Here is a 72,089-nt window from a genome sequence, read left to right as displayed (position 1 = left end):
CACACGGGAGAAACCTTTTGAATGTACTGAATGTGGGAAGTTCTTCTATGTGAAGGCATACCTCATGGTACGTCAGAAAACACGCCCAGGGGAGAAACCCTATGACTGTAAGGAGTGTGGGAAAGCCTTTTTGTAGAAGTCACACCTCACAGTACATCAGAGAACACACACAGGGGAGAAACCCTATAAATGTAAGGAATGTGGGAAATTCTTCTCTAGGAATTCACACCTCAAAACTCATCAGAGAACTCACATAGGAGAGAAACGCTATGAATGTAAGGAACGCAGGAAATGCTTCTACCAGAAGTCAGCCCTCACAGTACATCAGTGAACTCACACAGGGGAGAAACCCTTTGAATGTAATAAATGTGGGAAAACCTTTTACTATAAATCGGGCCTCAGTTAATATCAGAGAAAACACACAGCGGAGAAGCCCTATGAATGCACAGAATGTGGCAAATCTTTCTCTGTGAATTCAGTCCTCAGATTACATCAAAAGACTCACACAGGAGAGAAGCCCTATGCATGCAAGGAATGTGGGAAGTCCTTTTCTCAGAAGTCACATTTTATTATACATCAGAGAAAACACACAGGGGAGAAGTCCTATGAGTGTTAGGAGTGTGAGGAAACCTTTATCCAGAAGTCACAACTCACTGCACATCAGAAGACACTCACAAAGAAGAGGAAGGCTGAGAAGTAAGATGAGTTGGGAAATTCTCTTGACTGAATTCATCCTTCAAAACAATCAGATAATTCACACAAGAGGTACACCTAATGAATGGCCTCAATATAGGAAAATTTTCAGCTACAATCTTTGCTCTCTCTGTGTATCAGCAAATACATAGAGAGAAATTATATACATTTGGGAGAAAATTTTATCATATTGTAGACTTTTCTAAATATTAGATAATATAGATGGCAGAAGTCATGCAAATTGTAAAACAGGAGGGAAACCTTTCAGAAGTCATACTTTTATTTTACAACATAGAAATCACACAGGAGAGAAATTCTGTAAGTAAAACGAATGTCAAGACATTTTCTGTCAGGGCAGCCAGCTGTAGACATCCAAAAGCTCACGAGTGAAAAGCTCCTTGAGTATCCAGAAATCTCTTTACGCAATTGGAGCTTGTATACTAGAGAATTCAAAAGGATAACTGCAAAGACAGTGGCAGATATAGAAGCCTTTATTAAGAATTGATGTTTCATTCAATGTCAGATCACTAGTACTTGGATAGATATTTTAAATATTTGGAAAGTGTTCAATAAAAATTCAAATAATTTGTACTGAGGGAAACAGTTATACTAGAAAGCATGTTGCAGATCTGATGCCAAGATTGTTCTATTTTAAAAGGAAACCTGCAAATGTCTACATATATGAAGCTTTTAAAAAGCACAAATTATCAGGCAACATCTTTAAACATACATTAAATGTCTTTTAGTATATACGACTTTGTGTGTATGTGAGTGTGTTATAACATGTAACTTGCAGATGTTCAATGTGCTTGTGGAATCCATCCATAATTGTACATAGGGAAATATGTAACCTTAATTCAGTAACTATTATGCATATGAAGATGTTGTACGTTAAGTCTCAGTAGTGACTCTTGTTAATATTTGTATTGCAAGTGTAATATTCTTTTTAAATTATAAGGCATCTTTTTCTCCTATGTTTTGGTGTTTGTAAATGGATATAGACAGTGGTACTAAACTAATCCTTCAAAAAGAAGTTAAAATGTTTTTGTAAAATTTTCAAATGTCAGCCAAGTTTTCCATTAAGGGCACATTTATTTATATATAGCAAAAGCCTGAGCTGTTTTTAAACAGCTAAACCCAGTAATATTTATTACAATCTACACAATGAAAACAAATAGTGCAATGTAAGAAATACTATGTATCTCACTGTTGATGTGTGAGCAGGCAGCCAAGCTATCTGCTTTTGTATTTTCTGTGAAAGTCCTAAATGTTCTTCACCAACTTTTTCTTCCTCATAGAAGCAACATGACATAGTTAAGGGTGTGGACCCTGAACTCCTGCTGCCTGGGCCCCAATTCTGCATGGGGCATGCTACTTAATATCTCTGTGCCTCAGTTCTCATCCCATAAAAGAGTAGTGATAGTGACAACATCTTAGGATTGCTTTGAGGTCTAAATGAGTTAACATTTTCAAAGCCCTTAGAATAGTGTCTGAGACACAAGAGCTATATGTTAGAGGTTATCATCATTATTATTTGTATTTTGTAAATTACGCTGCAAAAAAAAAAAAAAAAGTTTGGCTACCCAACATTCATCCCCCACCTTCTTGCTGCCAGTGCCTTGATTTGGTTGTTTGTTGTTTGTTTTCCTACAAGTGATCTAGGGGCAGATCCTGACTACACTAAGTCAGGGTTTGACAAATGACAGTCCATCAGACAGATCTGGCCCACTACCCATTTTTGTATCCTGCAAGCTAAGAATGGTTTTATATTTCTAAATGGTTGAAAAAAATCAAAGAATATTGTGACACATGAAAGTTCTATGATATTCAAATTTCAGTGTCCATAAATAAAGTTTTGAAAACACGAATACATACAAAAAAACATTTGTTTATGTTTGACCTGTGCCTGTCTTTGCGCTACCCCAGCAGAGTTGAGTAGTTGTGGCAAACACCATATGCCCTTGAGCCTATGATCTAGCATTTTACAAAGTAAGTTTTTCTGTTACTTAGAGCTGAAAATAAAAGCAATGTAGAGTTACGCTTTTATAAATATTACATGTTTCAGAAATGATGAATACAGCAATTTGTAGGTGGGTGGTTTTTTTGCAGTGTATTTATTTTGTGCATTATATTTATATGTTAAGAGCCTGAGCTTAGAAGTATTTTTTCAAAGAAATGTGTTTTTTACTTGCTGAATTGTCATAACATCAAAACAAGAAATTTCTTGACAGAATGTAGCAGTAAATATATGAAATAAATGTTGTCTAAATTGAATCGAAGCAATTCTCATGCCTCAGCCTTCTGAGTAGCTGGGACTACAGGCATGCACCACCATACCTGGCTAGTTTTTGTATTTGTAGTAGAGATGGGGTTTCACCATGTTGGTCAGGCTGGTCTTGAACTCCTGACCTCAAGTGATCTGCCCACCTCAGTCTCTTAAAGTGCTGGGATTACAGGCATGAGCCACTGTGCCCAGCCTGTGTTTTCTTTATCCATTCATCTGTTGATGGACACTTAGGCTGCTTCCAAATCTTGGCTATTGTGAACTGTGCTGCAATAAACATGGGAGTCCAGATATCTCTTCAATATACTGATTTCCTTTCTTTTGGGTATATGTCTAGGAGTGGGGTTGCTGGACTGTACAGTAGCTCTATTTTTAGTTCTCCAAACCATTCTCCATAGTGGTTGTATAAGTTCAGTTTTGGATACATTACATGCAAATTTCTGTAGGCTGCAAAATGGAAAAGGAGAGTAGTCATTTGGAAATACAAGTTTGGACCTTGGGGAAGAGGTCATACGATAGGTAGTTACAGATTCTGATAAGACACTCATCGCTGTACACACAGACAAAGTTCCTAAATGAAATCACCAGAGTAAGTAAACTCATCCAGAGATAGCACATAGGGAAGGAAAGAGGTCCAAATGGTGTCAAATGCTGTGACAAGATGAAACAGCGTGAGAACAAAAAGAGACTGCTGAGTTCTGCAAGCAAGTCATCACAAGCGAGAGCCTTTCATCGGGATGGTGGGCACAAAGCTTGGCTATAGTGGCTGATGATGACTAAAGGAGTAGAAGAAAGGCTGTTGAGGTAGTTTGATGGTAAATAAAAAAAGGCACAGGGAGTCTGAAGAAGAGATAAGCTTAAAGGAATTTTTATCTTAGGATGGAGAAAACCTGAGCATATTTACAAAGAGTCACTAGGAACGGACAAAATATATACGTATATGCCCAGAGACCTGCCTCTGAAATAGCAGGGAATGTGGTGAGGACTGGTAAAGACTACAGATAAATTGAGACACATAAATTGAGATAAAAGGCTAAATGACTTATTGAGTGTATAAGGTGGGGTGGAGTAACAAGTTTGAAGAGAATGGTCAAAGTCTGGAATGGCTGCTGTAGAAAAAAATGAATGGTAGTCAACCAGAAGAGAATAAAAAGGTTTCAGGATAGGATTGAGAGCCAAGCTGTGGCTGGAGCTCATAAATTTGTAGTAGAGTCAGTGTTATGCAGTGGCACTCAGTAGCTCAGCAGAGAAAATGAACACAGGTCCAGCAATGGGGATAGAAAAGGAAGGTGTGGAAGAAAAAAAGAGATTTGAGAATGCTAGTACAAGCCCTGTTGTACATGATGAACAGGAAGCACTGACACCATGAAGGGGCGGACAGCCTGGGAAATAGCAGAAAACAGGTTTAATGAGCATAAAGGAAAAGAGAAGTGGAAAAAAGGAGGTTGTGACCAGATTCTGGGATGTCTAGGAGGAATGGAGCAATTGCACATCACCTGAAAAACCCTCCCCAAAATACTTAGTCATATATAAGGCCAAAATTGGTGAGGCACAGTGGCTCACACCTGTAATCCCAGCACTTTGGGTGGCCAAGGAGAGAGGATCATTTAAGCCCAGGAGTCCAAGAGCAGCCTGGGCAATATAGTGAGACCTTGTCTCTATTAAAAAAAAAAAAAAAGACCAAAAATTGATGCCACGCTGACTTTCAGGCCATGCTCTGATATATAAACTAGTTCTTCAAATGGGGCTGACACCTCACACGTTGTTAGAAGGGAATTCCAATGAAAGAGTGGCAGGATGAAGTTCTCCTCTAAGCTTCTTCCTTCCTTAAGATTTGATCTGGATCTCTGGGTGCAATATCTATAACTTCAATAACTTTTCTTTTTATTGACTAGGAGATTATGAGAGTTCTCATGTATGTGGAGTTGCTAAAAATAAAAGTTTAAGAAATTGCTGGCCGGGCGCGGTGGCTCACACCTATAATCCCAGCACTTTGGGAGGCCAACGCGGGTGGATCACCTGAGGTCAGGAGTTTGAGGCCAGCCTGGCCAACATGGTGAAATCCCCGCCTCTACTAAAAATACAAAAATTAGCTGGGCATGGTGGCGGGCACCTGTAATCCCAGCTACTCGGGATTCTGAGGCAGGAGAATCACTTAAACCTGGGAGACAGAGGTTGCAGTGAGTCGAGATCATGCCATTGTACTCCAGCCTGGGTAACAGAGCAAGACTCCATCTCAAAAAAAAAAAAAAAAAAAAGAGAAAGAAAAGGAAATTCCCTAATTGCTGACTCGGCAATTCCCTCAGGGTCTTGGAACTAGCCAATGTAGGACAACTGTCACTGTCCTTCCCAGAGCCTTGGATCTTTCTCCCAGTGTTAAGGTACAACAGTAAGGGCAACCTGCCTAAGAAGTGTATTCAACAGAGAGCCAGAAGTTGGGGTCTGCAAATAACATAAGTAACCTCCAGGATGAGGGTGGGAAAGTGAGTTTACTTCCTTTCACTGCAAATGGAAAGACTGAATCTAATGCTTGAGCCCTTATCTCACAAGGGCAGGAAACCCTAAACAAGCCACCTGCTCATTCTCTACAGATCTGGCCTCCCCTTTCTCCTATTATCCTGGCCTGATACAAAAAGAAAAAGAGATTCCAATCCTCTCCAAGATGTTACAAATGAATCAGACATTGCCACCAAAAAGTGTATCTTTGATACACCAAAAGGTATATCAAAAGCTAGCTTGAATCAATGATTCACTCTAAGAGCCCCAACTTCCTTCCAAACCTTTTTCTATCACCCAAAGACAAGGGGTACAATGATTATGAAAAGTAACTTCTGATCTTAAGGTACATTGATAGAACAAAAATTCAAGGGTTAGTTGGCTATCTTGATAAGCATCTGGAATGTGGCTACCACAATCAGCCTGATCTGCCGTTCCATTTTGACTGAGATGGGCCCTCCTGTGTAAGATAGAAAAAGTAACTCCAAATGTGTGTTTAATGCAGCTCTGGTTTACCTTCACTCGGGTCACCGCCTTCCTTTGCTCACAAACACTTAATTGTCCCTGAAAAGCAGGTCAGCACCTTGTGTAACAAGCTGGAAGGAGAGCTAAGACCCAGCCTATCACTCCAACAGGCTTGGAGAGGCCCAAGCTGTGTCTAGGAGACCAAAATCAGTCAGCAGTGCATTATGCCAAGAGCGCTCCAGGTGCTCCAGGTGGTAACCTGGCTACTGCCATTCCTAGGTGGTGACTCAGCAGGCTGGGAAAGCAGAAGATACAGGATGCAGGGCTGAAGCTCATGTCAGCCTGGTAAATACTTGTTCCACTCTGATAGCTAATGAGGTGTCCCTAATTAGCCATCAGAATGGAAGGAGCAAGAGGTGAACAATCAGAATGCTAAACTCTCTTCCACTGTCCTTATGGTCCCTTCTGTAGAATACAAAGCATTGCTCAACCATAAATGGAGCTGCCTGAGCTTCTCCCCACTCTTTTCCCCAAATATTTTCTTCAGGACACCCAAAAATAAACACTGCTCCTTACCCATGAGCTAGAGGTACATTCATAGCACTGTAAGCTGCCATTTGGAGTATGCTTGATGAAGGTGTTAAATTTTTTTAACAGGATACATCTTGTTCCTGGGCCCAAATACTCCATCCATCCAGGATTGTAAGGTGGGAGAGACTCCCCCATCAAATTTCCTCTGACTTCAAATTGGTTTGTTCACTAAATATAGGATATTGCTTCAGAGTAAAAAAAAAAAAAGGGGCCCAGGGAGATGAGGCAACCGGAGGCTGGCAGTTTTGGAAATAGCTACCAGAGGGTCAGCTGTCCAGCTGGCTCTGGAAACTGAAGACTTCCAAACCTAACAACTGCCTTAATCAGGAAGAGTCAAAACTATGTGAGGCAGCTGTGGAGGATAAAGGCTGCAGAGCCCAACTTCTGAAGCCAGTAGCAAACCACTTCCTTAGCCATTGTTCCCCACAAAAACCAAACACTGCCAGAACTGCCTTCTCACCAGATACCAGCGCTAAGAAAGAGAAATGGGAAAAGGAGTCAGTTATCTCTTTGGCAAACAGAGAGCAAAGGCACCTCCTTCTATCTCCCTTAAGTTCTCAGGTAATAAAACCAAAACCACTGGCATTTCCAACCTTTCTAAATTCTGACTATACAACTTTCCATTATCTTCTAGTCCCATGTACCTTTCTTCCTCCTGATTTCCCACTACCCACCCTATCCCCCAAGATACACACATTTCATCTTTCCAAATCGAAGGCAGAATCAGAGCCATGTAAACTAATACCTAATTTTGTACTTTTAAAAATTATTTACTAGATTTAAGTCTAATAACTAGACTCTAAAATCTATAAGGCAAGAAACATGTCTTATTCCCATTACTGTAGCTAAGACTGCATGCTTACTATGAGCCAAGCACCATTTTAAGCACTTTAAACCTTATTTAATTCAATCTCCATAAGATCCTATGATATATGTGGTATCAGTAAAACACTTTACAGATGAGAACTGAAGCACAGAAAGGTTCAAGAGCTTGCCCAAGTTCAGTTAATAAATGGCAGAGCTAAGATTCAAACCTCAGCAGCTTGAGTCCATGCTCTTAATACCTATATGCTACACCAAGTGTTCCCCAGAACAGCAGCATCAGCACCTCCTGGGAACTTGTTAGAAATACAATTTCTCAAGCCCCACCCCAGACCTACTGAATCAGAACTGAGGGTGAGACCCAGCAATCTGTGTTTTAACATGACCTCCAGGTGATTCAGACGCAGGCTCAAGAATATATTCAACAAGTTATGCTGCTTCTGCTTTTCATTCTTTGAGCTACACTCAAGACAGACAGGCATTCAGGAAGAACTTAATATTGTAAAAATATTATGAACAACTAATTATAGCACAATTTTTGAGTACATGAGAATTCTAGAGCCAAATTGTGAAACCTAACTCTGCTGCTTACCAGCTGTGTGTCCCTGGGCAAGTCACTATGCTCTCCTGTTCTTCAGTTTCATCCAGTGTAAAATGGAGATGAGTTGTTAGGATTAAATTAGTTAATTTGACATAAATCATTTATAACAGTGCCTGGCACTTTTTTTTTTTTTTTTTTGAGATGGAGTCTCACTCTGTCACCCAGGCTAGAGTGCAGTGGCATGATCTCGGCTCACTGCAACCTCCACCTTCTGGGTTCAAGCGATTCTTCTGCCTCAGCCTCCCAAGTAGCTGGGATTACAGGAGCGCGCCACCATGCCCTGCTAATTTTTCGTATTTTTACTAGAGATGGGATTTCACCATGTTGGCCAGGATAGTCCCAGTCTCCTGACCTCATGATCCGCTTGCCTCAGCCTCCCAAAGTGCCAGGATCACAGGTGTGAGCCACCATGTCCAGTTGCCTGGCACTTCTTAAGCACCCTATAAGCTCTTATTAACTATGGTCTTTGATCCATTTTACAATTAAATAAATATTTATTAGGCATCTATGTGCCAGGCACTGTGCTAGGCACATGCATTCATCAACATTTCTTGCACTTGTCAGCCTTTCAGCTATGTTTATTGAAGTCTTATTATACACAATACTCTGTGCTATGGGATGTCAGAGACAAAGAATAAGGCATTAACTTCATCTGAGGACAGTACAAAGTAGCAGACCACATATGACATTTATACAAGTAACTATAACCCATAGTAGCAAATGATAAGAATCATTAAGATAGCACTGTTTGGTGGAAAGAACATGGGATTTGAGGTCATAAGATTTAGATTTATGCTTGGGATGGTGGCTCACGCCTGTAATCCCAGCACTTTGGAGGACCAAGGCAGAAGGATCATTTCAGGTCAGGAACTGAAGACCAGCCTGGGCAACATAGTGAGACCCCATCTGTACAAAATAATTAAATACAGTAGAGATTTCCAAATAAAAAGATTAGTTTTATGAATTTTATGAGGTCACAGATGTATTAATTTTAAAAGAATTTTGGGAATTTTGTAGCATTGTATTTGAGTTGCAATTGTATTTTACTTTTTCCTGTTTTTCTTAGTTTAACTTACTGTATGTTCTTAGGTTAAATTTAATATTTCATAACACAAAAAACCCCACAAAAATTTAGCTGGATGTAGTGGCATGTGCCTATAGTCCTAGCTACTCAGGAGGCTGGAGTATGACAATCTCTTGAGCCCAGGAGTTTGAGGCTGTAGTGAGCCATGTTTACATCACTGCACTCCAGCCTGTACAACAGCAAGATTTTGTCTCTAAAAAAAAAAAATCTCAAAAAAATAAAAATAAAAAAAGATTTAGTTATAGCTATGAGTAACCCTAGGCAAGTTACTTAATCTCCTTAAGCCCCCTATCAACTGAACATAATTCCTCTTGACCAAGGAGACCCCAGAAAAAACTTAAAAACTGAATTCCTGGCTATGACAGGAATAGAGGTGTTCTGTGCAGGAGATGCTCGAGGGGAGAAGAAAAGACACACACATAGTACCTTTAAAGGTAAACAACATTTATCCCACGTAAATGGCAATGCAGATATAATAAGCAAATTGATATAATAAGGAAATTGCAATTGATATAATAAGCAAATTGCAATTGATATAAGCAAATTGATATAATGAGCAAATTGATATAATGAGCAAATTGCAGTTGATATAATAAGCAAATTGATATAATAAGCAAATTGCAATGCTTAGAATTTTGTTTTTAGTTTTTATTACATTCTAAAACCCCCAGCAAAATGAAGTCTTAACAAACACAGATTTTAATTTCTGAACATTCTTTTAATAAGATTTGTACAGGTGGTGGAACAACTAAAAAAACTGTTTTTTGCATTGATGATCTACCTCATTAAAATTTAACCTGTAAAGGGTGTTTTAGCCAGCTCTCCAGGCCGCTATGGTTACAGTGAATTTACTGCTTCTTCCCACAGTAAAGAATGGCATTTTAAAATAATGTAACTTCTATGGCATGTATTTTTAAAGCATGCCCGCAATTCGAATAATTAGAATATTTAAAAATTCCAAAGATTTTTATACTGACACTGCACCAAAATTTATCATTCCAACGACTACAGGGACTTTTTAATAGTTGTTAATATTATAATAAAATTAAACTTTAATAAAACAACTGACTTTCAAACCTCAGCAAGAGGACAAATATTCAGTCAGAGATATCAGCTCCCCCTGAGAAAAAATATTCACTTGTCATTAAAATCTCTCTGTATCTTACTGATTTCAGTTAGAAGTTAAATTTCACCTTAATAATAGAAACAAACAAAAGAACTAGTTTGACAAAAACTAATAAACGTATGCTCAAATTTACTGACAGAATCATGGGTACATCATATAATAGTAACATTCTACCAGTTTTAAGTAAAATAAATAAGGAAAAAAATCTTACCCCTACCCCCTACCGGGGGTGCGTGTCCCCGCTCCCAGGTGAGCGGGAATGGTGCGCTCTGGGCGGGTTGCGCCGCTGCTTCTGGCTCCTCTCGTTGGCAGCGTCGCCGCTGCAGGGACAGGGCAGGCGTCGGGGGGACGGGCAGCGGGCCAGGCCCAGGCGCGTCCTTTGCCAGGGACTGGGCAGGTGCAGAGAGGGGCGGAGCGGTGCTGCCCCGGGAGAGGGAGCGTCCAGCTCTGGAAGGTTCGCAGCCCCTGCCCCAGGAGGGCGCTGCAGGAACTGGGTGGGGAATCGGAGGGACAAGGGGACGAAGGCCGGGCCAGGTGGCCCCTTAGCCCTGGGAGATACGTGAGGGGCGGTCGGAGACCAGAGAAGTCCCGGAGCAGGAGCCCGGCCGTTCCCGCATCCGCCCGTGTCCCTGCCGGCTCAGGGAATAAGCTTCCTTCACTTTCCGCAGACTCAGAGCGGGCCATCCTCCCTCCGGCACTCTAGGCGGGCGTGGGGACACCCTGCCCGCGAATAACCTAAGAATGCCCGGCCTGCACCCTGTGCTCTGCGTGGTGTCCTGGCTGGTGCCTCTTGGAGCCCCGCACAAAGCAGCGGGGCAGGTGTGGAAGGACCCAACACCAGGCAGCGGTGAGCGGATGGACGCTCCAGGGAGGTGGGGCCGCTGGCAGTGAAGAACCCATTGCCAAATTCAATGGCATAATGTTGGGGTTTTTTTCCTCTATTTTTGTGTAGGAGTTTTACGGCTTTTGGCCTTACATTTAGGTCTTTAATCCATTTTGAGTTTTTAAAAATATGGTATAAACTACAATTCTGACCTGTATTTTACATGTTGATAGCAAGTCTTCCCACCATTGTTTGTTAAAGGGGGCTATTCCCTCTCCATAGTTTGGCCTTTGCACCCTTGTTGAAGATCACTTTGACCATGTATACAAGGCTTTTCTGGAGGTGTGTGTGTGGGATCTCTATTATTTACTATGTCTTATTTTATTTTATTTTATTTTATTATATTTTAAGTTTTAGGGTACATGTGCTATGCCTTTATTTAATACACTTCTTTTTTTGATTTTCTTCTTTTTGTTTTTTGAGGCAGGTTCTCTGTCATCCAGTCTGGGGTGCAGTAGTGTGACCATGGCTCACTGTAGCCTTGATCTCCCAGGCTTAAACAATCCTCCCACCTGAGCGTCTGGAGTAGCTGAGACTACAGGTGCATGTCACAATGCCTGTTTTTTTTGTTTTGTTTTGTGTTTTTGTTTTTGTTTTTTTGTTTTTTTTGGAGAGATGGGAGTTCTCACTATGATGCCCAGGCTGGTTTGAACTCCTGGGTTCAAGCAATCCTTCTGCCTCAGCCTCCCAAAGTGCTGAGGTTACAGGTGTGAGCCATAGAACCTGGCCTCAAAATACCACATTTAAAAATAGTTCTGCAGCAGTGCAATTCGTTTTTTAATTAAAAATTGTGAGGGCTCCACACTTGACATTCTTTTGCAAGTTTAATTGGCTATTTTCAGTCTTGAGATTCCATATGTTTTAGAACGTTTCTACTTCTGCAAATATATGTTATTATGGTTTATATAGTTGTTGCATTTAATCTGTTATCGATTTCATTAGTATAGACTTAAGAATATTGTCTTCTAATCTATGAATATGGAATATCTTTTCAATTGTCTAATCTATAAATATAGAGTATCTCCCCATTGTTTGTGACTTAATTTTCTTCAGCAACATCTTATAATTTCTAGTATACCAATCTTTCATCTCTTTGTTCATACCAAAGTATATTTTTTAATGCTATTCTAAATGGAATTTTTAAAACTTGGATTGTGCATTGTAGTGAAGAGAAACACACTTAATTTTGTATTCTGCAATTTTGCTAAGTTCAACTATTAGTTCTAACAGGCATTTTGTCCAGCATTTATGATTTTCATATATAACATCATATCATAAGTAACAGGTAATTTTACTTCTTCCTTTAAAATGTGGATGTTTTCTCTTTTTCGTTGCCTAGTTGCTTTTGCTAGGACAGTCCCTGCTATTTTTGAATAGCTGTGCCAAGAGTGAATATCTTGCCTTATTATTAATCATAGAGGATAAACTTTCAGCCCTTCAGAGTTGAGTATAATGTTAGTGATGAGTGTGTTTATGTTGTTGTTATTTTTGAGACAGGGTCTTGCTCTGTTGCCCAGGCAGGAGTGGGTGGCACGATCTGAGCTCACTGCAACCTCCACCTCCCACAGCCTCCCTAGTAGCTGGGACTACAGGTGCATGCCACAATGGCCAACTAATTTTAATATTTTTAGTAGAGACAGGGTTTCACCATGTTGGTCAGGCTGGTCTGGAACTCCTGACCTCAAATCATCCACTCGCCTCAGCCTCCCAAAGTGCTGGGACTATAGGCATGAGCCATTGCACCTGGTTGGTGATGAGTTTTTCATATGTCTTTTATTATGTTGAAGTAGTTTTCTTTCATTTCTAGTTTTCTGAGTGTGATTTTCTTTTATCACGAAAAGATGGTTAATTTTGTCAATTGATTTTTCTGCATTATTTGAAATGATTGTGTGGTTTGTATCTTTTAGTCTGTTAATGTGATATATTAAACTGATTGATTTACATGTGTTGAACAATACTTGCATTGGAGAGATAACTCCCTCTTGGTCATGGTGTATAATCCTTGCAATATGTTCTTGAATTTTGTTGTCTAATGTTCCAAGAGAATTTTTACATCAATAGTCATCAGATATGTAGTTGCATTTTTTTTCTTTAGTGTCTTTGTGGGGTTTGGTGTTGTGTTAATATTGGGCTCATAAAATAAGTTGGAAATTGTTTTCTCCTTTTCATTTTTCTGAAGTAGTTTTAGAAGGGTTGGTATTAGCTCTACTTTAACATTTTGAAAACAATTATTAATGAAGTGATCTGGGCCTGGGCTTTTTGAGGGGAGGTTGTTGTTACTAGTTATATGCCTATCAGATTTTTTTATGGTTTATTTTTAGCATAATCTATATTTCTAGACATTTGTCTATTTCTTTTAGCTTATCGCATTTTGTGGCATATACTTGGACTTAAACTTTTATAATCTTTTCTTTCCCTACTGTTGTGGCATAAGTAGTAATAGCTCCTCTTTTATTTCTGAATTTAATTATTTGAGATATCTTATTTTCTTCTTTTAATCTGTCAATTTTCTTAATCTTTTCAATAAAACCAAATTTCAATTGATTTTTCTATGGCTTTTAATTGTTATTTATTTATAAATGCTGAAATTTTTATTCTTTACCTATGTTTGGTTACATTTAGTAGTTGATTGAGATAGATTTTTTTAATGTACGTATTTACTACTACAATTGAATACAAGCTTTAGATGCATTCAATAATTTTATTATGCTTTTTGTCTCCAGTTACATTGAAATTTTTACTGTGCTTTCTTCTTTAACCCATAATGTTGTTTAGGAGCCTGTTACTTGATTTTTTTGTATTTGTGATTTTTTTGAAATTTTTCTTCTGCTATTCATTTCTAGTTTCATTCCATTTTAGCTGCAAATGATAGTTTGTGTGATTTTAATTTTCTTGAATTTATTTCTTTCTGGTCCAATATGTGATATAGTCTGAAGAATAGTCCATGTGTATATGAGAAGCATGTGCATTCTGTTGTTGAGTAGACTGTTTCTGTATGTCTGTTGGATTTGGTTGATACATTCCTTGCTCAATCTTCTGTCTTCATATTGGTCTGCAGGTTGTCCTCTCCATTATTAAAGGTGAGTATTTCCGTCTCCTATCATTTTGGTGGTGGTGTCCATTTCTCCTTTTATTTTTTTATTTATTTATTTTTATAGCGATGAAGTCTTGCAATCTTGACCAGATTAATCTCAACTCCTGGGCTCAAGCCATCCTCCTGCCTCAGCTTCCACGAAAATGCAGGGATTACAAGCAGGCATGAGCCACTGTACTTAGCCTATTTCTCCCTTTAATTCTGTCATTATTTGTGTTATATGTTTGGAACAGTTGCTGTTACATGTGCATATTTTAATTATTATATCTTCTTAGAGATTTATTTTTATTATATCATGTTCTAGTTTTTTTATGACAGTTTTTTGCTGAACATCTAATCATCTAATGTAAGTGTGACCAACTTTGTGCTGTTTTGATTGCTATTTAGGATGGAATTCTATTTTATTTGTTTATCATATGGAATGTAATTTTCCATCCCTGCATTTTCAGCCCATGTTTGTCCTTAAATAAAAGGTGAGCCTTTTATAAACAGAATTTATTTGACATTATATTTTTATTTTTTCAATGTCCTTGTATCTGTTATTGGGGAATTTAACATTGTTACATTTAAGGTGATTATTTGCAGTTAAGGAGTTACTGTTGCCATTCTGTTCATTGTTTTGTGTCTCTCTTGTAGTTCTTTTATTTATCTTTTCCTTTCTTGCTGTCTTCTTTTGTGTCTAATTAATTTTTGTACTAACATTTTTATTTCTTTTTCTTTTGTGTATATTCTGTGTGTTATCTTTGTGATTGCAGATTACACACAATGTCTTAAAGTTATAACAATCTATTTTAATCTGATGTTATCTCCAGTATCATATAAAAACTCCAGTCTCTTACGTGACTATCTCCCCCAACACACTTTATTCTTGATGTCACAAATTAGGCCTTTTTATATGGTGTATTCTTTAACATATACATATAATATGTTTTATGTTTTTCTGTCAAATTTTATAAAGGAATTAAAAATACCTGCTCACCAACATCACAATAATATAGGATGCTATATTTGTCTATATATTTACTTTACAACAGAGCTTTATGGTTTTGTATGTTGTTGTTTTTTTTTGTACTCTCATTTTTAATCTCAAAGGACTTTCTAGCATTTCTTGAAGAGCAAACCTAGTGGTCATAAACTCCTTCAACTTTAGTTTATCTGAAAAATTCTTAATTTCACCTTCATATTTCAATAAGAGTTTTGCCGTATATCATGTTCTTAGTTGGTAATTTTTCTTCTTTTATGTACTTGAATATATCATCCCACACTCTGAACTGCAAAATTTGCCTTGAAATTTTTTTCTGTGAGATATTTAACAGTTTTATAATGTGTCTCACTTTGGTTTTCTTTAAATTTATACTGGTTGAAGTCCATTGAAGTTCTTGAGTTTGTCCATTTCTTTTTTCAAATTTGAGCAGTTTTTGTCCATTTTATTTATTTATTTATTTATTTATTTAGAGACAGATTCTCACTCTGTTGCCCAGGCTCAAGCGATTCTCTTGCCTCAGCCTCCCGAGTAGCTGGGACCAAAAGAGCATGCCACCATGCCTGGCTAATTTTTTTTTTTGTGTGTGTATATATATATATATACACACACATATATATACACACACACACACACAATTATATATATATATGTATTAGAGATGGGTTTTCACCATGTTGCTGGACTGATCTTCATCTCTGTTTTTTTTTTGAGATGGAGTCTCGCTCTGTCACCCATCTCGGCTCACTGCAAGCTCCACCTCCTGGTTTCACGCCATTCTCCTGCTTCAGCCTCTGAGTAGCTGGGACTACAGATGCCCGCCACCATGCCCGGCTAATTTTTTTGTATTTTTAGTAGAGACGGGGTTTCACCTTGTTAGCCAGGATGGTCTCGATCTCCTGACCTTGTGATCCGCCCGCCTTGGCCTCCCAAAGTGCTGGGATTGCAGGCGTGAGACACCGTGTCCGCCCTGCCTTTTTTTTTTTATAACATACTTTTGACCTGTTATTTATTTTTTCTTGCCTATTTCTCCCTTTTGAGACAGCAATGTCTGTCCTTTGCCTTTCCCACCTTTTGTTTCAAAAACACATAACATGGGTCGGGCGTGATGACTCATGCCTGTGATTCCAGCACTTTGGGAGGCCGAGGTGGGCAGATCACGAGGTCAGGAGTTTGAGACCAGGCTAACCTACATGGTGAAACCCCGTCTCTACTAAAAATACGAAAATTAGCTGGGCGTGGTGGTGCATGCTTGTAATCCCAGCTACTCAGGAGGCTGAGACAGGGGAACCCTGGAATCACTTGAGCCCGGGGGTAAGTTGCAGTGAGGGGAGATCGCACCACTGCAATCCAGCCTGGGCAGAGCGAGACTCCATCTAAAAAAACAAAAACAAAACAATACATATTAGATTTCATAGAATCACCGCTAAATAGAAATTAGCATTAGAATGAATTATACCTTGAGTTTCACCCATATGAGGTTTGAATAAGACTTTAGACTTAGATTTTAAAGTTGATTCTGGGATGAGCTAAGAATTATAGAAGCTAGTAGATGGAATGATTGTATTTTGTGTGGAAGAAAAAAATAAATTGGGGACATGAGGCATGACTCTCATGTTTTTGTTTCCCTTAAAAATTTATGTTGAAACTTAATCCCCAGAGCAACAGTATTGGGAGGTGTGGTCTTTTGGGATGTGCATTTATTATCTTCACACAACCTGAACAATTATAAGTGCCATGTGTCCTGGAAGTTGCCAGTTTATTTGTATATCTTCTCTTAAATTCCACAAGATCATGGACAATGACTTGTCAAACATTTGTATCTGTACACCTGGTATAGTGCTAGGTTAATTTTTTTTCCAGCTATGCATTTAATTTTCTAATAAAGAGCATATCTTCAATAAATGCACAAAAAACGCATGCTATGTGTTTTTAGGTCTGGAGAGCTCTCTATTCTCATCAACAGATTAATAGATTACCTTTTTTTTTTTTTTTTTGAGGTGGAATCTTGCTCTGTCGCCTAGGCTGGAGTGTAGTGGCGGTGCCATCTCAGCTCACTGCAAGCTCTGCCTCTTGGGTTCATGCCATTCTCCTGCCTCAGCCTCCTGAGTAGCTGGGACTACAGGCATCCGCCACCACGCCTGGCAAATTTTTTGTATTTTTAGTAGAGATGGGTTTTTACGTGTTAGCCAGGATGGTCTCAATCTCCTGACCTCGTGATCCTCCTACCTAGGCCTCCCAAAGTGCTGGGATTACAGGCGTGAGCTACCGTGCCCGGCCTGCTTTTTTTTTTTCTTTCTTTTTATTTTTTTAAAAGGAGTCTGGCTCTGTCACCCAGGCTGGAGTGCAATGGTACAATCTTGGCTCACTGCAACCTCCATTTCGCGGGTTCAAGCCATTGTCTTTCCTCAGACTCCTAGGTAGCTGGGACTACAAGCATGTGACACCACGTCCGGCTAATTTTTGTACTTTTAGTAGAGATGGGGTTCCACCATGCTGGCCAGGCTGGTCTTGAACTCCTGACCTCAAGCAATCCACCCACCTTGGCCTACCAAAGTGCTGGGATTACAGACGGCCTGGCCATAGAATACTGTTCTTATTAAAAAGTTTGATAAAGAAAGTTTGGTCAATTACACATTATAAATTCTCTCCACCTCATATTAATTAGTAGGGTGAAAAAAAACTGACCAATTGATTGTCTGCTTATTTCCAGTCATTCACCTTTATTCAAAAAACATTAACCTAGCACTGTACCAGGTGTACAGATACAAATGTTCATAAGTCATTGTCCATGATCTTGTGGAATTTAAGAGAAGATACACAAATAAATGGCAACTTCCAGGACACATGGCACTTACAATTGTTCAGGATGTGTGAAGATAATAAATGCACAAAAAGAGGGAGCTTCAATGGCATCATTGCAGATTTGATGCTTATGAGAAGTGAACGAAAGAGTAGCAGGCTGGGGGGATGGTGCTCATGGATTGCTAGGGATGACTCAGGACTTTTTGATTGAGGTGACAATTATGGTAGGCACTGAGGAGAGTGGTGGTCATGGTTGACATAATCACAGAGATTTCCTAAGAAGAGACTTTGGTTTTTCTCTTGTTTGTTTTCCCAGATATGCATTTACTTTTCTAATAAAGAGCATATCTTCAAATAATAGTGCCATAAAAGTGCTTTCTATTCCAAAGGTGGCATTGGAATCTCTGTCATCTTCCTTCCCGTCTTCTGTATTTTTGCATGCTTTTTTGGTTGCAGACTCAGGTCCTGTGACCTGAGAGCATCAGTAATTTGGACTTCATCTGCACAGTGATGCTCCTACCATGGCAAACTTGTTCTCTATAGACATAGATTGGGAAGATGTTTTCTAGAGTCACCTCAAATAAAAGCCTGCTGTCTACTTTAACAGGATAATGAGCAACTTCTTCACATGCACCACCTGCTCTTTGAGCATACTACAGGCCATCGCCATTAATCTCAGAACCTACTGCTTGGCGAATTTCAAACTCAGCTACGTGAATTATACACCATGTTTTTGTCTTCCTCTCATGGATTCTCAACTTCTGTATTAGTGGTGATTGGCTCTATTCCACTGAAGCTAAATCAAATGTAATCTGGGCAAGAATTATTTTTCTCATTTATTACAGTTTTTCTTCCCCCAGGGGCTACATGAACATAAGCTTGTTTTCCACACTGGCAGCATTTAGAAATGTCTCCTCTGGAGGAAAACTGATGCTCTCAAATGCACACATGGTAATTCTCTCCTCCAGGCACAAAAGGCAGTCTCAGCACCTCTATAACAGCAGCCACTCTCTAAGAGTCTCTCCAGAGAAATAAGCTACCCAGACCATCCAGCTGCTGGTGAGTTGCTTTGTGGTCATGTACTGGGTACATGTCTTCATCTCATGCTTGTTGGCCACATACAGGATTAATGATTTAATACTTCTGTTGTTCCAGAAGCTGTGGTCAGTGGCTATGCAGAAGTCAGTCTTTCAGTGCTGATCTTTGCTGATAAAATGATAGTATTGCTCAAACAGTATGTAGGATTTCCAGTCAATAGTTAAGAATTTAGTTAAAGAAATCTCTTAAATACACATTATACTGACATAAAATAAGTTACTCATCCATTACCAAATTTGCTTTTTAATTTAATGTAACCCTTGGGATAACATTCTTTTTTATTCTTCCATAAATGTGCTTCGTATGGATATATCACACATTGTATATAATTTGACACAGTGTTAATATAGTTTAGATTTATTTAAATGTTTGCACATTTATTTTATCTCAATGTTTGTTTTCAGGAAGAGTATTTTTCTTCATAAACTCAATTATCAGAAAGTTTTAAATGCATTTTACTGAGGTAAATATACTCAATTTACATTGCATTTGTGTACTAAGCTACATTTTGTCCTCAATCCTGAAAATAACTTTTGCAATATATGTCATTTTAAATTGACATGTTTCTTCCCTCAGAACTTTGAAGAGCATAATCTATTGGATTCTTGATTTCATTCACATATTGAGAAATAGTTTTGTTTTCATTGCTTTCTAATTAATTTGAATTTTATCTTAGATGGTTTTACATTATTTTCTCTATTTTGGTATTATGCTTTTTACTATTGTTTGTTTTTTGATAAACATGACTTTAAGCTATTATAATTATTTAATAATTATATATATTTTATTCTCCATCTGACATTCACTCCATTATATTTATTTAAACTTGTACTTAAACAACACCACTTATTCCATTTTTAATGTGTTTTAATTTTTCATATTGTTTATTTGCTTTATCCCTATTGTGACTTCTAAATATTCAATTCATCCAATTCTTCTAATTCATAATTTTTTTTATATATAATTTTTCTATTTATTCTATTCTTTACATTTTAAATATTCATGTTTTTACATTTAAAATTTTTACCTAATTATTTTGATAATATACTTTACTTTTATCTTACTTTTAAACTTTTCCTCTAATATCTTTAAACATTGTAACTTCTTACATTGTTTCTACACTATATGTACAATTTTGGGATTTATTAAGATCTAATTGTACAGTCGTGTTTTGATTATTTCTGAATAATTTTTTTTTTTTTTTTTTTTTTTTGAGACGGAGTCTGGCTCTGTCGCCCAGGCTGGAGTGCAGTGGCGCCATCTTGGCTTATTGCAAGCTCCGCCTCCCAGGTTCACGCCATTCTCCTGCCTCAGCCTCCCGAGTAGCTGGGACTACAGGTGCCCGCGACCACGCCCGGCTAATTTTTTGTGTTTTTAGTAGAGACGGGGTTTCACTGTGTTTCTGAATAATTTTGATCTTGATGACTTTTACTTTGTATATTTTAAAAAGAATAGTAGATTTCATTTGATTATAAATGACTGACCTCAATTGATGGGACCACTGAAGATGCTGGGTCGAGGTATTTTATTCCAGTGAAAAGCTATCTGTAGTGTTAATAGTGCTCCCTTTACAGATACCTGAAAAAGATTAAGTCAGTGTATTTACCTAAATTCTCCTGATTAAAACACGTGGTGTACATATGAACCAGAAACTAATATGAGGATTGGTGTTAATTCCCCAATCAACCAAAGAAGAGAAATACCACCTCTGCTATTGTATCTTTCTGACTTAAAGATCTCTACTCTAACCTATTTTTTCTAAAGTTTTGAAAATGTAAGGATTCTAGCTTTAGATAGCCTAGTCAGATCCAAATACTCCTGCATCTATTCTGCTGTGACATTATATTCACCAATCAGACCTGTTAAATTCTAACAGTCTGCGCTTCCATTATTAGCAATTCCCACAGGCAGCATCAACCTCTAGTCTATTTTTTATTCTACAGTTGTGCTTCTTTAGTTCTTTCCTGAAAATTTATTTGTGGAGATACATGCCTTTGAAGTTTCTCAGCATACATGGTTATTTGAGGTTGAAAAGATAAGATTATTGAATTTTTTTGCCAGAAATTATGATATCCACATTGTATCTTTGAAAGCATTGGTTGTCAGACTCCTGCTGACATGTACATTTAGGAGAAACATATCAATGTCAATGCATTGCAGTCTCTGAGGGGTTGAAATAAACAATACAGGCCATCTTGGCCACTGAGGCTCACATGTAGATTTTCACTCCCAGTCAAGGCACCTACATTCAGAGTCACCTTCCTGAGGGGTTTTGGTTGAGGCCTTCCCCAAGAACTTTTGTTCAGATCCTTTTTTCTGTAGAAGGAATGGAACTTTGATAATATTTTTTATACATTCTTACTTAATACTCAATAATTTTTTACTCTTGCTCATAACATTCTCCTCTATCCTCTCCTGCCCCCTTTTCCACAAAATTGCAGGCCTGTTTTTTATGAGGAGGCTACTTCAGCGTGAGGCAGTGCCTCATGTTTGTGCTGATCCATCTGACTCTTTCCTGGTGCTTTTCCGTAAGGGAAAAATGGAACAATGAGGAGTCGGTGCTTCATCTGATTTTGCTTGTTGCTTAACACAATCACAGAAAGGAAGACAAAAAGGCATAACTATTACTTCGATGTTGCGCTCTTGATTTAATTTAAAACTCTGATACCAAGCACTTTAGCTCTTCCCAGCTCAGCTCAGCTCTTGAAATTTCTTGGAAGAAATTCTGTTTTTATTGGTCTAAATTTTGTGTCATTTGTATAGAAAAAATGGTAAAAAAAATTGCATCATATATTTAAAAATTGAATGTCTTTTGTTTTGCCATTTTACTGAAGAGAAAATTTGTGTGCTCTACTGGAATTATTAACAGTGAAGTGCCAAGTAGTAATAAGTCAGAAAAATTAATGAATCAAAATCCAACTATTTCTCAATAGCCTTTCCTTTTTTATAAACTTTCTATTTTATTACCTGTAATATAAAAACTTCTGTAGAAAAGAGTTAAAAATTTTCAAGGTTAATATAAACTTATTTTTAGAATTTATTTTTGAGTAACCATTTGTTGTAAATAGCTAATATTAATAAATTATAATCATCAACTATTATCTAAGCTACACATTAAAAAGTGTGTTAATATTTACTGTTGGCTAAAATATAATAAATATATAAATAATCTAAGTCACTAAAGATAATATAATTTTGCATAGTAATATACACACATATAAATAATCAACATATATCGGTCATTATTTTCTATTTTTTATATTTTCTGTTTGATATTTGTATTGGAACAAAGTGTTTATATCTTACTATCATAAATGGAAATTTGCCTTTTTCTTTTGTATTTTGTTATATTAAATAACCAGACATATGCTTAGCTTCTCATAGGTTACATTTTTTACATAATTGTTATTAACATAAATAATCCAGAAATTGTTTAAAGTTTTAAAAAAATTTTTCCAGTGCCCTCATTGTGCATAATATAGTTCTGTTTGTCAAAGTGTTAGTGCTGTTTGCATTACATAAAAGAATATTTCAGTGATATCAACTAACTACATGCCTGTAGGCATGGCTTACTTTTTCATTAGTATATAATTTTTGTTGTACTCTGCTGTTTTTCTGAAAGTGCTTGCAAATCAGCTCCACAGGGCTTTGTCTTCAACAAAATAAGAATGTCTCAGAGACCCACAGAAATAACTGTGCCAAGTACTCTTAAAAACAGGCTTCTGATAGAATGACTTATATAACTTTGAGATACTATGAGTGGACTAAGTTATTTCTCGAATTCTAGCAGAGAAGCATATGTGCTTATAAGATAGAGTAAAACAAGTATTAATACAATAGAACTGAATGAACTGATGATAAATGATAATAGGTTTTGTTTGGAATGTGAACATAAAACTTTCCTGCTATTATTTTCTTGGTATCTAAACATGAGTTAATGAGAGCTGGTGTTACAAGTTGTACACCCTTTAGGAGACTTGTGGTTTTCAATCTCATCTATATTCGTAGTTGTCTGTATTTGTGGTTTACAATCTCAGCTCTTTTCATAGCTGTAGTTATATTCATAGTTGCATGCAATTGAGTTGCATAGTTGCACTAAGTAGTTAGGGGGTGGGCAGGGAGATGCAAACAATTCTGCACAGTAAGTTGTTACCTCCTGTTCCAGAGGAAGTTCTTGAGACTTCATTACTACTCATCTTGCATGAGCTCCTTTGAGTTTCTGAAGCCTCTGGCATACACCTAGGGTGTGGGTTTGCCTGGAAGCCAGCATCTACCTGTAGAGAACAGGGCTTTCTATGACCCAGTCAATGAATAGACTCTTCATCTACTTCTGCTGCTGCAAAAACATTATTTCTCCTTCAGGAATTTCCACCTTCTTTGTCAAGGACATCTGTCATTCTTCAAGGTCACAGAATGCTCTACAGCCTATTTCCTGGTGTCCACCATGGAGCACATTATTTGCACCTGAATTCAAGGAAGATTCAAGAGGGGTTCCAGCTGCAGAATTCCAAGCACCCTCAGGATGACTGCAATGATTTTAGAAAGACACACGGGGATCTGCCACAAGGAAGGCACTTTGCAGGAGGCCTCAGCCCCAGGGAACACCCCTGCAGGAGGGCTCTTCTCCTTGTAATAGTCATTTAGTCACTTATAGGAAGGCAACTCTTAGAAAATTTAAATGAGGACCAAAATACTCACCCTAACCAGTTTATTATCTCAAAGAATTGGAAAAATTTTTTTTCCGGTAACAGGGGATTAGAAGAGGAAACAAAGTATGCCCCTTCTTTGGAGTTGCAGACATGCATTAAAAATGGGATGTAAAAATAATTTTTTATCACATGAGGAACTGCTTATGAGATGATATACAATTAAACATATTAATTAAATGCATACATTAAAAAGTATAAACAAAATTATACAGTAGAGCTCAAAATTCAAAATGCGTAGAAAAATGATGGAAGGAAATATGCCAAATTCTAAGAATTGGGGTGTTGCTTACAGGAAGCAGGATCCTGTGAGAAATTAAATTGCATTATTAGTTGTTTTGTACTTTTATAATTTCCAAAAGTTCTACAGAGAGTGTAATGTAGGACCTTAATTAGGAATAAACATCTCTTTAAATAAGCAGTGGAGAATTTCAAAGGAAGGGTGTGATATGGGTCTGTGTGTTTCTTTCAAGATCTAATTTTGTCCACGCAGTGCTTCAGAGAGAGCAAGGTAATTTCAACAACTTAACCCCATCATCAAAAGGATGTTACTGAAATACATTATGGGAGGTTGCAGATAAACAACCAGGCAGACACTAAACATCAGAAAGTCTGTGATGCCCATTGGCCTGTGAGAGGGTCTGCATTTCTTTGAAGGAAAAAAGCAGGTTTTAAGACACTAGAAATAAGTCAAATCCAAATTTAAATAGAAAGATTAGAAAGCTTATGCATGAGAAAAAGATTCAGGGTATCCAATAGTTAATTCTGGCTATTTCTGAGTAATTTAAATTTACCTATAACTTTAAAAAATTTTAAGGCCAGGCATGGTCACTCATGCCTGTAATCCCACACTTTGAAAGGCCGAGGCGGGTAAATCACTTGAGACCAGGAGTTTGAGACCAGTGTGGGCAATACCCTGTATCTACTAAAAACACAAAAATTAGCCCGTTGGTGGTGTGTACTTTTAGTCCTAGCTACTTGGGAGGCTGAGGCATGAGAATCACTTGAACGTAAGAGGTGGGGGTTGCAATAAGCCAAGATCTCGCCACTGCACTCCAGCCTGGGTGACAGAGCAAGACCCTGTCTCAAATTCTTTTTTTCAATTTTAATTAAAAATCAAATAAGTTAATTAAATTTAAACTTACACTTAATTTACTTTTTAAACACTTTCAATAATGGATATTCTAATTTTGTGTCAGTACATTTTAATAATAAATAAAATTATTTTTAAAATCAAAGCAATTTTAAACCTTTTGCTTCTTTAGACTCCCTGGCAAGAAAGCCCTGGAGGATACAAAGTTTGGAGGATGTCAGAGGGAGGTTTGGGAAAAGTAGAGGAATGTTTGGAAGGCAGAAGGAGTGAACATCAGGGAAACCGTGCCCTACATCAGTCTTCAGATGCACTGGTGGACTTCTGCACTCAGCCTAGGTCACCTTCACCACTGACCACATCTTGTCTTCTGGCTGGATGCTTTTTTCAGGAAGCTGGTGTCTAGAAAACTTGTGTCAATGTTAGTGTCAATTATTACCCAGAGGTTGGGAGGCAAACCTCCACCTAAAGTGCCAGTCCTGGGGCCTAGGTGAGACCCTCTGATGGGAGAACCTCCACTTCACCTGCGGGTTCTTATTTTTTTACAAAATGAGGACATGAGGAGGCAGCCAAGCAACAGTAAACCAAATCTTAAGCAAAAACCAAACTCCCCAAGTTTGAGGAGTTTGGTTCTTTCTTCCACATAGTGCACAAGTTCTGGAGAGATTATAAGGGTGAAGAATAATAAAAGATTTTATTTTTGAAACATCTTGCTTGGTTGCCCAGGTAGGAGTGCAGTGGCGTGATCATAGCTCACCATAGCCTAGAACTTTTGGGCTCAAGTCATCCTCTGCCTCAATTTCCCACATAGCTGGGACTACAGTTTGGCATCATCACACCTGGCTAGATTTTTTAAATTCATTTTATTTATTTATTTATTTTTATTTTTATAAATGGGGTCTCACTATGTTGACAAGGCTGGTGTCAAATTCCTGGCCTCAAACCATCCTATCTCCTCAGTCTATCAAAACGCTAGGAATACAGGCATGAGCCACCGTGCCTGGCCAGGACTGTTTTTGTGCTTTATTCTCCCAAGTTCTTCTCAAAAAAGTCAACATGCACCAGGTATCAGCTGAGATTTGAACTTCAACCCTGTGCTGAACTCAGTTCCAGGACTCTCCATTCCACACAAGGGACAAATGGAGAAAGAAGTGGTGAGAGGGAGAAGCTTGATTCTGGCCATGGTAATTGGGCACTTATTGTGTGCTGGGAAGACCCACAGAGCTCCTTCCAAGCTCCAGCTTCAGCTGCAGCAGGACACCCATGGTGTAGAAGGCCTAGCCCAGAGGATGGAGCCTTAGCAAGGGGGAGCACCCCTCCATGGAGTACTGACACTGAATTATTTCCATCAATGCTGGTTTCTTTTTGTCCAAGGGAATAGTTTTGGGCTGCCAAGAGCATCACATTAAATGTTCTGAAAACTAGCAGAAGATACGAGATGTTGCACTGAACCATTGTGAGCAAAAAATCCATACTATCTTCTTGATTTGGTTAAAACAAACCTTTTCTAAAAGGTAGCATAGAGTAATGCTTGCCTGTAAGAATTTTAAAACTTATTGAGACAGAGTTTTGCTCTTATTGCCCAGGGTGGAGTGCAATGGCGCGATCTTGGCTCACTGCAACCTCTGCTTCTGGGATTCAAGCGATTCTGCTGTCTCAGCCTCCCAAGTAGCTAGGACTACAGGCACATGCCATCACGCCTGGCTAACTTTTTTGTATTTTTAGTAGAGGCAGGGTTTCATCATGTTGACCGGGCTGGTCTCAACCTCCTGATGTCAGGTGATCCATCCAACTCGGCATCCCAAAATGCTAGGATTACAGGCTTGAGCCATTATGCCTGGCCGGAATTCTTTTTAAAATTTCATTTATGATTTGTTTGTTGTTAGTGAACTTGCACCTTACAACACTGTTGAATTCTTTTATTAGTTTTAATAGTGTTTTAGTAGATTCTTTAAGATTTTCTGTATGCATGAGCAGTCAACTACAAATACAGATAGTTTCACTTTTTTTTTTTTCAATCTGAATTCCCCTTCCCCTTGCTTTTATTGATGGAATCTCCTGTGTGATGTGTAACCGGCAAGAGGGCATTCTTGTCTTATTTTTGTTCTTAAAGTAAAATCATTGTACCTTTCATTATTTAGTATGATGTTAGTGGTGGAGTTTTTGTAGATGCCTTTAATCAGGCTCAGGAAGTTTAACTCTATTCCTGGTTTGTTGATTGTTTTTATAGAGAAGATGGTCATTGGATTGTGTTAAATGCTTTTTCTCTGTATACTGAGATGATCACGTGGTTATTGTTTTTGTTTCTTTTCTGCTTATGTGGCGTATTAATTGATTTTCAAATGATAAACCAAACTTGCCTTACTAGTATAAATCCCATTTGATCATTGTATATAATCCTTTTAATATACTACTACTAGATGAAATTTGCTAGTATTTTGTTGAGGGTTTATATGTCTGTAATCGTGACACATGGATCTGTAGTTTTTTCATGTCTGATTTTGGTACCAGGGTTGTATTGGGATCATAGAATGAGCTGGCAAGTGTTTCTTATTTTCTTGGAGTTTTTGAGTAATTGATAATTCTTTTTAAATGTTTGATAAAATTCTCCAGTGAACCATATGGACCTGGGTTTTGTTTTTGTTTTTGTAATGGGAAGTTTTCTTGTCTGTTTTTTGTCTCTTTTGAGACAGAGCCTCACTATATTGCCCAGGCTGGAGTGCAGTGGTGCAGTCATGGCTCACTGCAGCCTGACTTCCCAGGCTCAGGCAATTTTCCCACCTCAGCCTCCCAAGTAGCTGGGACTACAGGCATATGCCACCACACGCAGCTAATTTTTTGTAATTTTTTTTGTAGAGATGGGGTTTCACCATGTTGCCTGGGCTGGTCTCAAACTCCTGAGTTCAAGTGATCCGCCTGCCTTGGCCTCCCAAAGTGGTAGGATTACAGGCATGAGCCACTGCATCCCATTTGTAATGGGGAGTTTTAAATTTACAACTTCAATCTTTTTACTTGTGTAGGTCATTTCAGATTTTTCTTTTTCTTCTTGAGTTGGTTTTAGTCGTTTTTGTTTTATGGATTTTTCCATTTTATTGAAGTTAAATAATTTGTTGACATACATTGTTCATACCATTCTTTGTAATTATTTTTATTTCTGTAAGAGTACTAGTAATACATCATTAATCCCCACATTTAGTAATTTGAATCTTCTCTTTTTTTTTTTTTTCAATGTCAGTCTAGTTAGAGGTTTGTATATTTTGTTGATCTTTTCCAGGAATCTGCTATTTTTCTGTTCTCTAGTTCACTAATTTTTACTCTATAATCTTTCTGCTTTCCTTCCTGCCTTCTGCTTGTTTTGGGTTTGTATTGCTGCTCCTGTCCAGTGTTTTAAGGTGGAAAATTAGTTTATTGATTTGAGATCTTTTTTAATATGGTTATTACAGCTACAAATCTCTCTCTAAGCATTGCTTTATCTGTGTTCCGTAAGTTTGAGTATGTCTTCGTTTTTACCTCATAGCATTTTTACTAATTTCCCTTCTTATTTGTTCTTTGACTTTTTTTTTAACTTTGGAATGTATTATATAATTTGTGCATGTTTGTACATTCTCAAAATTCCTTTGTCTTACTGATTTGTAATTTCCACTGTGGTCAGAGAATCGTTTTAAATTTATTCTGGGGAATGTTTCATGTGTACTTTTAAAGAATACCTATTCCACTGTTTTCGAGTGGAATGTTCTGTCTATATCTCTTAGATCTGGTTGCTTTAGAGTGTCATCTATATCTTCTGTTTCCATGTTTATATTGTGCCCAGTTGTCCTAGCCATTATTGAAAATGGGTTATTACAGTTTGCAATTAGTATCATAGACTTGTGTATTTTTTCTTTTAATTCTGTCAGTTTTTGCTACGCATACTTTGAGGCTCTGTTAGTAGTACATATGCTTAGAATTGTTATGTCTCCTTTATCGATTGACCCATTTATTGTTATATTAATAAAATTCCTCTCTTTATCCTTAGTAAAATTTTTGTGTTAAAGTGTATTTTGTATGATATTAGGATAGCTACTCCAGCCTTATAGGTGCCATGTGCCTGATATATCTTCTTCTGTTTTCAAATTTTCAACCTGTTTGTATCTATCTCTTATAGATAGCACATGTTTGGACTTTCACACTTTCGACAACCTGAGAATTGTTGCTTTTTGATTGGATTTTCAAATCATTCCCTTTTTCCTGTTGTTATTGCTATACAGATGGTTCCTGACTTACAATGGTTTGACTTATGATTTTTTAACTTTTCAATGGGTTTATTGGGTTGAAACCCCTTTGTATTTTCAGGATTTACAAAGGTTCAACTTAACTATTTTTTCTGACTTTACTAGAATGTGTTCCCATTTTAAGTGGAAAAACAATATTTTCAACTAATTTGACTATTATCAGGATGTAACTTGATCATAAGTCAAGGAGCATCTGTAGTTGGATTTACCTCTGCCATTTTTGTTTTCAGTCTCGTGCTTTTTTGATACTCTATGCCTTTTATTTCTGCTTTCTTTTACATGACATGAATATATTTTATTTTATTATTTTTATAGATTTCGAGGGTACAAGTGCAGTTTTGTTACCCAGACATATCGCATAGAGGTGAAGTCTGGGCTTTTAGTGTGGGCATCAGCATAATAGTATACACTGCACCCATCAAGTAATTTCTTATCCTTCATCCTCCTCCCCAGCCCTCCAAGTCTCCAGTGTCTGTCATTCCGCTCTCTATGTTTATGTGTACACAACATGAAATGAATATATTTTAGTATAACGTTTTAATTTTTAAAATTACTATGTCTCTTTGAAAATTTATTTACCTAGTGGTTGCTCTAGAACTTACCTAATAAATCTTACCTTATCAAAATCTACTTCAGATTTCTACTACCTTAACTCTAGTAAAATACAGAAACATTACTTACATATAGCTCTATTTCCTCTTCCCCATTTGTTATTTTTATATATATTACATATATATTTAAAACCCAACAATACATTGTTATACAGGCTGAGCATCCCAAATCCGAAAATCTCAAATGCGCCAAAATCTGAAACTGAGTGCCAACATGCTCAACATGCTCAAAGGAAATGCTTGTTGGAGCATTTCAGATTTTAGATTTCTGGATTTGGGAAGCTCAACCAGTAAGTATAATGTAAATATTCCAAAATTTGGAAAAAAATCTAAAGTCAGAAACACTTTTGATGCCAAGCATTTCAGATAAGGGATACTCAACCTGTAATTGTTACTTTATGTCATTTGATGTCTTTTTTTTTTTACTTTAAGTTCTGTGATACATGTGCAGAACATGGAGGTTTGTTACATAGGTATATGTGTGCCATGGTGGTTGACGCATCCTCTTAAGTTTCCTCCCCTCACCCCCAACCCCTCAATAGGCCTCAGTGTGTGTTGTTCCCCTCCCTGTGCTCATGTGTTGATGTCTTTTAAAGAAGCTGAAAGAAAGATAGGAAGTATCTATTCATAGAGTTTGTTATACTAACCTTCTTATTCATCATTTCTGCTTTAATTCATTTGTTTGTGTGGATTCAGACCATCTAGTGTAATTTTCTTACTCCAGTACAGATTTGTTCCTCTTTCTTTTCCCCCTGAGATGGAGTCTCACTTTGTCACCCAGGCTGGAGTGCAGTGGCACCATCTGGCCTCACTGTAACACCTGTCTCCTGGGTTCAAGCGATTCTCCTGTCTCAGCCTCCCGCGTTGCTAGGATTACAGGCATGCGCCACCATACCCAGCTAATTTTTGTGTTTTTAGTAGAGACAGGGTTTTGCCGTGTTAGCTAGGCTGGTCACGAACTCCTGACCACAGATGATCTGCCCGCCTTGGCCTCCCAAAGTGCTGGAATTACAGGCGTGAGCCACCACACCCAGCTGCTCTGCTTATCTTTTTGCTTTCTTTTTTTTTTTTTTTTTTTTTGCTTTATTATTTGTTTCCTTGTTTATCAATGTATTTCTTTTTTTTGAAACAGGGTCTCTCTGAGTCCTTGAGGCTGGAGTGCAGTGGTAAGATCGCAACTCATTGCAGCCTCAGCCTCCTGGACTCAAACAATGCTCCCACCTCAGCCTCCTGAGTAGCTGAGACTATAGGTGTGTGCCGCTATGCCCAGCTAATTAAAAAAATTTTTTTTAGAGACAGGGTCTCAGTATGTTGTCTAAGCTGATCTTGAACTCCTGGGCTTAAGTGATTCTCCTGCTTCAGCCTCCCAAAGTGTTGGGATTACTGGCATGAGCCACCGTGCCTGGCCTGCCTTATTGTTAAATACATTGCATTTCTATGTGTTATAGGTCCAATAATACAATTATAAACATTGACTTGTACATATTTGCTTATTAAATTGGGTAGGAAAAGAAAGGAAAAAAAATGGGCCTTTTTTACTCTCTCATATCATTGCCTTTACCCACAATAATTGTGGATTTGAACTAGTGTTTGGAATCACTTGTTTTCATCCGAAAGAACTTCTTTTCTTTCTTCTGCAGTTAGTCTACTAGCAATGGATTCTCAAGTTTTTTTTGGTTTCTATTTGTTTTTTAATTGGAGGATTTTAAATTTTCACCCTCTGTTTTGCAAATAGTTCTGCTATTTTAGGTGACAAGTATTTAAAAAAAATTTTTTTTCAGTCCACTGAATATGTCATCCTGCCTCCTTCTGGCCTCTGCTGTCTCTGATGAGAAGCCATATGTTAATCTTAGGACATTCCCTTCGTGTGAGGAGTTGTATTTCTCTTGATGCTTTCAGGATTTTCTCTTCGTCAACAGATTTGCAAGTTTTTGGCCTCTTTTTTTTTTTTTTAATTTAATGCAACACTTCACGAACTTCTGTGTCTTTCTTGTGTAGCTACTGTGCTAATCTTCTTGGTATTGTTCCAGTTTCAGTATATGTGTTGCAAGGTGAGCATAGCCATTCATTTGTTTGAATATTTTTTCTGCTGCTTGATATTTTTCCACTCCTTCTGGTACTTCTATTATGAATATATTGGTGTAGTTAATGGTATTCCTTATTTTTTTGAGGGTTTCTTCATTTTTCATCACTCTTATTTCTCTCTGTTCTTTAGATTACTTAATCTCTATTGATCCATCTTCAAGTTTACTGATTATTTTGCCAGCTACAACCTTTCTCTTCTTTTTGGATGAAATTTTGCTCTTGTTGCCCAGGCTGGAGTGCAATGGCACTATCTCAGCTCACTGCAACCTCCACCTCATGGGATCAAGCGATTCTCTTGCCTCAGCCTCCAGAGTCACTGGGATTATAGATGCGTGCACTACCACACTCCGCTAACTTTTTTGTATTTTCAGTAGAGACCCTGGGGTTTCACCATGTTGGTCAGGCTGGTCTCAAACTCCTGACCTCAGGTGATTTGCTTGCCTCGGCCTCCCAAAGTGCTGGGATTACAGGCGTGAGCCACCCCGCCTGGTCCAGTCTTTTGTTGAGTCATTCTAGTGAGTTTTCCATTGCAGTTATAATTTTTGAATCCAGAATTTTCATTGTATTCTTTTCTGTCTTCTTACTAATATTTTTCTGTTTGATGAGACATCAACGTACCTCCCTTTTCTAAGTAGTGCTTCCTTAATGAACATATTTATTTTTATTTTTATTTTTAATTTTGATATAGTCTTGCTCTGTCACCCAGGCTGGAGTTCAGAGGCATGATGTCAGCTCACTGCAACCTCCGCCTCCCAGGTTTAAGCCATTCTCTTGCCTCAGCCTCCAGAGTAGCTGGGATTACAAGTGCCGGCCACCACGCCCAGCTAATTTTTGTATTTTTAGTAGAGACAGGGTTTCACCATGTTGGCCAGTTTGGTCTTGAACTCCTGACCTCAGGTGAGCCACCTGCCTCAACCTCCCAAAGTACTGGGATTACAGGCATGAGCCACTGCGCCTGGCCTGAACATATTTAAAATAACTGCTTTGAGGTCAGCTAAGTCTGATATCCGGATCTTCTCAACGGCAGTTGCTGTTGCCTGCCATTTTTCCTGTATATAGATGACAGTTTCCTGTTTCTTTGTATGTCTTGTAATTTTTTTGTTGAAGAATAGACATTTTAGAGAATACTTTGTACTTTCTCTAGATACTGGTTCCTCTATTCTCTCTAGGGCTTGTTGTTGTTTCTTATTTATTTAGGTGACTTCACTGTACTATTTGAGAGAAGCTTTTTCACTCCCATTGGGTTCTCACTGATGATGCTTGTCAGCGGGCTCCACCTTGGAAATGCACACTATCTTTAGGACAGCAGTAGTGTTAACAGTGCTCTCTTTGAGTGTCTCTTTCTGTGGTTGCTGTGTTAGCCTGTCTGCCTCTGTTACTGTCACACTTTGCTGATAGCTGCTGCTGATTGCTGACATATTGCTCTATTGTTTTCAACACTGTCCTGGACCACATGTTGCTTTTAGTTTGCCCCAGTTAAATTTGGGTTCCTTCTAGAGGGTTGTCTTTGAGGCTTTGAGTTTGCTTTTTATGTTGCCATTCTGAAAGTCACCTCCTAGAAAACATAAATTGAAAAATCATTACTGTGGAAAATGTGTGTATGTATTTGTATGAGTGTTTCTGGTAGATAGGAACACATCTAATTGCCCTGAATATCTCTTCTTAGCCATCTCTTTCCCTTGCTCTCTCCAGTAAACTTTCAGTTGGTCTGTGGTTTAGCTTGTTGCTGTCATAGAACTGCTACCCTCTTCTTAATTGGATATCATTGAATTTCCATTCTTTTTGAGGGTGACCTTAGGCTTGCACTCACCCACACTCTGTTCTGAACAAAGTGAGTTTTCTGGAGGAGAGTTTTGGAACTCTCTGTCCTTACAGCTGGCCCTAGGTGAGAGTCCTGCTCCATTATTCGGGATCTGGAGGCTACAGCAGTGTTTTGCTTTTCTCTGGGTGGGTGATACTGTGCTTTATGATCAGGAATCTGGGTTGGGGAAGTAGTCTCTGGTCTTCTTGGTTTCTTTTGGAATCTCTTCTCAGTGACCTAGGTAGGCATTGTACTCCACTCTTCTCAGACTGCCATGACTGGGCTGGATATTTTAATTTGGGTGGTGGAGGAAGCTGGCTCAAGGCCTTTTGGCAGTTCTTTCCTAGAATTTGAAGCTGTGGGGGTTGAGGAGCACTGGTGGCTTGCAGGAGATAGATGCACACAGAGAGAGGTCTGGAGATCTGTAAAGGGGCCTCCATGAATGTTCAGCAAAGTACTAATCAGCTTATGTATATGAGGAAATGAGTGAAATAACCTTTGAAAAGAATCAGAGGGAACAGTACACAGTACTCACATAGGGCCTGGAAACGGACTGATCTGCCAGCCAGAGTGGAAAAACTCATAATTCAGAGTATTGGGTAGAGTGTTCAGAAAGGTCTTTTCTCTGTGGTGAGGAGTAATGTGCCCCAAACTGAGTACTGCTCCAGTTTTGCCTAACAAATCATAAAAGCAAGACCTGAAAGTGTCACATTGTTTCCAAGTGACTTAAGTGCATCCTAGAACAAAGCACAAAAATACTTATAGGAAGCCAAAAGTACCCAGCATCCAACCAAGTAAAACTCTCAGTCTTCCATCCATTGAAATATTACCAGACTTACAGACATATGGGAAAACATGAGCTTTCTGAAAGAGACTAACCAGGAAATTGAAATGGACTCAGAATTGCCATAGATATTAGAATTAACTGACAAGTTCATTGAAAACAATACTGTAATTTGGTTCCATATGTTCTAAAACTTAAGTAGAGAAGATTTAAAAAAAAAACAAATCGAAATTCAGTATAACAGAAAAGATAGAAATCAGATTTCTAGAAATGAAAACTATAATGCTTGAGATGAAAAATACATGGCCAGTCATTTGTGTCTCACACCTGTAATGCCAGCACTTTGGGAGGCCAAGGCAGGTGGATCTCCTGAGCTCAGGAGTTCGAGACCAGCCTGGGCAACATGATGAAACCTCATCTGTACCAAAAATGAAACAACAAAAAAATTAGCTGGGTGTGGTGGTGCATGCCTGTGGTCCTAGCTACTTGGGAGGCTGAGGTGGGAGGATCAGTTGAGCCTGGCAGGTGGGTGTTTCAGTGAGCCAAGATTGCACCTCTGCCCTGCAGCCTGGGTGATGGAGTGAGACCCTGTCTCCCCCCACAAAAAAAATACATAACACATAGAGCAAGAATTAATGGCAGTTTAAACATTGCAGAAGACAAAGATTATTGAACTTAAAAACATAGTAATAGAAGCTATCCAAATGAAACAGAGAAAAAGCATATTTGAAAAATAAGCAAGCCCTTGAGCTGGTTGCAGTGGCTCATGCCTGTAATCCCAGCACTTTGGGAAGCCAAGGCAGGTGGATCACGAGATCAAGGGATCAAGACTATCTTGGCGAACATGGTGAAACCCTGTCTCTACTAAAAATACAAAAATTAGCCGGGTGTGGTGGCAGGTACCTGTAGTCCCAGCTACTCAGGAGGCTGAGGCAGGAGAATCACTTGAACATGGGAGGCGGAGGTTGCAGTGAGGCTGAGATTGCACCACTGCACTCCAGCCTGGTGACAGAGTGAGACTGTGTCTCAAAAAAAATAAAAAAGCAAGCCCGTGTGAGCTTTAGGAGAACTTCAAGTAGTCTCTTAACACACATGGAATTGGAGTCTCTAAAAGGAAAGTGGGATAAGAACAGAAAAGAGTATTTTGAGAATAATGAAAAAATTTCCAAATGTGTTGGGAACCTGCCGATCTAAGAAGCTCATCAAACCCTGAGCACAAGAGGCATGAAGAAAACTACACCAAGCCACATGAATCATAACCAGAATGCTCTAAATCAGTGTTAAAATGAAGTCCTCAAAGCAGCCAAAGGACATGTTTTATGGAGGAACAAAGGTAGGGATGATAGCAGATTTCTCCTTAAATGAGGCAACAGAGAAAATAGTAGAACATTATTTTTAGTTTTAAAAGCAAAAAAACTCAATGTAGAGTTATATACTTGGTAAAAATAACTATAAGAATCAGTGAAGAAATAAGGACCTTCCAGTTAAACAAAGCTGAAAGATTTCCTCTCCAGCAGACCTGCATCACAAGACATGTTCTGATGTCTGATGGAAATCTAGATCTACTCAGGGGGATGAAGAAAAGGAAATGTTGACTACTTGGATATGTATACAAGATATTTTTCTTTATGTAAATCTCTAAAAAGGATATTTACTTTATACAAAAATAACATCAAATGTATTGTGGGGTTTATAACGTATATTGAAAATATATGACAATCACAGCCTAAAAAGGCTATGAAAAAGAAGTAAAGTATATACTATTGGAAGGTTCATATATATACTGTTACTGAAAAGTACACTGATTAAAGCTTTTATAAACATTGATGATCACAGAAAATATAAATGGTCTATAACACCCCATTTAAAGGCAGAGATTTCTGGATAAGATAAATAAAAATAAGATCCAGTCATGCTGCCAGAAAGGAAACATGTTAGATTCAAAGACAAATAGATAAACAAAAAGAATGGGAAAAGATGTAGAATGGTAAAATTATTCACAAGGCTGCAGTGCTGTGACAGCCAGATGAAGTAGCTTTCAGAGCCAGGAATACAAGTGATAAAGATTTTTTTCATATTGATAGAGATCATTTCATCAAGAGGATTTAACAATCCTAAACTTAGATTTGCAAAATATTTGAAGCAAAATCTGATAGACCTGGAAGGAGAAATAGATCCACAGTTATAATCAGAGGTTTTAGCATCCTTTTAATAATTGATAAAACAGGAAATGGAAAAGGAGCAAAGATATAATAGACTTAACCCTAAATAACTTAATTGACATTTATAAAATATTCGTCTGCACCCTTCTCCCCAAATAAAACAGTGGAATATGCATTCTTTTCAAGGGCAGATGAATGAATATATTAACAAAAGTAAATCAGATTCTTGATTATAAAGCAAATCTTAATAAATGTAAAAGGATTGAAGTCATATATTTTCTCCCACCATAAGGGGTTTAAATTTAGTTAAATTAAAAATCAATAACAGAAGTATCTATTAAATCCCTAATAGTTGGAAAATGAATATAAGTCTACATAATGGATGCTTCAAAGAAGAATTCAAAGAGGAAATTAGAAAGTGTTTTGAACTTTGGGTTAATGAAAATGGAATTTATGGGAAATTTACATATAGGAAATTTATAGGAAATATAAAATACATACAATACTCATTGATTTCATTGTTCTCCATTTTGATCCTTACTCCTTTTTGCTACTTACTTTTGGGTCTAATTTGCTTTTTTCTAGCTTTTTAAGGTAGAAGCACCTGAGGTCATTGATTTGAGATCTTTCTTATGCGACACAAATAAGCATTGTGTGTATTTGTATTGTGTGCATATATATCCACCATATGTAAATGCATATATGAAGTTTCCACAATATGTAAATGCATAGATGAAGTTTCTCATATATGGGATATAATGTATTATGTGTAATATATATTAAATATATAATGTGTAAATTTCACATAGAGGGAATTTCATATGTGTATGTATTTATACATATGTATATATCTAGTATACACATGTATGAAGTTTAACCTTGTGTTGGATAAGAAGAAAGGTCTAAATCAATGGTCTTAGCTACTTCCACTTTGAGAATGTAGAAAAGAAGACAAATCCATATAATAGTAGAAGAAAGGAAATAACAAAAAACAAAATGGAGAACAATATAATCTGTAGAACCAGAAAAACCGTTGAGAAAATCAGTGAAACCAAAAGCTGTTTCATTGAGAAGATCGATAAAATGGATAAACTTCTAGGTGGAACAGATTATCAATATCAAAAAGAATGATGTGTCACTGAAGATTCTATAGATATTATGAAGGAAGTGAGGGAATACTATACCTATAAGTTATCAATTTGACGATTTTGATGAAATGAAGTTTCCTTCAAATAAACAGCTACTATGGCTTACTCCAAAACAAATAGATAACCTTTCCACAAAGAAAACCCCAGGCCCCCAGATGCTTCAGTAGTGAATTCCAGCAAACAATTAATAGTACCAATTCTATACAGACTTTTCCAGAAAATTCAAGAAGAGGGAATACTTCCTAAATCATTCTTTGAGTCCAGCATTGCCCTAATAACAAAACCAGACAGACATTGCAAGGAAAGAAAGCTGTAGACCAGTGTCCTTCATGAACATAAATTCAAAAACACTAGGGATTAGAAACCAGTGGTATATAACAAGGTTGTTAATACCTCATGACCAAGTGTGGTTCATCCCTGGCAGGCTTTTTCAACATTTGAAAAGCAGTCAGTGTAATTCCCTGTGTCTCGGCCAACTTCATGGCTAGGTGACCTGTGCAGTCACATGTTGCTACACTCTTGTAAGAAGGGATCCTGTACTTCACTTAATACCCTGCTGTTGCCATCTTGAAGTTCTTCACAGTTTTATCTTTGAACTTGTGATTTGTATGTGAAGTCTGATGGACACTGGACTATGTGTGCAAGTAGACAGGATACTTGAGAGGCAGTGCCCTACTCAGCTGTTGGTCTGTGTAGTATGGCCTGGGAGTGTCCTGGAATTGTGTGTGGGTGGCCAAGGCCATGACCTTTGTCTGCAATGGTTGCAGCAGCAGCAAACTCATGAACATTTGCACCCCAGAGAGGACCCACAGAGTGAGGCTGGTTTGTCTCTCCCCTAAGTCTGTCCCTCTGACCTTCTTAGGAAATACTAATTTTCTGGGCTGAATACTGGGACAGTAACCTCCAGCTTTCAGGCAGTCATCATGGTCAGTAAAGTATTAGAAAATAAAAGCATACTTGTGGACATCGTGTTAAGGCACACTAGGCAGTTACTAGAATTCTTTGGAGTGTAGATTCTCTGGTGTTAAGAACTGCTGCAACATTGCAAAGCAAATATCCCCAGGCTTAGAAATAGGAATTTCATTTGATGGGAGAGAACATTATTTTCATTTAAAATTTTTGATGAATCAAGTATTAACAAAGACATCAACTTTAAAAATAGTTTTTTTTTGCATTTGAAAATACAGCAATACACTGCATAAACAGGTGTTTCCAATTATATGCAAATCATGAAGCCATTTTTGGTTTCTTGTACAAGATATAGGAAATGTCAGAGGAAACATTAAAATGCCGTTGTATAAATTTACATGTAAAATTGAATTCAGTTTTGTACAAAACTAATATTCATGAAAAATTAATTTCAGGGAACTGCTACTCCAGTCTTTGTCTATATATACCAAAACTTGTATTTTTTTTAACTTTTATTGTGCAGTAATGTATCAGAAATCAGAAATTTAGCCCATATTGTCACAACGTATAAAGAACCAACAGGTCCCTAATGATTGCATCAGCTGAAAAATCAACTTTCTCAAAATTGAAAATTAGCAAAAATTACTTATCTTGCATTTGCCAAGGGTCGTTACTTTGAATTATATATTGAAAATGAAGTTGCTAAAAATATAAATTTTGATGACTTAATAAATGAATTTGCAAAAAGAGTGCCAGAAAATCTTATGATCAATCAAGATATCATATTAACAAACTATTAGTAATTACTGTATTATTTAAAGTTATTACAACAAAACTGTTTCTTGTGATTTGTAAATTTATGTTGTTTTATATTACTATTATACCTATTACATTTTACAAGTAGTAAAATATGTTAAAAGAAAAAAGCATAATTTATTTACTTTTTACTATACTTCTTTTTATACATTCTGAGTAACTGACCTCACATTTTTATTTTGCACTGGCCCCATCAATTATGTAGTCATCTCTGCCCTGTATTAAAATGAAAAAAATCGAAAAAAAGTCAAACCCATATGACCATTTCAATATATGCAGAGAAAGCATTTGACAAAATTTAGCATCCATTTCTGATTAAAACTCTCAAATGAGGAATAGAAGATAACTCTTTAATCTAATAAAAGTCATCTATAGAAAATGTACAATTGACATTGTATATAATTGTGAAAAACGGAATGATTTCTTTCCAATATCAGGAACATGACAAGGACGTCCACTCATACTTGACAGTATAGTATATACAACCTAGTATAACCAGGGAAGAAAAAGAAAGGAGACTAGAGTGGAAAGGAGTAGAAATGTCTTTATTCACAGAAGATATGGTTATCTATATAGGAAATCTAATGGAGTCTCCCAAGATATGGGAAAAAGAATGACTAGAATTATTAAGAGTAGCTAGGTGACAGGAGAAAAATATGTAAAAATGAATCTTCTATAAGCAATGATCAACTGGAAATTGCAATTTTTAAAAGTTCTATTTGCTGTAGTATCAAAAATATTTTTTTTACAGCTATGTCTGGCAAAAGATGTGAAAGACCACACTAGAAATAATAATCCACTGCAGAGAGAAATTGAAGACCTAAACAAGTGAACTCCCTGCTTATGTCAGAAAGCTCAATATTGCTGACATGTTTTGTCATTAAAATGACTTATATATTTAAAATAATATAATTCCATGTAGTAATTAGCAGGATTTCTTGTAGTAATTGAGTATGTAATTCTAAACCTTATGTGGAAATACACAGGAACTAGAATAACTAAAACTTTGAAAAATAAAAGCTGAGTCGTATGTATAATATTACCTGATTTCAAGACTCATTATCAAAGTAAAAGTTTGCTGAGACTTGGTCCTTTTGTGCAGAGTACTTTTTCTTCAATTTTAACATCTAGTAGTTTTATTAAGATATGTTTTAGAGAAAACTGTTGCTGAACAGTTTTCCCAGGTTCATGATGGTTCTTTTGAATAGGAACCATCATGGATCAGGTCTTTTATTTTTGGACAGTTTGCTTCGATTATACTTTTTAATATTAGATTTATTCAATTGTTTTCTTTTTTCTTCTTTAAGGACTGCAGTAACATATGTACTATATTATAATTTTATGTATTTAATTGTAGACCAGCTTTATCCAGAACTTTCTTTCTGATCCAATTTTCTTTATTCTTACTCTTTTAAAATTATTGTTTCTTCCCTTTTTTCTGTTTCATTCTCCTTTACAATGCTGTTTATTCAAGTTTCAGTCAAGTGTAGTTTCCCATTTGGCTCCTTTTTAGTTTACTCAGGCTGCTGTAACAAAATTCAACAGACTGGGTAGCTTAAATAAGTTTTCTCACAGTTGTGGAGGCTGTAAGTCTAAAGTCAAGGTGCCAACAGGGTTGGTTTCTGGTGAGTTCTCACTCCTTGGTTTGCAGATGGCATTTTCTTCTGGTGTGCTCACACAGCCTTTTCTCTGTGCATATGACTAGTGGTTGGGTGTGGTGGGTAAGGGGAGAAAGAGAGCTCATGCATGTGCTTTCCAGTCTTCTCCTCTTCTTATAAGGACTTGAATGCCATTGTATTACTCTTACCCTTATGACCCCATTAAACCTTAGTTAATCTCCTTAAAGTACCCATCTTCAAATACAGTCACACTGGAGGTTGGAGTTTTAACATACACATTTTTGCGGGGCACAGTTTAGTCTTTGACAGATTCCTTAATAAGGAATGTCTTTAATAAGTCTTTAATAAGACTTGAATTACAAATCTTATTTTCTGTGATTACTCTGTCCTCTTTACAACTTCATTCCTGAGTTTGATTACCCTTTGCCTCTTTAGTTTGCATACAATCCAAGTCTCTTCTCTTGGATTTCCCAGTAGTCTGAGCTTTAATCTACGTGAACTCAGACATCTTCTGAGTATTTTCCCACTCATAGTAAAACTTTCCCTTTCTGGGAGTAGTTTTGTGTTTCATCCTCTCTGGGCTGTCTGTCTCCTCTATTCCATGTGATCACCACAGTCTCTGGCTGACTCTCTTTGTAGGCATGGGCTGTCACTTTTTGCTGTATTTGAATATCTATTGCATAGTGGTGATTTGAAATTAGTAATATTCTCCATCTCCTAGTTATGCTAAAGTCATGGGTTGTTATAGATAATATTATTTGCTCCACTTATGCTGACCCTTATAGTTCTTGGGGGGATGCATGCGGAAATGCAGATGTAAGCAGTTGGTATTATTATTCTTACATTAGAAACCAAATGTGTGCATTCAAATAGTTAATTTCCTCTCTGTTTTTCCACTAGCCTAGGCCTTTTGTTTCTGGGTTTTTTTTTGTTTTTTTTACCCCAAACTCATGAAATACAAAAAAATATGCACATGCAATTATGTTCATCTCTGGAAATTGGCCAAAAAACCAGAGTCAGCCACAACATAGGGCATTTGTATAGAGATTTCATTCCCTAAGAGATGTTTTGGTATTTATATGGTAAGATTAATTTTGTTTGTTTGTAGAAGTCTGGACAGCTGATCACCTGAAAGAGAGGAGCCAAGAAAACCAATCTAAACATTTGTGGGAAGTTGTATTCATCAATAATGAAATGCTGACTAAGGAACAAGGTAATGTAACAGGAATACCATTTAACGTGGACGTAAGTTCTTTTCCTTCCAGAAAAATATTCTGTCAGTGTGACTCATGTGGAATGAGTTTCAACACTGTTTCAGAATTGGTTATCAGTAAGAGAAACTATTTAGGAAAAAAGTCTGATGAATTTAATGCGTGTGGGAAATTGTTACTCAATATTAAGCATGATGAAACTCATACTCGAGAGAAAAATGAAGTTTTGAAAAATAGGAACACTCTGAATCATCACGAGAGCACTTTGCAGCATGAGAAGATTCAAACTTTAGAGCACAATTTTGAATACAGTATATCTCAGGAAACCCTCCTTGAAAAGGCAGTATTCAACAAATGGAAGAGAGAGAACACAGAAGAGAATAACTGTGAATATAATGAGTTTGGGAGAACTTTCTGTGATAGTTCATCCCTCTTGTTCCATCAGATACCTCCGTCAAAGGACAGTCACTATGAATTTAGTGACTGTGAGAAGTTCTTATGTGTGAAGTCCACCCTTTCTAGACATCATGGGGTACCTGTGAAACACTATGATTGTGGTGAAAGTGGGAACAATTTCAGGAGGAAATTGTGTCTGTCACACTTCAGAAAGGTGATAAAGGAGAGAAACACTTTGAATGTAATGAATGTGGGAAAGCTTTCTGGGAGAAGTCACATCTCACTCGACATCAGAGGATGCACACAGGAGAGAAACACTTTCAATGTAATGAGTGTGGCAAAACTTTCTGGGAGAAGTCAAACCTCACTAAACATCAGAGATCACACACAGGGGAGAAACCTTTTGAATGCAATGAATGTGGGAAAGCCTTTAGCCATAAGTCAGCCCTCACATTACACCAGAGAACACATACAGGGGAGAAACCCTATCAATGTAATGTGTGTGGGAAAACTTTTTACCAGAAATCTGACCTCACTAAACATCAGAGAACACACACAGGGCTGAAACCCTATGAATGTTATCAGTGTGGAAAATCCTTCTTTATGAATTCACACCTTACAGTACACCAGAGAACTCACACAGGTGAGAAATCTTTTGAATGTCTTGAGTGTGGGAAATCCTTTTGTCAAAAGTCACATCTTATACAGCATCAGAGAACTCACATAGGAGATAAACCTTATGAATGTAATGCATGTGGGAAAACTTTCTACCACAAGTCAGTACTCACCAGGCATCAGATAATTCATACAGGGTTGAAACCTTATGAATGTTATGAATGTGGGAAAACCTTCTGCTTGAAGTCAGACCTCACAGTACATCAGAGAATGCACACAGGAGAGAAACCCTTTGCATGTCCTGAATGTGGGAAATTCTTCAGCCATAAGTAAACCCTCTCTCAACATTATAGAACACACACAGGGGAGAAACCCTACGAATGTCATGAATGTGGAAAAATCTTTTACAATAAATCATACCTAACTAAACATAACAGAACACATACAGGGGAGAAACCCCATGAATGTAATGAATGTGGAAAAACCTTCTGCCAGAAGTCACAACTCACTCAGCATCAGAGAATTCACTTAGGGGAGAAACCCTATGAATGTAATGAGTGTGGAAAAGCTTTCTGCCATAAGTCAGCTCTAATTGTACATCAGAGAACCCATACACAAGAAAAGCCCTATAAATGTAACGAACATGGAAAATCTTCCTGTGTGAAGTCAGGACTTATTTTACATGAGAGAAAGCACATGGGGGAGAAACCCTATGAATGCAATGAATGTGGGAAATCCTTCAGTCACAAGTCATCACTCACAGTACATCACAGGGCTCACACAGGAGAGAAATCTTGTCAGTGTAATGAATGTGGAAAAATCTTTTACCATAAATCAGACCTTGCTAAACATCAGAGATCACATACAGGGGAAAAGCCCTATGAATGTAACACATGCAGGAAAACTTTCTCTCAAAAGTCAAATCTCATTGTACATCAGAGAACACACATAGGAGGAAAACCTTATGAATGAATTGGATATTAGAAATTTCCAGCCACAAGTCAGCCTCCGTAATGCCTCAGAGTATTCACAATGTGGAGAAAGCCCTGTTGACATCCTGAATGTTCAATAACTATCCACAAACTCGCCTTATGTTACTCCAAAGTAACAGTAGGAGATAAACCCATAGACTACAACAGCTATAGGACAGCTTTTGTTAGGAAGTGATATTCTGTTGAATATCAGATGGTTAATACTGGCATAAAACCTCACAGATTTTTTTGAATTTGTGAAAGTTTTTGGCAAAACTACAAATAGGATTATGTTAGAGTTTACACTGAGGAGAAAATTGTCAATTTAAGAAATCTAAAGTGAAAATTTTGCTTAGAAATAAAATATGACAAGTTCTATTTTGAGTTTGATACCATAATAGTTTTTAGGGTACCTAACAATAATTTATAGATGTACATTGTGGAATGTAAAGCTTTAAGAATTTTTTAAAAAGTAATAATTATAATCACCTCACAAGAAGTTGTAATGAGTACAGAGAATTCCCATGTACCCTTCACCAAGCTTCCTCTAAGGATAATATATAATCATAGTATATGGTCAAGTCCAAGAAATCGATGTTACCTTGCTAGTAGATACAGACTTACTCAGATTTTGCTATGGTTTGCATGCACCCTGTGTGTTTTTGTGTGTGTGTGTGTGTGTGTGTGTGTGTGTAGTTATATCAAACTTTTACCACTTTTACATTTGAGTAACCATCAACACAATTAGTTTACAGAACGGAAAAGGAGTCTGAGATCTGTATTGTTTCAGGATTACAAAGGAATCAGGATTTAGCCTCAAGTAGTTCCCTTGTTGTATTAATAATCACACCCTTTCTGCAACCCTATCCCTGGCATCCACTTGACTATGAAACTTTTTGTAAAGCACAGATAAATTGAATAATCAGGGCAATAACATTAAACACATCTGTGAATTATCCCTGAAGTTCATAGGACTTACATATGTACAAGTGGTATGTGATATAAATCGTGTGTTTCATATGCATAATGGTATTTAACATAATTGTGAATAGGAAGTAGGTATCCTAATTTAGTAGTGGTTACTTCATCAGGCCCATCCCAGGTGTTTGTCATGTCCTGAAACAATTTAAAAAGAGACCCACAGAGCTAATGTTTATCCATTTAAAAGTTATAAATCAAAATAACAAATTATCTAAAAAAAAAATCTATCCTGTATGTGTGAAGATCTAGACCTGCCTCCATGTTACTCCCTTTCTCTTCCTACCTGTGGCTTATCCCATGCCATGAAGTGCCTAGGGTACGTATGTGAACACTCCAGCCTTCAGTGTAAGTGATAGTCCAAATTTTCTCTAAGCAGCTGCTCTCCAAGACAGGCCTCTGGAAAGAGGCCCACACATACAGCCCAGTTGCTGCTCAGGGCTGTTGGACTGTCATTTCATGGCTCATTGTACCCAGACAGGTATCTGGGCCCTCAGAGACTTTTGAGAATATGAAGAGGAGGGTTGAGGCTGGAGCAGAGCCAGAATAAGCTGGCATGGGGCTTTTATTGACAGTGTCAAGATTGTACACTACATTACATGATCAGATCATACAAATAACCTAAGATTATACAGTCTGGTGACCCTAGATTACACAAGTAATCTAAGCTTCCACTTTAGAAAACTAGAAAAAGAAGAGCAAATTAAATCCAAAGTAACCTGGAAAAAAATTAGAGTAAAAATCAGTGAAATTGAAAAGAGAAAATCAATAAAACCCAAAACGGTTCTTTGAGAAGGTTGGTAAAATTGATAAACCTCTAGCTAGATTAAGAAAAAACAGATGACAAATACTGCTAATACCAAAAGTGAAAGAGGCCATCATAGCTGATCCTATGGTCACCAAAAGGATTAGAAAGAAATATGGACAACTCTGTCCATAAATTTGATAACTTAGCTAAAATGGATCAATTCCTTGCAAGATGCATTCTCTCAAAGCTCATGCAAGGTAGACCTCAATAGGCGTATATATCTATTAAATAAATTGAAGCAGTAATTAATAACCTTCCAAGACCAGGCACGGTGGCTCACACCTGTAATCCCAGCACTTTGGGAGGACGAAGCAGGTGGATCACGAGGTCAGGAGTTCAAGACCAGCCTGGTCAACATGGTGAAAACCTGACTTTACTAAAAATACAAAAAAATTAGCCAGGCGTGGTGGCGTGCATGTGTAGTCCAAGCTACTCAGGAGGCTGAGGCAGAAGAATCACTTGAACCTGGGAGGTGGAGATTGCAGTGAGCCAAGATTGTGCCACTGTACTCCAGCCTGGGTGACGGAGTGAGACTCCATCTCAATAAAAATAATAATAAAACCTTCCAAAAAAAGTGCTGGGACCAAATGGATTCACCGATGTGCATTTTTTGGGATACTTAAGGTAGAAATGATACCAAGTCTCTACTGTCTCTTTCAGAAAATAAAAGCAGGGATAACACTTCCCAAATCATTTTGTGAGGCCAGTATTACCCTAATACCAAAACCAGGCAAAGACATTACAAGAAAGGAAAACTACAGATCAATATTTCCAGTGAACACAGATGCAGAAATCCTCAAAATATTGGCAAATCAGAAATGCAAGCCTTGTTCAACATTTGATATTTGGTGCAATCCATTGCATGCATTAGCAGTTCAAAGATTAAATATGATCATATCAATAGGTACAGAAAAAGCATTTAACAAAATCCAATATCCATTCATGATGAAACCTCTCAACACAGAAGGAATACAGGAGAACTTACTGAGTTTGATGAAGAACTACTACAAAAAACCCTACAGCTAGCATCATCCTTGATGTTTCCAACTAGATGCTTTCCTACTAAGATTGAGAACACAGCAAGGAACACCCCTGCTTTTCAGCATTGTACTGGAAGTGCTATCTAATGCAGTGATACCAAAAAAAAAAAAAAAGGAAATAAAATGCACATAAATTTGGAAGGAGGAAATACAGCTGTCTTTGTTCTCAAATAACATGATTGTAGAGAATTCTAAATAAACAATAAAAACCTGCTGACATTAATAAGCAATTATAGCAGGGTTGCAGAATATAGTCCTCAGGTATATGATAAAAAAGAATTAGACATCAAGTCATTAAAAGACATATAGGAACCCTAAATGCTTATTGTTAAGTGAAAACAAGTCTGAAAAGGCTTTCTATGTTGTATGATTGCAATTATATGACATTCTGGGAGAGGCAAAACTAACGAGCCAGTCAAAGGACCAGTGGTTGCTGAGAGTTGAGGGGAAAGGAAGGATGGCAGGTAGAGAGGTGATTTTTAGGGCAGTGAAAGTACTCTCTAGGGTACTGTAATTTGTCAAAATGCAGAGAATGGAAAACAGTGAACAGAAAACAGAGTAAACCCTAATATCAACTCTGGACTTCAGTTAATAATAATGTACCACTATTGGCTCATCAGTTGTAACAAATGAACCATAATGATGTAAGATGTTAATAATTGGTGAACCTGTGGAGGAAGGGGGGGTAAAGGTTTATGTGAGAATTCTCTGTACTTTTTGCTCAATTTTTCTGTAACCCTAAAGCTACTCTAAAAATGAAGTGTATTAAGTAAATAAATAAGAAAATAACCAACCAACCCTGAGGAACATCTTGTTTCTGTACTAAGGTGTTCTTTTGTTAGTCGTGTGTTTCTGACTGAACCTGTAAATCACCATTAATGAATATTTGAATTGCTTTTATATGTCCTTAATATATTTTAAATTATGGTAACTGTGAGTTGAAATTAAGGACTAGTATTCTTGGTTCTCTTGACATCTGAAGCCAAAAGAGCCTCAAATGACCTAAACTCATTTCCATCCCCACTCTGCTTCCACAGGTGAGGTACCTTAGCAGACAGTCCTCCCTGTCAGGGGGGCCAGGCACAGTTCCTGCTTATTCCTAAGTAGTAAGATCTGCTTCCCTACCAGCTCTTGGAATTATTCACCAAACTCCTCACATCCTCCCACAGCAAACAGTGGTCACTGTACTCTCTGGATAATACAGCTGCTCACCACATCCCCTTCTTTTCCACTCTGCTCCCAAGTGGAACCCTTTGTGGCTCTGCCCAGCATGTGGTGTCCTCCTCACCTTTCTGAGAGTTGGTGTGACTGACAAACTCACCTAGATCTTAACTGTTCAGTGTCAGGTGTTCAGTGTTCAACCTTTCTATAGCATCAGAGTGGGGATCCCTCCTTCACCATCAGGGTGAAAAGGAAGCAGTTACAACCACTGGCATAAACAAGATGGCCCATCCAAAGCCAGGGTCATCTAGTCCAATTTTAACTAACTGCTCTTGGCTAACTGACAGGTTCCATATTATGGCAAAGGCTTCTTGGACAGAACCACCAGTTGCTGGCAGGTTTGCACTTGGCCTGTGCTGTAATGCACTTTTCTTAGGGGAGGTGAGTGTCACATCTCTTCCCATGCTAAAATGCTCTTGTGTTCAGGACAAGAGTGCTCTCCCATTGGCTGTATCCCTGCATGACTTGACATGGGCTCAGCCTGTTTGACAGCTGGTCTCTGAGGCTCCCACCTGTAAAGGTAGTGATCACACTGCACACAAACTGTTCAGCATTTGAGCCCCACTTTCCAAAGGACTGGCTGGAGCTCTCTGATTATCATCACTGACCGCATGGAACATCCCTATAGACTGTTGTTTGTTATTGCACACCCCTGGGTTGTGCATGCAGATGGCCTATTGTGAGGTTTGTGGAAAGGCATGAGACAACTGAGAGAGGTGAGTGTGGCACTCCAGTTGCCTGAGGAGGCATTCAGGAGGGGTAGTAACTGCACCCTGTGCTGCTCCTTCACTTGCTGCCACCACACATGTTTTTCTGACCCCTAAGAATGTCAAGATGCACATGCATGGTGGCCCATGGTCCAGGTGCTGATGAGAAGAGGAAAAGGTACCAGTTCTCACCAGATTACCAGAGGAAGTAACTCTCCTGCTCTCCCAATGCAAAACCCTCACCAGTGTGCCTGAGCATGGCCTGGCACTGCTAGTTGCCAACATGCCACAGGGTGAACCTTGGAATCATGGGACCTGATGGCCTTCACCTGGGCCACAGCCTATATGACCTTACCCTGAGCACAGGGAGAGTGACTGTGACATCCACTGTGCTTTGAGTGTTTGTGTCCCCTCCAAAATTCATGTTGAGGCCAGGTGCAGTGGCTCAACAAATCACAGCACTTTGAGAGGCCAAGAAGAAATCCCAGCACTTTGGGAGGCCGAGCACAAGTGCCAGCGTTTTGGGAGGGTGGGGCAGGAGGATCACTTGAGGTCAGGAGTTCAAGATCAGCCTGGCCAACATGGTGAAATGCTATCTCTACTAAAAATACAAAATTTAGCTGGGTGTGGTGGGCACCTGTAATCCCAGCTACTCGGGAGGCTAAGGCAGGAGAATTGCTTGAATCCAGGAGGTGAATGTTGCAGTGAGCCGAGTTGGCGCCATTGCACTCCAGCTTGGGCAAGAGAGCAAGACTCCATCTCAAAACAAAACAAAACAAAAAGCAAGTGATGTTGAAACTGAATCCTCAGTGCAACAGCTTGCAAAAGTTTGGCCTTTGGGAGGTGGTAAGGTCATGAGAACTCCACCTCATGAATGATTAGTGATCTTAGGAGCCAGCTGGAGAGAACACACTAGGCCCCTTTTTGCCCCTCCCCTTTCTGACATGCTCAGTGTCACTCCCCTCAAGAGGACACAGCAAGGAGGGGCTGCCTTTGAAGCCAAGACCTGGTCCCCACAAGATACTCACCTTTCATCTTGGCACTTTCATCTTGGACTTCCCTGCCTCCAGAGCTGTGAGAGATAAATTTTTATTGTTTATAAACGACCTAGTCTCAGGTGGTTTGTTATAGTCCATGGTTCCCACAAATGGATGAAGACAAAATGTCTCTTGGAAATTTGGCATTTGGCCATGCTACACTCTCATCTCTGCATATGAGGAATATGTTGGGACACTACTGAAAAAATCAAACTCAACACCTAATGGCATGGTCCCAATGCTGCCTAAGACATTTGTCAGATTATTTTCAGGGGAAACTGTAAGACTAGTATGACCGTGTGTATGTGTGTGCATGCAGCCTATGTGTAGGTGAGGTGGGGCTGGGAGAGAGATTTATAATACCCCAGTTAATAGTTAATCTGAATGATTGCTTAGGCCGGGAATTCAAGGCTGCAGTGAGTTACGGTGGTGCCACTGCACTCCAGCCTGGGTGACAGAGCAAGACTCCGTCTCTTTGAAAAAGAAAAGACCAGGTGCGGTGGCTCATGCCTGTAATCCCAGCACTCTGGGAGGACAAGGTGGGTGGATCACGAGGTCAGGAGATCGAGACCATCCTGGCTAACACGGTGAAACCCCGTCTCTATTAAAAATACAAAAATCCAGGCGTGGTGGCAGGCACCTGTAGCCGGAGCTACTCGAGAGGCTGAGGCAGGAGAATGGCGTGAACCCGGGAGGTGGAGCCTGCAGTGAGCTGAGATGGTGCCACTGCACTCCAGCCTGGATGACAGAGTGAAACTCCGTCTCAAAAAAAAAAAAAAAAAAAAAATTCTGAGGAAAATTATCTTGTGCCAATCATCTGGAAGTAAACGGTGGGTTTGGAGTATGCACACCCTAGAGAAACCGTAAAGCAAAATGCATCTGTGTCTGTGTGTAGTAATAACAGACTGGCATCTGCAGATTCAAGCTGTGAACTAGAGCAAGGCATCCTGACTCTGGTCCCACAGGTTCACATGGAAAGAGACAGCACAAATGAATGAAATAATTGTGGGAAAGACAGGCATCTTGATAAATCACATTTCCTTTTTAAAGATATTTTTAAGGCACTAGTGGAAGCACACACAGCTTGGTAATCTGTGATGTATTCTCAGAAGGTACCACTTGAATGGAAGAGAGGAGACACAAAGACAACCAAGAGGCTTAAACTTGCCAAAAAATTTATTTATAACAAAAAGAGCAGCAAGGTACATGTAAATATATACATAATACTAACAGTGTCAGAAGATGAACATCCTACTTTGTTCAGTGATTTCATGGAGTTGCTGTTTTGCATTTCCTTGTCATGTTTTCTGTCTACATGTTTAAAGGGAGGATTACATGTGAACACTATTCAGTATTACGCATCTAAGCTTGTGTTATCAATCATTGGTAGATACCTAGTGAGATAACTTCTAGTTCCCATCTTCTCTGGTAAGAGCTAAGATGCAAACCCTTTGTGATGAACTGACATCAAGACGAAATATAGCACCCCCATTTTCTCTGCATCAGCCTGACTTCAGGCTCACCCTGTGAACCCACCAAAGGGAGTGAAGTGTGGATGTGTCTCTCTTACCTATTTTCTCCTTGGTTCAGTTCTAGTTTGTGCATTGTCCAGACTGCCCAGGATGTGATGATCGCAGGGAGAGGTCATGTTCATTATAAAAACGCTTTGGCTCCTTAGGATTCAGCAAAGGTATCCACTGCCTGGTGTCCGTGATGCCTGCAGGACAGTGTGGAGCTTAGAAACAATCACGTAGGCCATGAAGTGAGGCCAGAGACTAAAGATGCTCCTTTTGGGTTTCCAAGTGGTCAGTGTCCTCTTGCTTTAGTCTTGTTCCAGAACATGGTGTGTCCCCTTGTTTATCCTCCTGTGGGTCACACTACTTCTTCATCCTGAGGAGCAGCCGGATGGGATGGTGAGAAAGACGCCTTCTCCCTCCTAAACCCAAAGCCCAAGTGAGCTCTGCAGGGCATCGAGCAGAGCCTGAAACTCTTCCTGGCTGCAGGCCATGGAGGGTTCTCCTGTCCTAATCCTAACTGGTGATGCTGATTTCTGAAACTCTGAGGTTGTCAGGAGTTCATCTAAAAGGCATGAGGTGAGGCCAGGCACAATGGCTCACACACCTGTAGTCCCAGCACTTTGGGAGGCCAAGGTGGGTGGATCACCTGAGGTCAGGAGTTTGAGACCAGCCTGGTCAACACGATAAAACCCCGTCTCTACTAAAAAGGCAAAATTTAGCAGGACATGATGGTGAGTGCCTGTAATCCCAGCTACTCAGGAGGCTGAGGCAGGAGAATCGGTTGAACCCAGAAGGCGGAGGTTGCAGTGAGCCGAGATGGCGCCATTGCACTCCAGCCTGGGTGACAAGAGAAAAAATCTGTCTCAAAAAAAAAAAAAAAAAAGCTCAAAGGAAAGGGATGGCCCCTTGCTTGGCCATGCCCTAGGCTGCTGCAGGTGTGTCCATGTGAGCACGTTGTGGAGCAGCACCCTGTCCCCAGGTGGCAATTTGATCACCACACCCTGGGACTGCTCACAGCCACCATTGCTTAAGTGGGCTGTCTTGCAGACCTTGTTGTTGCGATCCTTGCTCAGGATGACCAGACGGAGGCTGAGTAGCGTCCTTGAAGGGCAGAACTCCCAGGCTAGTGCCATCACTATACTTGTCATTCTGTGAATTTCATTGGTACACTTCCCAGAATGGAGACTAAGTGGGTGAGAGTACCCCTTCAAGAGTTGGTACTGTTGACACATGGGTCCTGAGAGGAGAGATCTCCTGGCACAACCCAGGTGGACTGGTGCAGGATGGCCCTTGGTGCCTGGCTCACACAGCCTCCACAGACCTGCTTAGTGGAGGAAGGGCTGGTACAGATGACCAATGGCTGCTAGGGGAGTTGGAGGGAGGACTGTGTGCAGAGCTGCTTGGGCAATGGATAGGTTGCTGTGATGCAGCTGAGCAGTAGGGTGAGGTCTGTGACTGGGGCTGTCAGGGAATTCACAGGGCTGCCTCTGCTCTGGCCTGTGGGCTGAGCTCTTCGGTTCTGAGCCCACATCTAAGAGAAAGGGAAACAAGGATGTCAGAAGATGTAAGAGGTTCCAGCTTCATTCCCTCATCTGTGAGGCAGAAGTGACATTTGTTGGGCTTTATCTCGGTGATTCTGTCTGTACATAACATTTAGTCTGCAAAATATGGATGAGTTAAGGGAATTATTGCACTGGCCCGTGAATGGATGCCACATTGATTTGCTAGAATGGCAAGATTTTCCCACAAAAATGAAGACCCTAGACTATTAGATTATCACACCTGGGGGTTAGTGGAGGGGCAAGATCTATACTGTTGTCTAGTGCCTAGAAGCCTGGGATGGAGATAAAGGTCACTTAAGACATAAGACACATATGACATAAGATGAATAAGACACATAAGACAGCACCCTCATAACAAAGAACTCTCAACTTCTTTGAAGATACCAACTCCCATTTATCTAGTACCCAAATTGTGCACCACAGACAGAAAACTTACCTAGATTCTGGATTCTGGAATGCCTGTTTGTTTTGCCAGCTCTTCCTTGATGGAAGTTCCAGGGAATCAGTTCCTCTGAAAAGCTTGAAGGAGGACACCTGTCTGTGGTTTAGTGATGGCATCACTTTTGTCTCCCTCCTTTGGTTAAGCATTCTGTAGGAAAACACAAGAAAAGAGGGCTTTCAGGCCATGTTCACATCAACCCTAAGACAGACATTTTCAAATATTGTTCTCACCATGCTTATTCCCTCCCAGGCCTCTGAGGTGTTCATGCAGTGATCCTGGACCTCGGATTAAACCCCTGCAGTGCTGGAAGAAGAGGACTCTGCACTGCCTGCCACACCAGGACTGAAAGATCCATGGCCTTCCCTTCTTCCAAACTACCTTCCCATGAGGTGAGGATGGTGGTCACATCTCCAACACTAGCGTGCTGTGGAAGAGACATCAGCGTTCTCTGCAACAAATTTGGAAACAACCTAAAGAGACGTTTCTACTTCAAGGAGGTGCACTGAGGAAGTGCACTGGCACTGCTGGGGACTCACCTGGGGCTCAGGGCTGAGGCTTCTCGTGTCCTTGGAGCTGCTGTCCTCCCGAGGAGCATCCACACTGCAGCCAGCTCAGCCTCAGGTGTCTTCTCTGGTTTTGAGGCCAAATCTAAGTGGGAAAAGAAGATTCAAGTTTTATCCGATTTAGTCTACATAATTTTAAGTATCTATTTGAGCTCAACACCAAGAATCACTTCCTTCTCTGTCCCATCTGTGGTCTTCAAACGAAAGGTCCCTGGGTTAGGAGACACTGATTGGCATCCTAAAGCCAGAGCTGGCCGATGGGTGTGTGTCCACTCTTCCTTCACCTCTTCCCCACCCCACACTTGTTTTTGTCTCACGCTCACTTGCTCTTTCTGCCTCCCTCTCACTCTTTAGGTCTCACAAAGGCTTTGGTCAAGGACTGACTGACTTTCCTTGGCTGTCTGTCATCTCCCCATAATCAAAGGCATTTCATAACATGCAATCCATGTGAAGGGACCTCTGATGAAAATTCATTTAAAGAGGAGCTCACTAATTACCAATACTTACTGCTGAGCCTGGAATCATTCATATGTACCACAGAGTTCATTCATTCCAGATGCTGTACTAGATAAGGAGACTCCTATGAGCCAAAAACCTAACTCTGAATAGACTGTGACTGTCATAATCAAACCCTGTGGCTGCCTCCTCCTTACTGGAGGGCGTAGAGGAATGCAGTTTTTTGTTTGTTTGTTTTGAGGCAGAGTCTCTCTGCAATGCTCAGGCTGGAGTATAATGGTGCGGTCTCAGCTCACTGCAACCTCCGCCTCCCGGGTTAAAGCAATTCTCCTCCCTTAGCCTCCCGAGTAGCTGGGATTGCAGGCATGCACCATCATGTCCTGGCTAATTTTTGTATTTTGTGTAGAGACGGGGTTTCACCATGTTGGCCAGGCTGGTCTTGAACTCCTGACCTTGGGTGATCCACCCGCCTCGGCCTCCCAAAGTGCTGAGATTACAGGCATGAGCCACCATGCTCAGCCAGGAATGTGCTTTTAATCATTCCTTAGTGTTTCATGTGGGGACTTGATAACTCACGATAAGGATTCTATCCTAAAAGACAAGCAATACCTGTTGACTTGCTCTTATGTCCCAGGCAGTCTGTAAAACTGTTTCATCTATTCTCTCAATATGTCACTTCAAATACGATCAGGAAAGAAGTCTTAAACATGGCTGGAAATGTGGGGGCAACAAATACATTAGTGAACACCCTGGCAGATCCAACCTCATTCCACATGGTTTCTTGTGCTTTCCTTCCACACCGTCAATTCCAGTGGGCTGGTTGCCAGTGCTCCAGCCAATCTCCATGTCTTCCCATGGACACACTTTTTTTTTTTTTTGAGACAGATTTTCACTCTTATTGCCCAGGCTGGAGTGCAATGGTGCGATCTGGGCTCACTGCAACCTCCACCTCCTGGGTTCAAGTGATTCTTCTGTCTCAGCCTCCCGAGTAGCTGGGATTACAGGCAAATGCCACCATGCCTGGCTAATTTTTGTATTTTTAGTAACGAGGTTTCACCATGTTGGCGAGGGTGGTCTCAAACTCCTGCCTCAGCCTCCAAAAGCACTGGGATTACCAACATGAACCACTGCCCCCAGCCTGGGCCACACTTTTGTTCTGGGATTTGATGTAGCACTCTGACACCTGGACTGGGTGCATAAAGAGAAGGAAATATGTCTTCACTTGGCCTGCCTGAAACTCAGATCCCTGTATCCCAGGGCTTACTCAGGATTATAGCATTTGATATAAAACCCTGACCATAGACTTTTCTTCAACAGAGTCCCTTTTACTTAGTTGTTGACAGTCTGGATACACTTCTCCTGGTGTGATTGTGATCTTTCCAGCTATTTCTTAACTGGAGAAACAGAATGGTTTTATTTTATTATTTATTTATTTAATGAGACAGTCTCGCTCTGTTACCCAGGCTGGAGTGCAGTGGCGTGATCTTAGCTCACTGCAACCTCTGCCTCCTGGGTTCAAGCAATTCTTTGCCACAGGGGTCCGCTACCATACCTGGCTAATTTTTGTATTTTTAGTAGAGACGGGGGTCTCACCATCTTGGCCAGGCTGGTCTTGAACTCCTGACCTCGTGATCCACCCACCTTGGCCTCCCAAAGTGCTGGGATTACAAGCATGAGCCACCGTGCCCAGCCGGTTTTATTTTTATATCCATTATTCCACTCAAAATATTCCAAAATGGGATCAGGCATTAAACTCTCCAGTGTGTAAAGCCCACATAAAAACAGTAGAGGCCAGGCACAGTGGCTCACTCCTGTAACCCCAGCACTTTGGGAGGCCAAGGTGGGGGTATCGCTTGAGGCCAGGAGTTCAAGACCAGCCTGGCCAACATGGCAAAACCCCATCTCTACTAAAAATACAAAAATTAGCCAGGTGTGGCACATACCTGTAATCCCAGCTACTTGGGAGTGTAGGGGATGAGAATGGCTTGAACCTGGGAGGTGGAGGTTGCAGTGAGCTGAGATCGCATCACTGCACTCCAGCCTGTGTGTCAGAGTGAGACTGTGTCTCAAAACAAAACAGTAGAAAAGGAACAAAAACCATGGGATGAGAAACAGGACTTTATGGCAGCCTTGACCTCACTGTCCTCAATATTACCTATTATCTGAGCATTCTATAATATTGGTGCCAGGTATCAATGACAACTTATCATGATCATGGTGACCATATTACCTATATCCTCTAGAGCATGCAAATATGATTTAATTTTCTCCTACCAGGAGAAAGGCCCAATTTAATACACCAGACCACATGTTCCCATGATTGGTAAAAGGCAGAGATAGGGGTCTTACTTTCAGTTCATTCTTAACATGGTATGACTGGAGACTGCTTAGCCCAGCTTGTCTTTTTTCTTTGACTCCAAGGAAATGAAATGGAAATACAAGCCCACCTGTATCCTAGACTCCAGACTGCCGATTTCTTTGGCCAGTTGCTCTCTGGTTGGTATGCCAGGGTAGGAGTTCTGCTTAAACAATGCTTGAAGGGGATCCTTTGACTTGAGTTCAGAATGATTCTTTGTTGAGATTCTCTTGGGAGACAGCCTGGTATAGAGAAATGTTTCCAAGCCATGGGAAGGATTTGTTGTGGATTCACATCTGTGATGCAGATACAGGCTTTCTATTGATACCAGGTTGAAGGTGTTGAGTCCCAGTGGCCACTCAGTGTTTGTACTTTTGGATACAGACTCCATGATTAACTGGGCACAGAGCATTACAGAGATTAGAAAGGGTGATAGCCTTCATGCAGAGATCCACACCAAAAACTGAATCTCATGCCATTCATAACATTACACACAAACAACTCAGAAACCAGTTGAAAAGGGGACATTGAATGAAACGTTTAGTTTCAAAATGTGAAAACCAAATTTGGACTTTCTGGGTTAAACATACACAGGGCAAGGGTTGAAAAACTACCTGTTGCGCTCTATGCTCACTACATGAATAACAGAATCAACCGTTCCCCAAACCTCAGCATCACACAGTGTACCCATGTAACAAAACTGCACATGTACCCCCTGAATCTTAAGATAAAAATAGAAATTATTTTTAAAATTGTCAAAAAAAGATAAAGGTGTTATCTTCAAACGGTGGTCATTAGGATGAACCACGATGTGGTAGGAGGGAGGCATGTAGCTGAGTCCCAGTGTTTATATCTGAAGAGGAGAGTGAATGGCCTTGCATCCCCCATGCAGAGACAATGACCAGCAGGGCTGTCAACATCTGTTGTAATATTTGCAGCATTACTGAAGATCTGTGTAGCAAACTGGTTCCCAGGGAACTCTTGGCAGGAATCAGAATGCATCTATGTCACTCCTCGCAAAATTGAAAAGGAAACAACAGGAACAACAAAAAATCCGTCAACATTTCCTGGAATTTATGACACCAGACATTTTCTGAGAGCTGTGTGGCAGACTTCGTAGTGGAGAAAACAGTTTTTGTCCCACATCTCCATTCATCTGTGTCACTGTGCTTCATTCACATGGCATTGCAGTGCTGTGAGATACACCACAGATACAGTCGGCTTTGTCCTGGGACTGGATGTTAGAGATGGTTAAGGAGTGGTCAGCCTCAGACCTGGAGCCTGAGTAGTGATCAGGGATCCCGTCCCTCTTGCCGTGCTTTCCATCACTCTTAAGCCACATCACACACCAAGGGGCTTCCCTGGCCATGCTACCATGCAGTGGTGTAGGTGCTATGCTTACTGCTCAGTGTGCAGGTGAGCTTGGTGGAGACTCCCTGGCTGGGAGAGGGAACCTGAAAACAAACTCATTACATCGTGGAGGAAGGAGAAGAGGGGAAAATTCCACCATGAGTGAGCCAGGGATCAGGATGCCGAGGACCATGTTGGCCTGTCCCATGAAGGAGGAGGATGAAGGGGAGGAGTAAGGTGTATGCCACTGTCCAGATACCCCAGTGCTGTGCCGAGGCAGCCATGCTGCAGGCCTCTTATCCACCCTCCAGACCGTGGAGAAACAGGGGCCCTTCATGCAAATCCTTGGCCAACCAAACCCTCGCTGGGTCTTTCCTGCTGCCCTGTGGCTGGGTGTCATTTCTGGGAGGCGTGGGCCTGTGCTCAGCCTGTCTTGAGGCTCTGCAGGGTCCCAGGGAGGACTCAGCTGCTAGCCCAATGAGTCCTGAGCGGAGGCCAGGATCAGTGTCTGTTTCCTCATTTCCCCAGCTGAGAGCCCCACAGGTCCCCTCAGGGCAGGCCCACAGGCTATCCTCTCTGTGACTAGAGGAGGGGTGGTTTTCACAGAGGCTCCTGCTTCCACCTAGGCCAGGACCCCTGCCTACTCACTGCGTAATGACAGAGTGAGGTTCTTCCTCAGGGCAGCCGCCTGATGTCTCAGTCTTTAGCTTTCTATGTAGGCCTCCTCAGTGGGAACAGGATGCACAATTATCACTTTATAAGGAGTTCTTAAGGGAAGGGTTATCTCATATACAAATTGCAGCTGAAATAAGCATACATTATCTACAAGCAGAGGCGATTCAGCCCTGAATCCACTTGCCAGGGTACTCATGAAGCCAGGTTTCTCTCTCCCCACTTGGTTGCTCAGGAGATCAGCACATAGTGAGCAGTCTGGTGAGTGCTGGGGAGGACAAATTCACCTGATTGATAGATCCACTGAATTCTCTGTCAAGTGAGGAGAACCCCGGGAGTATAAGGAGAAAGTACTGAGGAATCAGAAGCCTTGGGGGTTTTTCTGAAGTGAGGGGTTATAGAGATTCACTAAAGGAAGGGGATGCGAGTGACAACTTCCAAGATCTGAAAAACTTCCCATGGCTTTTTGGACATAGAGAACTTGCTGACTAAGTGAGGAGGTCACAGGGGAGAAGGAGATGGTAGGAAAGAGAGACTGGAGAATCAAGATGGGAAATTGTGAATCAGAGATAAGGAATGGGAGAGGGTGAGGATGTTCCACACTTTATCAAAGACTGGAGGAGGTGCCAGTGGGGAGATTGAACAGGAGTCACAGGGGAGGTCGAGGTTTGGGGTGTGTTTGCTTTCATTTCTGGTTTGTTTCTTAAAGTGTCACCTCTGCTAGCCATCTTCCAGCCTGGACTGGGAAATTTTTTTTTTTTTTTTTTTGAGATGGAGTCTTGCTCTGTCACCCAGACTGGAGTGCAGTGGCACAATCTCAGCTCACTGCAACCTCCACCTCCCGCGTTCAAGCAATTCTCCTGTCTCAGCCTCCTGAGTCGCTGGGACTACAGGCACCTGCCACCACAGCTGGGTAGTGGGTAGTTTTTGTATTCTTAGTAGAGACAGGATTTCACCTTGTTGGTCAGGCTGGTCTCAAACTCCTAACCGCAGGTGATCCAGCCGCTTTGGCCTCCCAAAGTGCTGGGATTATAGGCATTAGCCACGGCGCCCTGCCCTGGACTGGGAAATTTTTAAGTCAAAAGTCTTTAGTTCTCTCTGCAAGAGATTACTCTTTGGTTTCTGTCTGCGCATGGCTTTCCTTCATGTTTTCCACCATTCTTAGGAATTTGAGGATATTAAAATATGTATGGGAAAAATTGGGGGAAATGCAAATTCAGGTCCTATTCCAGACCCACGGAATCAGAATTCACACTTTACACGATCTCAGATGACGTGTGTGCACAGTAACATCTGAAAAGCTCTGGTCTGACTCAGGCGTGAAAGCACTGGTGGGTGTGGGTGACAGATTGTTTCTCATGCCTCAGTCTAGTCTCCCTCCTGCAAACATGCCCAGCAAGCTCCCTGCCTGCACTCTGTCTTGAGCAGGAGACGCCAGGCATGCTGCACTTGAGGCTTCCCACTGCACATGGAGGCATCTCCCCTGAGCTCACAGATCCATAGAGCTTCAATAACAAGATGATCTGCATTTTTTATTGATATTAATAAGCAGTTAGAATTAGCTAAAAATCAATGTGTATCAGTACCTATGAGAAAAATAATATTGTGGCCAGGCGCAGTGGCTCACACCTGTAATCTCAGCATTTTGGGAGGCCGAGACAGGCAGATCACCTGAGCTCAGGAGTTCGAGACCACCCTGGGAAACATGGTGAAACCCTATTTCTACTAAAATACAAAAAATTATTGGGAGGCCAAGGCGGGCGGATCACCTGAGGTCAGGAGTTTGAGACCAGCCTGGCCAACATGGTGAAACCCTGTCTCTACTAAAAATACAAAAATTAGCTGGGCATGGTGGCAGGCACCTGTATTCCCAGCTACTCAGAAGGCTGAGGTAGGAGAATCACTTGAACCCGGAGGCGGAAGTTGCATGAGCTGAGATCACATCATTGCACTCCAGCCAGGGGGATAAGAGCGAGACTTCATCTCAAAAAAAAAAGAGAAAAAATTAGCCAGGCGTGGTGGCCCTTCTCTGTAGTCCTGGCTACTGGGGAGGCTGAGGCACGAGAATCGCTTCAGCCCTGGAGGCAGATGTCACGGTAAACTGAGATTGGGCTGGTGCACTCCAGCTTCGGCTACACAGTGAGACTCCGTCTCAAAAAAAAAAATATATATATATATATATATAATTCTTATTATGCAGTCATTATATACTTATAATGTCTTCACGACCAGGGAAATTAAATTAACCTAAAATGACACTAGTGGTATATAAAATATAGAAAGATAAACACAAAAATAATCATAATTGTGGAAATATTAGGGGCATACATGAAAGAAATGCATGCAAATTCAAAATATAGTTATACTCATTTGTCTTGGCGTATTAGCTTCCTAGGCCTGAAATCACATGGACCATAAACTGGGGAGCGGGGGGGGTTAAAACAACAGAAATGTCTCAGTTCTCGAAGCTAGTAGTGCAAAATCCATAGGCAGGCCCAGGTTCCCTCTGATGCTTCTAGGGGAAACCTGTCCTTCTTCCGGGCTCCTGGTGGTTTCTCATTTCTTTCCTGCTGCTCCTCTTTGCCATCCTTCCTCCATCCTGGAGGATGGCCCTGTGTCAACTCAGTCCATGCATGTGAACCAACCAACTCCACACCCCACATTAAGCACAGCTCCCTGAGTGATCCATAATCACCAACCTCCAGGGCACTGATAGTCACTCTGTGTCCTCTCAGCTTTTGGAGAAACTTTTGGACAAGTCATCTCCAAATAAAGAAGACCTTGTCAATGTAAGACCATGCTTCTTTCTTATACAGAAATTTTGCTTTCCTGGTTTGTTTCTTTACCAGTGAAATTTAGAGATAAAAATCTGAAAATGTACATTATGGGAGACATGCAATACCCTTGGTTGAGGTGGTATTAGGTGGGCATCTCTTACCAACTGACAGTTTCCATGATAAACTGTAATGTAGAGGCATTTCCCTCAGCACCAGGTTTCCCTTTTGAATTAAGGACTGTGCCACTGCTAATCTAAATCAATTTGAAAGATAAATTTGGCAGGAAAAGGTGTTATCTTTTCCACAGGTATCCTCTGTGCTAGTTTTGGGGAACTTTGATTTTTGATGTAACCACTGTACCCCTTCTAGTTTCCTAAAGTCAAGAGAAAAAACAGACCTGTGTGAAGTACACAGCATAATATAATCCTCACAGTGCTTTTAAAATATGATTGCAGATGTCATCAGCCTCAGGGGAGAGTGGTATGTACCTTGAAAAACTCACCGAGACAAACTTACTGACTTCTTGTCCTCCATCTCAGAGAAGATATGGAAGATATGAAGGATGGAGAAAAAGAGGAAGAGGAAATGTGATGGTGGAGTGGGCAACATAAAAAAGGGAAGGCAAATAAGTGTATGTGTTTTCAGTGGCTTCTCACTTTCTTTTGGCCCATCAAGGAGATCAACACATCTGAGGAGAGTGCTGATAGGCTGCTCTTAGCCGGGACCACACTTGTGCTTTGAAAACAACCCCCAAAATCCCTGCAGGCAAATGAAGGATGTCCTGAGAACATCCTCCCAGGGAGCAGATACCCATTCTGTAGAAGCTCTAAGCCTGCTGGGCTAAACCCTCCACAGGCCACTTTAATGAGGAGGAGAGGCTGTAGGTGGTGGTAGGACCACCATGTTGCATGACTTTTCTGTGTGCCCCGTCTTTTGACTCTGTCTCAAAAAAAAAAAAAAAGTGTGTTGCTTTGAAACAAAAGTGCAGATGCTTATCAGCAGCCTTTGCCTTTGTGGGAGTTGTAAACTAAAAATAAAATTCTAACCCCCCACTGACTGAACAGGCCCTCCCTTGGTCAAAGAGACCCCAGAAAAACCTTAAAACTGAGTTTCTGGCCATGATGAGATGGGAGGAGGTTCAGACACATCTCATTATCCCCCCTCATGTTTATGGTTTAGACACAACTGCCCAGAATTACTGTGAAATTAGAGATCATAAGACTGACATAATGGACTATCTGTGGCAATGAGATACCGAATTATAAACAGGACTGAAGGCCACAACAGGTAAGGGTTAAGTCAGGCACCCTAAACTTAAAGAATAAACTCTGTCCTAACTGCCACAAGTTAATTTTTCTCTAGCAGCTAAACAAGCACTGACCCTCAAGATAAGCAATATTAAAATAATTGTAGCTCAACACCAGATACTGACTAACCTCCAACCCCTGTTCCACAAACCGTAACTGCACCTTTGATTGGACAAGAGACTAATTTCAGTAACTTTCTCCCGATAAGAAGACCACCAACAGTTTATCAAGCTCCTGTAGGGCCAACATAATCATGGCAACCCTGAGAAGTATGTGAATGGTTGCAGGCCCCTTGCTGGTCTGTGAGAAGTCTAATTTCAAGTACAGCAAGAAATGAAGCCAGCATCTAATGGAGAAGTAATGTCGCCTATGCTAACATACGATACAAATATTGATGAAGATAAAACCGTTGCCCTCCTAACAAATGGGAAATTAATCACTGGATACATACAGCTATGAAAAAACTGGACATCTAGATTGTCCATCTCTACCTCTGTGCCAAATTCTACACTTTCATTAATAAGAATGTATCAATATTGGTTCAGTCATTGTAACATTTACCACACTCATGTGAGATGTGATTACAAAAAGGATGCTGAGGTCGGGGAAGGGTATATGAGAACTTTCTGTACTACTTCCTCAGTTTTTATGTTAATTCAAAACAGTTTCATCTAATGTCCATTAGTTTAAAAAATATGGCAGCATTGTTCAGGAAGTGTTTCATTTTTGTTAATGTTTAACAAGCAGCTAAATATCTAAATACTACGTTGAGATATTGTATGCTATTAAAACTGAAACAATTTTGAAGTTGTAAATATATTTTCTGTAGTTGTAGCACTAGTGATTGACTTAATAAACTTAAATTTGCACACATGAAATAAAGAATATAGCATAGCAATTTTAGAGTTGTCTGAAATATGCGACGCTGAATAATCTAGAATTGTTATCCTTGAATGAACTTAACAATTTAATTTCCACAGTACTTTCAGTTGACTGCTTTCTGGGGTGTACCAAGATATGAGGCCAGTGGCAGAGTATTCTCTTCCTCAGCTTGGTGTGGACAGTAGATTCTCTTGATCCCTCAAGATCTACTGTCATATCCTGGAGGCAAGATGCTGGGAAATGTACTATGAAAAAGACAGCTTTTGACGTCTTCCTGCCAAAGACCATAGAGAAATGAGTAATCATTTATTGACAGTTTAAATGTTTGACCCGTTGTTCAACATCTGCATAGCAAAACTCCCTGAATCTCAGTTGGATTGTAACAAGAACCTGCAGTGTGAGTTGCACTCATAACCAACAGACTGACTATGTAGGCAAATACCTGTATTGAGATGAGACAATATAGAAATATTGGAGTGACCAAGAACACTGGGCCTGGTGCATAAAGGTGTGGGTTCAAGTCCTACTTAGAAGATGCACAAACCTGAAAAAGTTACAGAGACCTCTCTGTTCCTCAGTTCCCTGTTCTGAGGTATTGAAATGTTAATATGGCCTATGTTATGTTATAGGCTAAAAATGGTGAAATGGAGGTAAAGCCTTTAGAAGACTGGCGATTCATAAGTGACCTAAAGTGTTCAATCATTATATGTCTAGAAGAATATGCCAGAACTTTGGTAGTTGTTGAATACAGAGAAGAAACGTGGTGGCTCCAGGGGAGTGGAAGATGGGATTTTCTTCTTTCCATGGGTATGATGCTTTACAGCTCATGGAGAATATCTGTTATTTCTAGTGATGCTTACACCAGCCTGGAGGAATGCGCAGAGCAGGGGCTACAACCCATATTTGACAGCTCAGGGAAGTGAAATGGAAAGATTTGAAGTGGTCTTCCCAGAGTCACAGCACTGATGAGTGATGGATCTGGCACAAGAAGGTAGTTGGTTTTCTGGGAACTGATGTCTCTGAAGACCAGAGACCTTGAACTAATTCCCTGAACCCTGAACAAAGAGCTATTTTCACTTGCTTTCTCAACTGCTCCTACCCCAAAGTTGCTTCAGGAATCTGATGCCCTAGAAGAGGTGGCTAAGTCAAAAGAAGAGGTGAAACAATAATAAAAAAAGAATCTTTCAACTTCTAGGTTTTAATCCCTGACCTCACCTTGCAGTATAAGCCACCTTATAATCAGTTGACCATCCTAAGGGACCATGGTCTGCTTGGCCCCGTATTAGTCCATCCTTGCATTGATATGAAGAAATACTTGAAACTGGGTAATTCATAAAGAAAAGAGGTTTAATTGGTTCATGGTTCTGCAGGACGTAGAGGGAGCATAGTGGCATCTGGTCTTGGGAGACTTCCAGAATCTTCCAATCATGGTGGAACGTGAAGGGGAAATAGGCATCCCATATAGCAGCAGCAGAAGCAAGAGAGAGTGAGAGTAAGATGCCCCACACTTTTATGCAACCAGATCTCATGAGAACTCAGTTTTGCAAGGACAACACCAAGGGGCTGGTGCTAAACCATTCATGAGAAAACTACCCCCATGAGCCAATCACCTCCCATCAGGCCCCACCTCCAATACTGGGGATGACAATTTAACATGAGATTTGGGAAAGGACACACATCCAAACTATATTATTCCACCCCTTGCCACTCCCAAATCTCATGTCCTTCTCACATTTCAGAATACAGTTATGCCTTCCCAACAGTCTCCCAAAGTCTTAGCCCATTCCAGCATTGTCTCAAAAGTCTGAAGTCCAAAGTCTCATCTGAGACAAGGTAAATCTCTTCCACCTGTAAAATAAAAAACAAGTTAGAGTTACTTCCAAAATACAATAGGAGTACAAGCATTGGGTTACAAACCCCATTCCAAAAGGGATAAATAGGCCAAAAAAGGGGCTACAGGCTCCATGCATATTCAAAACCCAGCAGTGCAATCATTAAATCTTAAAACTCCATAATAATTTCCTTTGACTCCATGTCTCACATCCAGGCCATTGGTGCAAGCAATGGGCTCCTGAGGTCTTGAGCAGCTCTGCCTCTGTGGCTTTGCAAGTTTCAGCCCCCAAAGTTGTTCTCATAGGCTGGAGTTTGGTGCTTGCAGTTTTTCCACGTGCAGGGTGCAAACTGCCAGTAGATCTATCATTCTGGGGTCTGGAGGATGGTGGCTCCACTAGCAAATGCCCCAGTACAGACTCTGTGTAGGGTCTCCAACCCCACATTTTTCCTCTACACCACCCTAGTAGAGATTCTCTGTGAGGGCTCCACCCCTGCAGCAAGCTTCTGCCTGGACACCCAAGCTTTTCCACACATCCTATGAAATCTAGGTAGAGGTACCAAGCCTCATTCACTCTTGCATTCTGTGCACCAGCAGTCTTAACACCATGTGGAAGCCACCAAGGCTTATCACTTACACTTGTCAGAGCAGCAGCCCAAGTTACCCTTGGGCCCCTTTAAGCCACAGATGGATCTGGAGTTGCCAAGAGGCAGGGAGCAGATTCCTGAGGATGTGCAGGACAGTGAAGGCCTGGGCCTGGCCTCCAAAACCATTCTTCCCTGGGCTTCTGATCCTGTGTTTGGATGGGCTGCCTCTGAGATTTCTAAAATGCCTTCAAGGCTTTTTATTTTCTGGGCTATCAGCACTTGCCTTCTTTTTAGAAGAAGAAATTAGAAATCAAATTTCTCTAGCAGGTGGTTACTCAGCAGCTCACTTGAGTTCTTCTGAAGATGGGCTTTGGTTTTTTTTTGTTTTTGTTTTTCTTTTCCCCTACCACATGGCCAGGCTGCAGGATGCAAATTTTCCAAACTTTTATGTGCTGATTACCTTTTAAATAGAAGTTCCAACTTATTTCTTTGCTTCCACATGGAAGCATAGGCTTTTAGAAGCAGTCACACCAGTTTTTTTTGTTTTGTTTGTTTTGTTTTGTTTTGTTTTTGAGACAAGGTCTCACTCTGTCACCCAGGCTGAAGTGCCATGGCATAAACTTGGCTCACTGCACCCTAGACTTCCCAGGCTTAGGTAATTGCCCCATCTCAGCCTCCTGAGTAGCTGGGACTATGGGTTCATGCCACCATGCCAGGTATTTTTTTTTTAAATATTTTTAGTCAGAGATGGGATTTTGCTATGTTTCCCAGGCTAGTCTTGAACTCTTGGGCTCAAGCTATCTGCCTGCCTTGGCCTCTCAAAGTGCTAGGATTACTGGTGTGAGCCACCATGCTTGGCCCATGCCACTTCTTGACCTCTTTGTTGCTTAGAAATTTTTTTTGCCAGATACTCTAGAACATTACTCTCAAGTTTAAACTTCCATAGATCCCTAGGACTTGGATGGAATCCAGCCAAGCTCTTTGCTAAGGCATAACATGCGTGACCTTTGCTCTAGTTTCCAATAAGTTCCTCATTTCCATCTGAGACCTCATCAGCCTGGACTTTGCTTTCCATATCGCTATCAGAATTTTGGTCACAACCATTTAACCAATTTCTAAGTAGTTCTAAACTTTCCCTCATCTTCCTGTCTTCTTCCAAGTTCTCCAAACTCTTTCAACCTCTGCCCATTACCCAGTTCCAAAGGTGCTTCCACATTTTCAGGTACCTTTATAGTAATGCCCCACTCCTTGGTACCAATTTTCTGTACTAAGCCATTCTCACATTGCTGTAAAGAAATTCCTGGCTGGGCACGGTGGCTCATGCCTGTAATCCCAGCACTTTGGGAAGCCAAAGTGGGCAGATCACGAGGTCAAAAGTTCTACCCCAGCCTGACCAACATGGTGAAACCCTGTGTCTACTAAAAATACAAAAATTAGCTGGGCATGGTGGCACGCATCTGTAATCCCAGCTACTCAGGAGGTCAAGGCAGGAGAATCACTTGAACCCAGAAGGTGGAGGTTGCAGTGAGCCGAGATCACGCCACTGCACCCCAGCCTGGGTGGCAGAGTGAGACTCTGTCTCAAAACAAACAAAAAAACCCCCAAAACAAAACAACAACAACAACAACTTCCTGAGACTGGGTAATTTATATAGAAAAGAGATTTAATTGGCTCAGGGTTCTGAAAGCTTTACAGGAAGCATGATACAGACATCTGCGTGGCTTCTGGGGAGGCCTCAGGAAACTTAGAATCATAACAGAAGGCTAAGTGGGAGCATGCACATCACAAGGCCAGAGCAGGAGCAAGGTAGGAGGAGGTGTCACACACTTTTAAACAACCAAATCTCACTGTTGCAAGAGCAGCAACAAGGGGATGATGCTAAACCATTTATGAGACATACACTCTCATGACCCAGTCACCTCTCACCCAGTTGTCTCCAATACTGAGGATTACAATCCACCATAAGATTTGGGCAGGGACACTTATCCAAACTGTATCAGCCCCCAAGCTGGCTCAGAACTCAGGACATTTTAAACCAATTGCTACTTGAAGGCTGTGCCAAGAATCAACTTCCATTCAACTGGCCAACTCTTCATGAGCAGCTAATTGAAATTAACTGAAAATATGGCTATCTGGGCTGATGCTTTAGTGGCTTAATGAATTAAATCTGTGACCCCAACCATCTCACTGGCTTAATCTGAGCAACTATCCGAACAACCTGGACTAAGGCATACTTGAGATGGGAAGTGCCTAAATAAAGTCTGTTTAAATAACTTGGAAGTCAAACCTGATGAAAAAGATTCTTGAATTTTATTAGACACAGGCACAATGTATTCAAGGTCATGAGTGAACATTGTATTATACAGGAATGTAAACATGAAAACTAGCACCTTGAGCAGGTGGATATATGGCTGCTAGTATTAGGTTTGTGCAATAATTGCAGTTTTTGCCATTGAAAGTAATGGCAAAAACAATTATTTGTTCACCAACCTAATAGCATGGGAAATTTCCTGATTACATGCAACAATTCAGACATATCAAAAAGTTAAGATATGTCTTAAAGATATGTCTTAAAGTAAAAATCATGTCACACCTGAGAAAAAAATTTTTTTTACCTTCGAGTTCAATATTTTGGTATTATAACAGCAGAAATAGAATATGAGTGAAAAGTTAAAAGAGCTGATGGAAAAGCTGAAGTACAAAGTTACCATTCTAGCCAAGTAAAAAGATTTACCTTTTGAAGGGGAAAAGAAACAAAGGGTAATGAGGTGTGATCTGTAAATAATGTGTAAAAAAATATAGTAAAGGTTGAAATTCTGAGATACAAATCTCAGAAGTTTTAAAAAGAAACAGATTTGAGAGTTACAAATTATCACTGTGTGTAATCTCATTGAGAACAAATCTTTTTTTTTTTTTTTTTTTTTTTCTGGCTCCAAAGACCCTTTACTGATATCCACTTGAAACACTTCGGTCCTTAACTTGTTAACTGAGTGGACAGGCTGATGGCTGATCTAGGTAAAGCTTTCACGGTAGCAAAAACACTTCCTGCCTGTAATTATATCAAAACAGGTTGCTGAATAATGTGTGTGAATGTCATCAGGGTCTCTGTCCCATCTTCTTCAGGGTTCGATTAAGCTCCTCCAATTTGTGGATCCGACGGATGAAGAAATCCCCACAGTGCCTGGAGACCTTGGTGTCCACAATGTGGATCATGTCCTTATCAATGTAGAAGTCAACCTCTGAGGCTGACTGAAATTCACCATGTAGGATTGAGATGCCACTGGTCCACACCAGGTTCTTCATCTTGTGTTTGAAGACAAGAAGCTGGATCCTGAACTCCTGCTCTGTTAGGTCCAGGCAGCCAGCCAGCTTGGCCACAGACATGGTGGTGTAGAGCTTGAGGAAGCTGTGGATGGTTGAAAGCTGGGCCTGCTGCTGTATTTCATCAGAAAACACCTTCAGCTGCTGCAGGAAGGGCTCTTTGTGGTAGTTGGGGTGCACATTATCATAGTTGGGCACTACAGGCGACAGGAACTTGGGGCAGAAGTAACTGAAAAGTTCTTCATAGACTTGTGGGTCACCTTTCTGCATGCGCAGCATCTTGTCCCTGTATTTCTTCTGCAGCTGGAGGTGAATGCTCTCATCGATACTCATGGGGTACACCGTGAGGGCAATGGCCAGCAGCACATGCATCTGCTCATTCTGCTTGTTAATCATCTCATACTTGTATGTGGTCCTCTGGAACATGCACTTGGTCCTCTGGATGTAGAGGAGGATGTTGGCAAAGACCCGGATGGCATCCTGGTAGCGACACATCATCAAATATGCAAACCCAATATAATAGTATGTGGTGACCTGGCACTCTGGCACACGGGAATACATACTCTTTTTGTTAAGTTCGATGGGGAACAAATCTTACACTTATTTTTTTAAAAAAAATTCAGGTGGATATTAGTGTATTTTTAATGTTTTTATTTATTTATTTGTTTTTATTTTTTTGAGACAGAACTACAGGCGCCCGCCACCATGCCCGGCTAATGTTTATATTTTTAGTAGAGACGAGGTTTCATTTTGTTAGCCAGGATGGTCTCCTTCTCCTGACCTGGTGATCTGCCCGCATCGGCCTCCCAAAGTTCTGGGATTACAGGCGTGAGACACTGCACCCGGCTGTATTTTTAATATTATGGCTAATTTTAATAAGACGTTTTAAACAAATCTAATCCCAATCAATCTTGACAGCAAAAGAATTTTGTATCCTTTTATAATATTTTTACAATTTTATAGTAATATATTAATATATTTTTATTTTAATTTTTATAACTTTATATTTTTTATTTTATAACTTTTATATCCATTTAATGTTATTTATCTTTTAAATTTTTCTTTAAAACAATCCCTCAAAACCTCTAAACTAAACAAAATTATGGTTCCCACCATGAAATTTCAGTTTCTTTTCCTAAAAATCTCCAGATTTAGACCACTCTAATATTTGGTTTCAGATTTTGACTTTTATACTCAGAAGACTTTGGTCTATAATTTCCCTTTCATGGAATGTCTCATACTGTATTTGGTATCAAGTTTCTCCTCATCTGATGAAGGCAGTGTGGTTGTGTTTTTTCTGTATCCTATGAAACACTGTGTACAAAAGTGATGTGGGGAAACAGTACATTTTTCTAAATGTAGGAAAATATTTAAGACAAAATGCTTGGTGGAAGAATCAAAAATACAAATCAGTAATCATACTATAAAACATGTTCATAAATCCATAGATGAATTGGAGTGGGGGAAACAAAAAAATGAGGAAGATATTTTGAGTACAAGTGAACTGGCCTACTTGAAGAAACCACGATCAGAAGATGAAAGTGAACATATCTCAGCAACAGTACATAAAATTCCCCATTTGAGCATTCGTTGTATGACATTCCGAAATTGACAAATACTGTCAAACTTGAACCTCGAAGCTCACAGAGTGATGGTTAGAATGGAAGGCAAGATACGCTTCATCACATGATCACAGTGATATGTCACTGTCGAATTTTCAAATGAATACATGCCACATTACGGGGTCCAACTGCTGCTATTTTGACATGGGTAAATGGGTCACTTAGAGTATATGTTGCATTTCAAAAACTGAATCTCAGACCCACAGTATTATTCTCTGTGCATGAAACAAATGTTAAATGAGGAAAAAAGACCTCTCAAATATATTTGATAGTGAACATTTTAGAGTGAAGAGGGAAAAAGCTAACGTGTTGAGAATAAAAGGAGTTCCTTGCTTGAGTTGAAATGCCCTCCTCACCCATTTCTACTGTTCCTAAATCACTGGACATTTCTAGATTAAATAATTTAAAATTTGTTCCACATTTAGTTTAAAAAGCACTATTATAAATTTAGTTTGAAAAAGTAATTATATAAAGCCTTCTTTTATCACTTATGTATATTACCTACTTTTTCTCTCTATGCAGCTAAGTTTATGTACTTATTTCTGAATCTCTTTGAATTTATTGAGAGATCCTCTATTCATGTATGCATAAAAGGCTGGCTATTCACTGAGACATTAAGAAAAATGAAGCACTATATGTTCAACAATGGGTTGTTTGAAAGCATATAATACTATTTTAAATGGAGACTTCTGATAACCCTAAATTCCAGGATTAAATATGTGTTGTGGCACATCAATCAGCCTGATCACACACATTCTTATGATCTGGTCATGAGAATTAGGAAAGGGAAGGGAATTGACAAGCCCTTTAAACATGCAACAATGGAAAATTCTA

General features: G+C 39.8%; 2 protein-coding genes, 1 non-coding gene and 1 pseudogene across 3 annotated transcripts; 2 read left to right on the top strand and 2 right to left on the bottom strand.

Moving 5' to 3' along the window:
- The window catches only part of LOC129006304 (zinc finger protein 25-like), a 1,139-nt pseudogene extending 295 nt beyond the window's left edge, over positions 1–844 (top strand).
- Positions 845–31,655: 30,811 nt separating this feature from the next.
- LOC129006979 (U6 spliceosomal RNA) lies at positions 31,656–31,761 on the bottom strand. The gene has a single exon (XR_008492164.1). It is a non-coding gene; the product is annotated as a U6 spliceosomal RNA (small nuclear RNA).
- Positions 31,762–42,105: 10,344 nt separating this feature from the next.
- On the top strand, positions 42,106–47,838 carry LOC129006303 (zinc finger protein 33A-like). The gene is given in 3 exon segments (XM_054435852.2): positions 42,106–42,836; positions 42,839–44,202; positions 44,204–47,838. Coding segments are annotated over 3 exon segments (2,097 nt in total). The 5' UTR covers positions 42,106–42,220; the 3' UTR covers positions 44,321–47,838.
- Positions 47,839–69,371: 21,533 nt separating this feature from the next.
- LOC129044998 (eukaryotic translation initiation factor 3 subunit L-like) lies at positions 69,372–71,642 on the bottom strand. Its single transcript, XM_054503305.2, has 2 exons — positions 71,612–71,642; positions 69,372–70,226 (listed from the first exon to the last, which is right to left on the bottom strand). Exons 1-2 carry the CDS (start codon positions 71,640–71,642, stop codon positions 69,409–69,411), a joined length of 849 nt encoding a protein of 282 aa, XP_054359280.1. The 3' UTR covers positions 69,372–69,408.
- Positions 71,643–72,089: the final 447 nt, after the last annotated feature.

Source organism: Pongo pygmaeus, chromosome 8 (assembly GCF_028885625.2).
Source record: "Pongo pygmaeus isolate AG05252 chromosome 8, NHGRI_mPonPyg2-v2.0_pri, whole genome shotgun sequence".
Lineage (NCBI taxonomy): Eukaryota > Metazoa > Chordata > Mammalia > Primates > Hominidae > Pongo > Pongo pygmaeus.
Note: the sequence above shows the minus strand (reverse complement) of the source record. Positions and strands in the feature narration are given on the sequence as shown.

What these genes read in the sequence shown, in the direction of transcription:
- LOC129044998 (XM_054503305.2), bottom strand. Translation starts at nt 71,642, where the DNA reads ATGTCCAGTGATTTAGGAACAGTAGAAATGG. An exon ending in TTTAGGAACAGTAGAAATGG is followed by an intron (nt 70,227 to 71,611) that starts GTGAGGAGGGCA and finishes AATAAGTGTAAG; the next exon opens with ATTTGTTCCCCATCGAACTT.